Source organism: Apteryx rowi, unplaced genomic scaffold, assembly GCF_003343035.1.
Source record: "Apteryx rowi isolate R43461 unplaced genomic scaffold, aptRow1 scaffold_66, whole genome shotgun sequence".
NCBI lineage: Eukaryota > Metazoa > Chordata > Aves > Apterygiformes > Apterygidae > Apteryx > Apteryx rowi.
In genome coordinates this window covers 2001212-2073300 of record NW_020450938.1, presented here as the reverse complement: position 1 = coordinate 2073300, position 72089 = coordinate 2001212, and positions in this window count along the sequence as shown.

Genomic DNA, 72089 nt, shown 5'->3' with positions numbered 1-72089 from the left:
GAGGTATTTTAGAAACAGCTGTTGGAGAAGTAGCAGAGCAAAACCACAGAAGAACAGGCAAGAACAGAATTTGTATTCCAGTGATCCCAAAAGCAAGGCAAAGACTGGTTTTAAATAATACCAGTTGGTTCAGTTCCATTCTTGGAAAACCTATAAACCATAGTCCTACCTGGGTAGCTTACGCTCCCTGTCCATAACTGGGGGAGGCAACTGAGTCCTTAGCAGTAGGGAGGGTACCTGCCWGTAGGTTTAGCACAAGCTGACAGTCTTGAGAGGAGGCCTAGGAGCTGAACTACCTTAGAGACAGGGACAAGTGCTCTGACAAGGGAAAYGGTCATTAATTTCTGGGCTTCACATACAACTAATACCAAATGAAGACTTGTGCAAACTTTTAAATCAAGATAGCTTTTCTGCTATGGGAAGACTTAACATGCCCTGTCTTCAGAGGTCAGTCTGCAATCAGGGCAGAAGAGATGAGACTTTGACTATTTAGAAAGGTAAGGGCTAATATTGGAACTGGATTTCAGTTTCCTAAGGAATTCTGGCATATCTTTGCAACTTGGTTCTCATATGGGTGAAAAATAAACATCTTTATTGTCCTCTAGGATTTGTGATTTTTTAATTTTTTTTTTTTGGTGCAGCTGTTTTTGGTCTGTTCTGAGATGAAATGGTTCTGACTAGTATATAAGAACCTGGATTTTTTTTTTCTGGAGTAGAGATAAAATTCAGAAGCTCCCTTTTCTGGGCACTGGAAGCCCAAAGGGCCCCTGGGCAAACATCAGGATCCTGGACACACCAGCCTGTGAGTTTTGAGAGCTTTCTGACTTCAGCTTCCCACTTTGCAGCTGAGGAACCCAGACAGTGCTGGCCTTAGGGCAACAAACTTGCAAAGCCTGGTTCCTGTAAGCCCTGCATCCTCATCAATGATCTCTCAGAAGAGCGGATGATGATGAGTGGCTGGTTTAGGGAGGACCATATAGGCCGTGTAGCTCCAAACCTCCTGGGACATTGTGTCTTGATGAAGCATACATCTTGGGGATTCAGCTGGGAATGACAAACAAAGGGATAATCCACCTGTATTGGAAAGACAAAAGAGGGAATATGAGAAGTATTCCAGTCCTCTGCCACAAAAATACCTTAAGGTATTAGTCATCTGAGTGACTGCAACATGTTTTGACAATTCCGATGTCCAATCTGTGACTGAAATACCAAGGAAAAAGAGGTTTTAATAGTCTTTTTAGGAATGAGTGGCACCTCAAAGATATTCTTTGAAAGAGCCCATTTTATATGAGATAAGTTGGGGTCCAGTTGTTTACAAACCTGAACTGTGAGTCCACCAGCACTCTGCAGAGYACTCGTGAGTCTGAAGGTGGCTGCATTTCTAAAGCAGTATTGGAAAGCTTCAGCTGTAGTGTGGTGGAATTAACTGTGCAGATGTTTTCACTCAGAGCAACTTCACATAAATAAAAGTTTCCTTAGTGTTGTGGGTAGATGTGACCTGGGTGTGGAGCTGGGACTGTTTTGCATGAACAGTAGTTCATGCATTCAACCAGGGAGTCTGTTCTGGGGGAAGGGAGCAATAATTCCCCCAGTAAATCTGTTCTTGCCTAGTGTACTTCAGATATTAGCACTCAGATTTGTCCTCTCTTGTGGGATGGACAGATACTAAAAGCAGAAATAGAAATATGCAGCAACTTGATATAATCCTTTATTTAAACTTCTCCAAGTATATTGCAAAGGGGAGTAAATATTCTTTTCCCCTGCTCTCACAAATGTGAGGACTGTAAAGCCAGGATAGAGGTGCTACAGCTGGTCAAAGAGAATGACCTAAGAGGTGGAAATAAGGTCCCTATATTCTCTGTGTCCAGGAGTGTCCCAAGCTCAGGAAAGCAGTTGAAGGCTGACAAATGTGCTGGAGACTGCTGTAATCTTGGGTTCTTGGCTTGCTACCCTGCTAAATATTGGAGGTCCAGTCTATGACAAAAGAAGGAACTGCAGAAAGAATGTCAAAGCACTACATTTTGAGACGTGATCATAAATATCTCTGTAGCACAAGACATAGTTGTTGCGTAGAACTGTCTGAATTTTCAGGGAATTCAATGTCCATTGTGTTTGATTTTCTTTTTTGCATTTCAGATTGTCAATAAAGCACTGTATATTCAAATATGCTGACTGTAGGGAGTCATAGGTGTTTTGTTTCATAGGGTGTTTTGTTCTTAAGCCAAAGAGGACCATGAAATTGCCTGGTTTTGACTTCCTTCCTGTTAGAGGCCACTAACTTCATCCAGTTACCTGTGGACTGATGTCAGTACCTCTTGCCTGTCTAATGCAGATTTGATCCTGAATTGAGGATATCAGAGATGGAGGATTCAACATTTTCTTTGGTAGTTTATGAGTTAGGCTCTTACTGGAGGGGTAAGCTTGGGATGGTTGGGGATGAGCAAGCTAAGAGGAAATGGGATTTGTTTATAATTCTGAAACTGTAGCTTTAACTTTTATCCATTTAGCCTACAGGCTTGGTACCTGTTTGTTTATCCCTGGGAAAGCATTTATATATACTCTGTCAAGTCACTTCCTTGTCCTTTATCTTGACTTTTGCATTCCAAGCAGGTTGAGCTTCTTGACTCTCCTACTGCAACACATTTTCTCTGACCTACGGAAAACTTTTCTGGCTCCTTTCTGCCTCTCTCCCAATTTTCAAGTATCTTTTCCAAAACTTAGATTTGTGTGCAGTATTCTCTCATTGGTCTTGCCAGTTGCACACACTCTGATAAAATTGTTTGTCTGCTCACTCCTCCTTTGCTCTCTTCTTGAACAGTGTCAAGTACTATGGAAATGAAAGTGAAAATTTCTTTCTTCTCGTTCCAAGTATAGCTAATTATGTGGAATCACACAGTGTGGATTTCTCAAAGTAGAAAATGAAAATATACTAGATAGGTAATGGAAACAAAACAAGAGCCTGAAAATAGCCAGCTATTCTAGAACAGCTCTGAGAATAGCTCATTTCCCATATGTCTAAACCTATTCTTAGGTTAGTAGTTTACCGGATGAACTCATGATGCACTTCTCTCAGTTACTTCTCAGTTAAAGGAGGTGTAAGTGGATAAAACCCAACCTGCCCTTCTTCCAAGGCATTTGTCAGCTCTGCACTTTCTGTGTCTACATCTTTGTTAGGATTTGCACTTATATGCATGTTATTGCACAGCTGCTGGCTCTTCCAGCTATCCAATCTTTCATCATTTCATTGATCTCTGAAGAACATGGGTGGAGCTTTTCTCTTCACCTGGAGGAGATGTTGAGCCTTGAGTGCCTCTGTATTGCTGATTTTACAACCACTTCACATATAATTAAAGACTATTGTTTTATCACACTGACAGTGATTCACCTATACTGCTTTTCTAAGTATGAAAACAAAGGACTCCAGTTTAGGATCAGAAACAACAGCTACAAGCAAATGTTTGGAGACATGTTTTCAAAAGCTGAATCCTCTGCTCCAAAATGGATCAGACACATTTTCAGTAGAAGTTTTGGAGAACCCCCCTGAGAACCTGGCAACTTCTCTGAGGTGCTCAAAGAGAAGCAGAGTTCTGAAAATCCAGCCAGTGAACCGCAGAACAATGAAGCAGAGGATTTAATGGCTTAATGGGAAGTGGTGAAGAACAAAGCTCATTTATAAAAAAACATAAAACAGGGCAAAATTATAGAGTCTGAAATCGAATGCATACCCAGGTATGAATGCTTACATTTATAACAGACCAGTGGATTGTTTATAATAGGCTAGCGTATTATCCCTCCTCCCACTGAAACCAATGCAAAAGACTCCAAGGAAAAGCAGGGCTAGTATCCTCTCAATTACCCCTTTAAAAAAAAAATATTTTTTTTTAAATAGTTGAGGCTGGGCAAAATAGTTACAATAAAAGCCAAATTGATCACAGAGTTCTAATCATCTTTTCTTGTTCCCTAATTTTACTGATTCTTTGTAGACTCCCTAGCTCTTATTTCTCTAGAGCATGAGAATGAGGGCTGTGATCCAAACAGACTATTATTTATTACAATCTGTAGTGGGAGTGATGGCAGCTGTTGATGGTAGTTTTTCATTAACAGTTAAGTAAAGCCAATAAATGTTGTAATGCACTGTGCAATGGCAGATGGCAAGCTACAGAGATTCTACCCCAGCCAGTGCTCCATGTTCATCTCCACTTTGAAATACCATCTAAATAGAAAAGAGTTTTTAAAAGGACCACCTGTTCAGCTACCTTATTCCCATGTAACTTTTACATGTCTGAAAATGTAATCGAAGCGCAAACAGCTAGGATAAAACAGACTGCTTACCAACAAAAGAGGGAAAATCATTCACTTCCATTCACAATTTGGCTCTTACCTGCAGTGCAGTTACCAGCCTGTATTATACTTGTTTCTTTGCAGAACGGAGTGGATGCCTAGGCCTGGCATAAAGCACCAGCCCATGCTGAAGCTTGAACTTTGTTACAGATTTCCTTTCTGAAATCAGTAGTGTTAGGATAGAAATACTCTTTCCTCACTTTGTTTTTTATGTCCCACTTGGCTTTTCTCTTGCAAACTTGCTCATGTTCCTCATCAGTTAGCTTCGTGCTTGGATTATATTGTAGGCCAACAGGATGACCTCACACAGAAAAGCCTGGCTGTTTGAAACAGAATAATCTGAAGGAGAAAAGCAATATTTGGCTCTTGAATTTCAGTGATATTAGCATCTATTAAATCCTTTCTTCTTCTGTGAGAATCATAGGCCTATGATTACTAGCAGAAAGTTCTTGCTGGTGTCAGCAACTGTACTATTTTGGATACTGTCATGGTGACCATGGGACAGAATCTAGAGAGGTGTTGTTAATTGGTCTCACAGGCATTGTGTTGTATATCTAATGATGATAATGCACTTCCAACATTGTGATTTGTGTATTGAAGACAAAGAATATATAATGGATTGAACCAGGATGCTAAACTAAGTAGTTCCCAAATCTGCTAGTGGTCCCTGCTGTATTCTGAGTCAGCAGCTAGTCAGAATAGCAGTACACATATAGGCCCTTCCTGTCAGTATATAGTTAGGTTATTTTGTGCCTAGAGCATCATTGCAGTTTCTGTACATTATTGCTGTTATATAGTGTGAATGATACTGCGCCATATTTCCAAGTGAATGCACAAACATCATGAGTCATAGCCATGCTCTGAAAAAATGGACAGAAACTCATTTTTGGTTTGTATGTACTGCAATGCCTCAAAAATTAAAGCAAAACAATGAAAAACATGAAGTCAAAGTCTGGTAAATTGATATGCTGATGCCCATATGAAAAAGTAAGTTAGTGTTGAAAAGTAAATAAAATTATTGTAGTTTAATCCTAGTGCTCCAAGATAGCTGCTTCACCAGCAGTGGCTAGGAGTAGCAGGTGTAGTTCTCACATCCCGGTTGCTTCATTGCTGCTGCTTGGTGGGATCATGCCAATTATAGAAAAATCACTATAAACAGCAGTCCAACCAAAAGGCATTGCATTGACTCTCTACAATACAACAGACACTTCTCAGCAGGCTTACTAGTGCAAAAGGTGCAGTTAGATGTAAAATGTTGTAACTGGCATTCTGCCTTGAGGACTAAAATAGAAATTTTCTGGTCTCCCTCAGTCTCTTGCTGCAGGAGAAATGGAGAACAGCTGCTTGTAATGAGGACAGTGAACAAGCTGGGAATATAAGGACCACTACATCAATCCCTGCTCCTTCTCCTTCATGCAGCTGCTGGAAAGGGTTATTTGTACATGCTCTGCTCTCTCTTAGTTCTTTGCAAATACTAATTGATGTAAATTTGCCTTGAGGGAGGAAAGTATCTCTGTTTATTTTCTACTTCATGGAAAATGAAGGTGCTGAAGTGATGAGGCCACCTTTCTGTGTGCCTCCACACCTTGGTTCAGCGCAGGATGACCAAAGACTGCTAATGCAGAGACCCAAAGAGCTTGCTGTGGGCAGGGGAGCCGATGTGGAGCTGCAGCACCCTGAGAATCGCCAGTTCGATTTGGCCTACGTGGTGTCAAGAAAGCTGATGTGCAAGCTGAAAGGAGTACGCACGTGTCCCCTTTTCTTTCCAAATGTAGTCGACCGAATGTCTTTGTCTCTCCTATCGCCCATCTTCTGATGGTTGGAGGATAACRCTAGCTGTCTAGGAGCAGCTCAGCTGCAAGCAAGTGCTAAGGCAAAGTGTGCAGTGGCTTGAGTGTTACTACAGACAAATTCAGTGTCCTTCCACTTGGGATATGCAGTTCTCCCAAGAAGATGGATTTACAGCAATGGCTTCTGTGGTCATTAAATATGAATTGTGGCACTTTGTATACCTAAGAAATCATGATTTTTCCATGGCTGTTAGGAAAAAAATCAGTAGCAAAACCTTCAGTGATGACATCTTTAAGACTAAATAGTGAAAACAAATCATCATTTTTCTCATTAGGTGAACCTGTGAAAGACATTGTAGATTCAGGTTGGCCCCACACAATCTACAGAGAATATATTGATCCAGTTGTGACTCTCTTTTAGATATAGATCTTAAATGCCTGAGAAAAACGTGGAGAGACAGAACCTTATTTTCACACAATACTGTGGTCTGTTACAAAGTGGAGGGGCACCACTGTCATGGAAACTTTATTTTTGTCCCTGGTTGATGAAATTCTTTTTATCACCAGCAATCTTGATATACTTCTATTCACAAAAAGAACATATATTTTATTTCTTTATTGTTTTCTCTTAGGAAATTCAATGAGAAAACAGAAGAGAATTTTCCATGAAAAATGAAAATTTTTACTTCTTAGCAGGCTGCAGCAACACTGAGTACAAAATGATGCCTGCCTTTGTGCATAATTATAAACAAAATATCTGCAGTCTCAAATCAAATGGGACATCACACAAGTGCTAAAAGCATCTCTTTGGGAGCTACCTACACTGCATGCACAAGTGATTAAATTGAAACATCTGCAGGTCTGTGATTGCAGCCCAGGGATTCTATGGACATGGCTCTGATCCATAGCACTCACACCCAAACTGGAGTTCAGCTCCTCTGGGAGGAGGTTCCCATCTTTGATTCAGATCTCAAGTTCTTGCTCTTTTTTTTCTAAAGTTAAGAAAAAAATTACAGTCCTATCAATTTCCAATACAATTACATGTTCGCTTCATATCCAAAAAACTCATTATGTTTAACATCTGTTGAATGGACCCTAAGAAAGGATTACCTTCTTTCTAGCCAGCATTGCTTCCTTCTCCTTCTCATGTAGCTCATATTCTCTTCCTCCCTTGGAACGTCTCTATTGAATCTGAGAATTAGCACCAAATGCACACAGCAACTTTAACAGCTCTCTCCAGCCAGCTGCCCAGCGTTCAGYCATACGCCAGAGGAACAGCACATACCTGACCACACACATGAAGTCAAGATATGCCATGGTTTCTGCTAACATAGTGATCCATTTACAGCCTAACAACGTGTGGTAAGAGATTTGCTGATTTAAGTCCATTGACAGAGCTCTTGAGTTTAAAACTGCCCCTGCGCAATTCCTCTTCTACGGCTTTTGATTTGGCTTAGGAGTGATGCGGGGGGAGAGCAGGGGTTGCATTGTTTTTTTGTTTTCTCAGCTGGGGAGATCCAGTGTGTCATTTCCTTCTGCGCATCTTAAGTCTCCAATCAGGGGCAATTATGATAGCACATTATGTAAATATTAAAGACAATTGTGGAGCCTTAATTAAAGCCARCTTTGTTTCTTTCCCCCCACTCGCTCCCTCACTCCTCTTGATTTAGGCAAGAACACAATAAACTTAATCAGCTGCCCCAAATTATGCATGCATTAGCCTGTGAGATTCAGCAAGGCCAGGATTCTCAAGGACAAAGAAATATACTGAGCTCTAGCATCTCACTTTGTTTTCTCCAGCCATCTTTTGTGGTGTGTCATGGGAAAAATTCTAATGAGGCTCTCCATGTTGCTGAAGAGATTCCTGTCAGAGGCAAGGCAGTCTCTGCTCTTTATTTTCAAGATATGAGTGCTCTGTTATCCTGCCCTTCTGAGAGGAAGGAAAGTTGTCTTGCTAAAAAATGAGCATTAAGATAGACTGGAATGGTGTTGACTACTGTCAGTCTGTAACAGTGTTGCTTTTCTGGAATTAATTTTCTTCCCTGCTCACAAAACTTTAAGCTTTTTGRCATTGCAGTGCACTGAAAAATATGTGTTAGTCTGCATCTGTAAAATAGTTTCTCTATGTCTACTTTCACTGTAGATGGATTTGATTGTGCTTGTCACAGATTTTTTTTTTTTTAATCAGCTATAAAGCTGAGGGTGTGACAAAATCTTATGCTTTCAGGGAAATTTCTGGCACAGAGGCAATTCAAAAGAATTTGCTAACCCCCTCCCTGTAAATCTCAGAGCTAGAAAAACCGTTCAAATTTACAGGACTTCAGGAAGGAGATACACACTGTCCTTCTGACTTATCTTTAGGAGGGGAGGCTGCAGGCTCAGTGGTATCTTCTTCTTTTTTTTTTTTTCCATATTCTCTCTCTGCTGTTGGTTTCCAGACAAAATGATTTTCATCTCCCGGTCTGGGTTCTCTTGCTGTAACCCGGGCAGCTCTGCCTGATGCAACCCGGCTACAAAGTAACGTGCCAGAAACCATTTGAAACAGCAGCATGTTTCAGATTAGCCTGGCTTTGTGTTTCTAGACAAATGAATTGTTTCCTGCTTTGGGTGGAAAGCTGCGTGCGAGCTGCGAATCCGCAGCACCCGTGGGAAGGCGGGTCGGGCAGGAGGAGGAATTAGGAGGGGACACGGGAGAGGGGCCCACAGCCGCGCTTGCRGCCGTAACGCTCTGGGGCAGCGGCTCGGCTGCCAGAGCCGCCAGGAGACGCAGGCTGGCTCTGCAGGGGCTGCGCGCATGTCGCGGAGCTGAGCCATCGTCTCGAGCGTGTGCTGCGCCATAATGGCAGGAAGCTGTTTTGGCCAAATGGCTGTGGGTGCTCGTGTTTGCCCGTTAATTGAATAATAACTCACTGCTGTTTGGATGAGGGGAAAAAAGGCCCTTAAAATGCAGCCTTCTGGAAACATTTGTGCCTATTTATGACAGCACAGCAGTCTCAATTTAAAGGAGACAAAACAGGACTGATTTCTCCTGGTATCTGACCAGCTTGCTCACCAGCCACCACACACAGTTTAACGGTGCACAGGCTCCATGCGTGCCCTGTGTTGGAAAGCACTGAGCGGAAATGAGGCTATACTCTGAAGGCCAGTGTAATCTAATTATTGAACCAGCATCCATGTTTAATTTCTCCGGATCAAAGACAGATATTTTTGTATCTGCATAGAAGCAGTTTGCCATGATAGGAATGAAATCTCTACAGTTTAACACCTTTCCTGATACATTATATGCCATTAAGAAAAAAATACCTTCTGTTTAGTTTGACCTTTATATACTGGTATGAGAAAACCATTTTTCCAGCACAGCCTTCTGCCCACGGATGTGGAAGGCGGGAACACTGCTCCTTGGAGGTCTGAGGAACCAGCCAAGGGCAGGACTTTACAGCAGACCTCGTTGAGGTGGGATGATGGCTCTGGAACAGCTCAAGGGGGAATGGAAAATAAAACTTTCTTTGAAATCTGTGTAAATCAGCTTGTGTCAGCACAGATGAATTCAGAGAGGTTCCTCAGGCAAAGCTGAGACTTTGTTATCCTATTACTGTTGTATAGTACTATTGTACTTAGGTTTTGTTTTCTCTGCCAAAAGGTGTTAATTTTACTGTAGATTAACTCACAACAGTTTTCTAAGGTCAGCTAGGTGTGCTTACCCGTTAATTTGGGACACAATGCTTACTTTATTTACCTACCTAATAGTAAAATCTACAGGCGCCTTGGCCCTAGAAGGGATTTTAAAGCAACATAGATGTGGCTTCCTAATTACTTCCTACTTCCTATATGTTATTTTTTCAGTGAAGACAGTCTTAATTTTTTACTGCCTTATCCAAGCAAGGACAGGAATATACTAATTACTGAGATCTAATAGATTTATTATTTTAACAGTAGTGTAATGAATTTTACCCATGTTGTGTTTAAGTCCCAGTTTTTGAATCCATAAAGACTCTGTTTATTTGTACACATATTCACCTTCCTTTGCTGAGATTGCTATAATATACCAAGGTATATTACCTTTGTCAGCAGAAAATGTTGGCAAATGAGAACAAGTGGAGAAGTGAATATGCAATCAGAAAAAGATCGTTAAACTATTAAAATTAGTGAGACTAAGCTGATTTTAAACATATGGTCAGTAGGGTGTTTTACATTCATTTACCTGATAAGGGATGTGTTTCCTCTCAAGCCTAGATCAAATAAAAGTACAATAGCTACTAAGTCTTTTGACCATCTCATCGCCAGGTTTTAAGGATCTGCCATTCAGCATTTACATGTAATCTTCTGTTTCAGAAGAAAGATACCCTTTGGTCTGGCTGGCTATCTTATTTTCATGGAGTAATCTTTAGAATTCAGTTGCAAAGAAGAGAGAGAAACTGTTTCTCTATAATAAAGTTGTGAATGTTCTGCCTTTTAGATTTGGCAGTGCCAGCGTGCCGTGCCTGTTGTGCAATGGATTAAACTGCTACTTGTTTGGGGGTTTAATTCTCCGCTCTCACTTGCAGGACTAATGCAATGAAACCCAGAGGATCTGACATTGTTGTGATAAGCCACCCTTGTTGTGAAAGTCTCCCTTGAAGGAACTGAAATGCATTTCCTGAACCTCTGGACAAAAGTTACCACAATAGCTTTAGTGCAGTTTTGTTAAAGTGGTTAATTAAAATAATGCAAGGGAGAATTGTCCAGTGTAGTGTTGCACAGCTGGAGAGTAGACGTCCTCTACATGCTCCCAGATAGCTGGTGAGTAGGTCTTCAATATCCCAGGTGAAGCTAATAGGAAGCAGCTGCCTCATAAGATAAATACAGTAGTGCTGCAGGTATAAAGGAAGACTAGTGGTCTGAGCACATAAGGGTTGAAGAGAAGGGAAAAAAAAAGGTCTGTTATGTGATATGAAAAGAAAAGGGAGAACAAACTATTTTGTGATCATTGCATCCCCAAAACCAGTTCAGATGAAGGAGGAAGATAATTTAGAAAAAAAGCAAAGTAAATGCCAGTTCTGCCACATGATATGTTAAGAAGTGTCACTAAATAGCTAAGAATGAAGCTAAATAGCTAACAATGAAGCTAACCAGTTACAAGTCCAATAAGATGTACGTACATGTTACCTTTGATAAATGGCTTATTAAGCAAGATAACAATCATAAAATGTTGTAACTTTCAGAAAAGCCCCCCTGTGTGGAAAGAATAGGCCCACAAAAGGAATGTAAAGGACATGTAACAATATTATTACTGGCATTGCAAAGCTTAGGCTAGCTGGTGAGGGAAAGAAGAGAGAAAAGAGAAAGGAAAAGTGTTTGAGGCATTCAGGTAGTTCTTGTTAGGTCCTAACATTGAGCCATTATGAAACTAGGGTAAGATGCCCATTTTTAAATCAAAGGACTTCACCGTGCTGCAACACACTGGTGAGAATACTGTGAAAAGTTAGTGGCACTCCTAGGGAGAAGAAAAAGCATCTTGCTTTTGCATTTTCATAAACAAAGGAGGCAGGAAACAATATCAGTATAGGCATATCTAAGTCCTAGAGCAGTATTTTGCAAAGGAAGGAAAGGAAGGAAGGGGAGGAAGGAAGGGACAAATCAGAAAGAAGGAGAAGAAAAGGATTCTGTCTTGGAGAGGAAAGAAATCTGTGTTGGAGGTTGCATCAGATCCTGGGGTCTCTGTCTTTGAGACAGYAGAAGATATGTGCTGGCCAGGAGCCAGGTAAGAGAACTTGCAAGAAAGGCATATTTCTATTAAACTCATAGTTGGGTTTTGCCAAAACTTCATAAAACCCCAGCTGTCTCTGCTGAACATACTGGTTATGGAGAATCAGGAAATTCTAACAGCTCTGCTTCCCTCACCCTCTACCCCCCTGGTTGTAATGAGGTTTTAAACCAAAATCTCTTCCTAAATTGTCTGATGCTACATCTTAATTCTTCCCCTCTTGGGGCTACTAATACAACTCCATCATCTTCACTCCAGCTTGATAAAATTGCTACCAGCCATGTAAAACTACAGCCTGAACAACTCCCTTTTCAGTCAGTAAGAAAATGGAGCTCCAGATGCAGTCTGCATTTAAATTAAAGATTTTGCAGTCCTTTCAGACTGTGCCTCTATAGGGACCAAGCAATCTGATGCAGAGTTTTTAGCTTCTTGCTAGTTTTAGGTTGCTCTGTCTCTGAGGTATAAAGGCAAATCATAATGGTCTCTCAGATGCAGGTAGAGCAAATGTAACCCTTGCATGTTTTGAATCAGTTTTCTTGAGTTCCTCTTAGGGTTATATGTTGTGAGAAGAGAGTTTTAGCTCTTCAGCTTCCTCTTTAGGCTGTAAATTCCCTCTTTTTCTCAGTACATTCCTTCATTTGGCAGTGATGTAAGACCTAGGATTAAAGTAAGAGTCCTCTGCACCACATCTCCTGGGCAACAGGCCTGTCCTGCTTCTGTTTGATTTCTATTCATTGGATGCAAAACTACAAAGATGGGACTGTGATCCATTTGCAGTTGGACCAACAAGAACCAAGGACCAGTAGCTTTCAGCCTCAGAAGAGTATCCCTGGATGACAGTAAGTGAATAACAAGATTTCAAGGGGAAAGTAACCAATTTGAGCACTCAGTCTTGCAAATATAAGCCATCTTTGTAAAGAAAAGTTTTGAAATATACTTGTAAAAGGAACAAAGAGCTGAGCACTGAGATTAACTGTCCTGACACTTTGATATCACCCCTGTTTGGGAACTACAACTACGGACTTTGTAGGCCTCAAAGAGTGGCTTTCTATATCCAGAGACTTTCATTGCTGGCTAAGCTTCTTATGCTTCTGGTTCACAGATACAATATGTCTATGCTGTGTGGATTAGCTGAATGTGTGGCTCATCAATATTTGCATAGGAAAGCTTTATAAATAACCCATCAGATTTGCACACACATTTTTGCTAAGCTTAGAGTTATGACATCCACCACAAGCCCCAAGAGCTCTCCTTTGGAAACAGCTGATGGAGGCAGGTTTGTACCCTGCTTGGAAGGAAAAAAAACAACAACCTTTTTCTGTGTTGTCTGTAAAATCTGCCTTTGGAATTACTTTGTTGTATCACTGCTATGCTTCATTGTTTTCAGTGATGTCATCTGGCTGTTTGGACTAAATAAAAATGTGCTAGTCAATGAATAGAATCCCTGGATTTTAAAGTTGTCAGTACAAATGAGAAAATTAGCTTCCACTATCACAGAATATCCCAAACTAATGCATGAGTTGCTTATCATTGTACAGAATAATTAACATGTTGAATTTATGCTGTGATTTTACATAAGTTGATAAGGATCTTTTCTTTTCCAAATTATTTGCAGATCATTGTGATCTTTTAACAACTGTCTTTTCTCTTAATGGGAATTGTTAATCCAAACCTGTAATGCTTCCTTTGGTAGAAGGGATGCAAAGGGCTGCACCGCTGTAAATCTGGAGCCCTAGATCTGAAGGCAGTGGCATCATGCTACCTGTTACAGAGACTTGCTTCTTGGAGTCTTCTCAGTGATGCTGAATTAAAACTTTCTCTGTGTATTTGCGTGTGTGGTTTAACATCTTTATTGTCTTTCTGTCCCTGGGTTGAAACCCACGTGCTAATTCTTGATGACTGCAGTAGCACCTCCTGCTGTGTGCAAAGCTGATCAACCTTGTGTGCCCTTCCTGTTGATTTCTATTTACGGCCTCCGAAGGAATTCACAAACTTACTGTTAGGTTAGAAGAAATGAGGGGGGGAAGAAGGGCAGAACTCTCTAAAAGTAACTCTCTCTAAGGGAGACGGGCCTCCCCAGACTCTCTCTCCGTTGACGGGGTGGGGGGGTTATTTCTGAATAACCCTCTCAAAGCCTAACTTTAGGCACTCAGAAGCAAGCCCTGAGGGAGGATCTCCAAAGGACCATGTGTCTAGTGGGATTGCAATAACTTGACAAATGCTTGTCTCAACTCATTGAACCTTTACATTGACTGCGTTATTGGTGGCTTTTTGGAAGCACCACAGAAAGAAGGATTTTTATACAGGGATTAAAACTCTGCAGACACTTATAGGGAATTCCTCTCAGGGAAAAACTTGGAGAGGAAAGAGACATGTTATGTCAGTATTTTGGTGTCCTCATGTTGCATCTCTGACAGAGCCAGGGCATATCACACACGTGTCATATGAAGCCCAGGCAGCCTCACACCCTGCCATGGGAAAGGAGCCTGCGGTCTGAGAAGACCATGGAATTGAGTCTCCTGGCAGCAAAGATCTTCAGGAAGGGGTGAACTTCACCGTGATTTGTCTAAATGCAATCTTTGATGAAGTGAGAGTAATGATAACTTTGACATTTTAAGGAATTCTTATGGCTCCTGGCAGCATTTCTGCTGAGAACAGAACCACTTTTAAGAGCAGATGTTGTAAAGAACAAACAATGTTATCTTGTTCAGTGCTGTGTGGTGTAAAGAGGACTTATCCCTTCTGAGGAAAGGATCATACACACTCAGTGCACACTGCTGGAAATAATAGTCGGTATCACAGTCAAAACTGAACTTTCAGCTGAAGTAGCTTTGATTACTGCCGATTGCTATGATGTTAAATGTGGCTTGTCCTAGATCAGTAGTAGCCAACCCTTCAGAGCCTGAGAGGCAATAAAATAAAATATATATAATCAGAGAATCACAGGTTTTAAAAACTACTAGATTTAGCCTTTGGCAGATACTTTTAACATAAAAGCTAATATAGATATACATGCATTAAATATACGCCCCAAAACATGCCCTGGCATTGTGCGGGAGAGTGCTAGTTGGCAAGAGCCAAAACTGTGCCAAAACCACAGCAGTGGGATGTGCAGGAGTGTCTTGCCTGGCTCCTCCTCTATCCCTTCAGCCAAGCATGCTTGAGGCACAGCCAGGTGACTTTTGGTTTGGTCTGGCCACAGATCCCTCTTGCCTGTGGCAGGGGTGTTGTGCAGCCCCTTGATGCCTTTGCTCGTGGGTCCCCAGTCCCAGCATGAGTCCATTCCCTCCTCACCAGGTTGCCAGGTCTCTGCACAGCACAGCAACAAGTAGTTCCTGTTTTTCTTCCTTACCCTTACAGAGCCCATATGTGCCTTTTGAGAGACACAGAAACTCCCTGGTGCTTCAGGCACTCACTCCCTTTGCAAGGTTTCCCCATGGGCCATGCTCAAAGGTGCTGTGTGCCAGCAGCATGCAGAAGGACGGGGGGCTGCTGCCTGGGGCAGCCCAGTCATCCCAGCACGGACTGATGGGCTGGATGGGCAAAAGCAGATAAGGACCTTTGAATTACTAAAGAGCTGCTGGCAGCTCAGGAGACATATTTTAGCCAGGCACTGTTTTAGTCTTGTTCACATCTACTATTTGAATGCCACATGATGTTAAGCGGGGTGTGGAGGGCCGAGAAGCAGCCAGTGCTCTGCCTGCAGTGGGATTTCTCTCTCCGTGTTTCTCTAACCTGACCATTGCTTCCAGTCAAATTACTTTATTCATGTTTTGTAGAAACTGTCTAGATCTGCCCATAAGGTCTAAGGAACAGTTCAGGGGGTTTCTAAAAAGATTGATTAGGCACAATTCACTTCAGGCTTCAGCACACTTAGCTGTAAAATCCAATAGTGGCCCTTATGGGGGGACAAGACCTGTTGACAGGCATGTCTAGGCAGTATTGCAGTGGAAGCTGTCATAGGGCCTTCTGTAGCAAAGGCATCTAGGAGGGTGAAGGATGAGTTTAGCAACTAGTGGAAAACAAATTGATTTTATAGAAGCTGTAAGTCCAGCTTCATGGCTTAGTGCCACTGAGGAAGATGTGATTTACAGGGGCTGTTTGAGCAGGTACAAGAGTAGGTTCTCTGCCAGTTTGAATCCGTATCTCTCTAATGGGTAGGGGAGAAAAGGCACTTCTGCTTTCGATCAAGTTAATGAACTCTCGTACTGTGCTGACTGAAGCAGACAAGGGGATACAGAGATAGACTTGTGTCTGTCTTTTCTGTGTGCTGTACAAATATTGCAGCATGTTGCATAAGAAACATGTGCAGCTCTGAGACTAATATACAGGATTCGTCTTTTCTTTTCAAAGGACTGTTAATAGTAAATCAAATATCAATTTAGCTTAAATGGATGTGGGCGCCAGCTCTCCCTTTATAGCAGAGCATATGCATGTCATAAGTCAGCTTGATTATTGCAATGGTAGCATTGCAGCTTGCATTTTCAAGGTGGAAATCCTGTAGTACCTTGATTATTGCTGAACTATTTGGAGTTCACAGAAGACTTGAAATCAGTGGGGAAAAAAAAAACCTTTCTGTTATCAGCTGAGACTTGATTGTTTGATAACAAAGGCAAACCTGGCAAAGAGCCAGGGCGGTGAGAAATTCCATTTAAAGAACTTAGGCCTGACCATGTTTTTTTTTTCCTTTTCCAAGAAACAGAAAAACAAGTCCTTGTCAGACTACATCAATGTGTCTTGCTCTGGGCTGATGAGAAGACTGCTCTGGCTGGAAAACCTTGGCTAAATTACAGAGCAAAGTTCTATGTGTGCTCCTGCTGGGCTTCCCCTGGCTTGCTGCCATCTGTTCCCTCTGTGCTCAACCACTGCTCCATGCAGCCCTTGAAAATACCACCAATATCTATGGTGCCTTCAAGCTGAATGGATGAAAGCCTGTTAGCAAACTGGTGGGAGAAAAATGACAAACAGGGGACAAAGTAAGTTCTTTAGATGAGATCTTGTATTACATGTTGACAACACTGTCATAGGAAGTTGATTGCCAAGAATGGTCATGGTTTTGGATCACTCCTCCTTTTTGTACTAAATGAAGATGTAATGTTGCAAGGTCTTCAGCTTCACTGAAGAATGCCCTCTTCTTCCCTGAACCTCCAAGACACTCACTGATGCCCAGCAATTGAAGTAAATTGTTTAGTTACCTATAAAACTAGGCCCCTTCATTTGGGTCAAAGAGTCCAGTAGTGACAGCGGTCCATTTTTAAGACACTTATTTCTGTTGTGCTTGAATATTTATCGGAGAGTTGTATTCAAGCAAATGAACCTTCAGCTTTTCCCTTTCTTTGTAAACAAGAGTTGTTATGGGGAAAAGAACATTGTCTTTGCTACATTTTACCTTTTCACACCTTTTTTTAATGATAAACTCTTGAAATGGCAGTGGCGGGAAACAAAGAGATGTGGTCTTATATCAGACAGGGCTGTTACCCTGCAAAGTTTGTAAACCTGTATTTCTCCATCCACAAACTGTATGTACTCCACTAAGGAGAAAATACGTAAGGGAAGAAAAAAAATCTATGCAAGACAGGGTGTGTGTGTGTGTGTGTGTGTGTGTGTGTTTGTATAGCTTCATGTAAGACAAGCTTAAAGAAACCTTCTGGATAAAACTTTCAAAAATATTTTGTTCCTGTTTCCAATACTGGAAGGCATATAGCAACCTCTTTCAACTTTCACTTAGACGGTGACATTTTCACCTCTAAAATTGGACTGGAGATGAGCTTTGCTAGTGGGTCCTAGCAGTTCTGTAGTGCTGGTGGGTCCAGACACTGCAACCTCAGATGTGAGAATCACAAGTTAAAATGTGTGCCTCTTACTGCTGCCAGAGGGTGCCTATTCCCTCTGCTACATAAGTAAGGGTTCTGCACTTTTCTGCACTTTAGGCTAAGAAGACATCAATTAGTGGGGATTATTCTTCCTTTCTTGGGCAGCTATCAAATTGGACAAAGCCACAAATACCTGCCTATGTCCCATTCCACTTTGCTGAGTGAAGCTGTGCATACACAGCAATCAGTGTGCTAGTGGTCGAGACAAGATATGTCCATTTAACACTATCATTAACAACCAGAATGCACTTGTCTTTGGTCATGCTAAGTATGCCATGGCACTTAAGTAGGGCTAGAAACTATAGAAGGAAGACCACCAAGAATGATGCTGCTAGAGCTGAGTAAGCAGCTGGAGGGAGAGAATGGGCAAAGTGGAAGAAGGGGGTTGTTCAGTTGCTGCACAGGAAAATGGAAGGGAAAACAATTTTGAATGGAATAAAACACTGAATGTAATTTTGGGGGATATTTTGGTCACAGTATTATTATCTCTAAATTCACATCAGCATCACCAGGGATACTATTAGCTGTTGAGGCTCATGGAGGCATCAAAGGGAGAAGGAGACAACAATGGAAAACATGTCTCACAAAACACTTTTGATAGAGAAAAAGAAAAGGAGGAAAGACTATGGGTAAATATAGAAGAGAGCAGAGGAGGAAGAGAAACCACATGCAGCAGGGAAGGGAACATGGTGGACTTTTTAAAAGATCTGAGAGTATAGTTCAGAGTGATGAGGAGAGTAGGGCAGGAGACAGCATCAGAATGCTTTATTGTTCTGGTCTGAGCCGTGTTTACTCTTGTATCACGTAAAGAATATTTGTGTTAGAGTCCTTTGCAAAGGCTGTGTGTTCTTCATTTCCACTTACTATGTGGCCTTGAAGAGACAAATATAAAGAGTTTCCCTGCCTTGCAGAGCTGGCTGTTCATCCCTTTCTGCACCATCCATTCCCTCTGCCCGCAGAGCTGTTTGCATGGCTGTGCAGCGATCTGCCTGGAGGGCTGATCCACCCAAAGACTGACCTGAGGAGAAAAAGTTTCCAGCCAGATCAGTTTCCCAATCTCTCAGAGGCAGAGCTGGCTTGTGATGGCTTAGAGCACTCATTGTGTATGCGATATCATCATTACACACCACTATACACCCCGCAGGGCATGGAAACCTGGTGGTGAGGATGTGTCTGCTACTGGGGTGGTAAATGCAGCAGAAGTGGCAGACAGACAGCTGGACGTGGCATTATCTTAAACTTTCTCATCAAAATTTGCCAGAGGATGTTTTAAGTAGCTTTAATATATAGTATATAGTGTAAGATGCCACCACAGAAGCATGAAGTAGATGTCAAAAACAGAAGAAATGGTGACAAGTGGAAAAATGCTAGCAGGGACTCATGTTTACATGAGTTCTTGAGTGACTTTTTCATTGTTCAGGATCTGCTCTGTAATGCTGTCTTCTTACTCTCTGCACTGGATATAGTGTTGCTTTTATTTGGTATTATAAATGATATATTTTTATTCTACGGTTCAAGCAGAATGCAGTCTTTTTCCCTTGAAAAGTGTGTTTTTCTTCTTGCTAGATGGATTATTATTTTGGTTCCATTCAGCTAATGTTATATACTTCACGGGGTTTTGCTCTCTTTTAAAATTTGTGGGACTGAGATTGGTTTGTTATTCATGTATAATATAAGCTGACAGGAGCTGTATTACAGGAGTGTGTTTATACGGAATAATTCATAGTTTTTTTCTTCTAGGCAAAGAGATGCAGTTTGAAAGTATGTCTGTTTCCAAGGATGGCTGTCTTTGTTCAGACTCCCTAACAAGACTGAACCGTTAGGGAATTTTAGGGTCCAGAGGGCACTGACAGTTGCTCTGGTCATTTTCAGGCTCCAGGTGTATAGTAGAAGAGTTCCTTTTTTTCCAGCTGAATATATTAAGAATAATACGTTGTTAGAGGGGAGCCACATTCTAGAGCTAGGAAAATATTGCTTAGAGGAATGAACACAGGAAGGAGATGCTGGCTTTAAACCTTAGYTCTGTGGCCTGGTGACAGTCTCATATTCTTCCTTGCTCTGAAACCAAGGATAAAAATATCTATATTCTCAGAAGGGATTGGAGGAATCAAATACTTTATAAAACTTCTTCACATTGAGTGTAGGCAAAAAAACTACAAAAGCAAACCAAGAACCAAAGAAAAAAAAATTCTTAGTTAGAAAAATGGTCAGACTCAGTGACCAAAACTAGATACTAAAACATGTTAAATGATGATGTTCATTTTAGCAAAAGAAGAAAAAGCTTTTTAAAAACAAAGTCAAAGTACTTCTTTTCCACATTTTCAAAATGTTTCTACTTTCCAATTTGAAATGGTGTTTTGTTCTGAAATTTACTGAATTTTTCTAGGAGGTAAAATGGATTACTTCATTTTTTGTCTAACCGATCATCTGAAAAATACAGCTTTATTCAGTTGTATTTGAAATTATGAAACTCAGATAGGCCTTCTCTAAGGGCTGTGTACTCAGAATCCTTCTACCCTTCCACAGAGGTATTCTTACATTAGTAGAAAAATGAACAGTTTAAGTACAGGAAAAAGATTTCCAGTGGTAAGAATTAACATTATCTGTACTGGGGGAATGCTGGAACTTGCTGGTATGTTCTGTACAAAGGCATAATTTATTGAAATTAAGTATGGATTTCCCATATCAGTGTTGTGTGTGTGCATTTATTCACAGTCTAATTTGCAACTCCCCTAGTGTCCTGATAATTATTTTATTCTATTCAGTTAGCTCATCTCCTCATTGCTGCCAAGTGAAAATCAAAAGGTGACTGAACTTTTGCTTGAAAAAAAAGGAGATGAGAAGTTTTWCATCTAGGCTTTGTAGTTGTTCGTTCCCTCCTGAACTGTCACTTCAGAAGCTCATAGCTATTGCTGAAAAGGACATTTGTGGAATGTTTTTAAAATGTTCTTATTGGATTTACTTCAGTTTTGTTTTAAATGATGTCTCCATATATTTCTATCAGATAGGCTGGCACTTGTGCAAGGCACTTGAAATTGAAATACCCATGTGCATTTGGGTGGACTCTCTGTAAGCTTCCATCAGGAAGGAGAACCTAGGTCCTCTGCTCTTTCAAAGGCTAAAGCAAACCAGAAAACTCTTCTTTTTTGTAAAAAAGGTGTTGATTCCATACCTCCTTGACAGGATTTGGGGCTGGGGTGGGGGAAAAGATAAAGTCATTTAGTGTGTGCACATAACCTTGCATACCCCCAGCTAGTGAATCCTGCAAAGCATTGTGAATGCTTGGAAACACTCCTCAGTGGAGCATGAGAGATAGGAGGAAAGAAGCAGGAGGAAGAGGGGGCTCCTTAGACTGGGACAAAGAAATTTGACTACCAAATGGACCTTACTGCTGCTGTGGATTGCCTTCCTGTGAGTGTGCTGGAAATGTGGCACCTAGGCTTGTAGTCAGCGGGACTGCTGCTCGTCTTGGTTTCTGTATTTTGGAGGTGTTTGCATAGAAGGAAAGAAGCCCTTACAAAAAGCTGGCTGAAGGACACCGGGCAAGGAGAGCTAGCAGATGAACCACTGAAAAGGAGGTTGTAATCATGACATGAGATGCTAGCTGAAAGTAAGGCCTAAGTGTCAGCTGTATCATGCTGCTTACCCCAGCCACTGTTGGTTGTTTGTACAGTTAACTTTTACTGTGGGTCCAAAAGATGACAGAAAGACAACTGCATATGGTGAAGCATCTCCGCTAGGAATGAGGATTAAATGAAGGTTCAGTGCACTACATTAGCAATCAACACCATGGCACTTAATTGGGAGCAAAATATGGGTGGAACAGGCAAGGGCTGGGCTGATTATCATTTCTRGCGCTAAGGTAGTTAATTGCATTGCTGATACTCTGCAGATTGCTGACAGAGCAGGAGTGGCTTGTTGCTGGACTCTGCCCTTGTTAATGCCAGAGGGAAAAGTCTAGTTCCCACCTCTTTAAAAGCCTTGCTGAGTGAAGGAGATCACTAGTAAATGACTGGGAAAATATGCAGAAGAGACTTGTAGGTGCATATGGGAGGAGAGTCTTCAAGAATGGTACTGATAGTGCTGGCAGTTAAACATGCTATTCAAGAGTGGGGGTGAAAGGGGAGGAAGGAAATCATTGCTATGCAGGGGAAATGTCCTTAATATGCACATGTACTGCTGTGGGCCGGAGCTGTAACACTACATTCAACATGTTGCGGTAGAATTGAGGCAATTCCTATTTTATTGGGTTTTACCCTTGCATGCAGTGGTGAGATGGCTAGCTACAGGGGCTGCCAAGCGTGAGCTAAGGGTGGTGCATGCCAAAGCTATGGATTAGGTAGGACATTTCTAGTGCTGCTATTAAGAATGTGGTACCGTACTCCTTCATCAGGACAACTCAGTCCACTCTCTCAAAATCAGCCATCAGGTATTTGAAAGGCAGTGAAGCCTCTGATGAGCAAAGTGTGAGCTAAAGAGAGTTTCTTACACCATTTGTCAATCACCCAGAGAATCAGAAGGGAGCTTTGCCTTCCCTGCTGCTCAGCCATGGATTTGGCATCATTTTTTTCAGCTAACACTGCCTGTTTGTGTTACCATGCCAAGTAAATGAAATATGAACACTTCCTGCACAGTAGAGGGAGTAACTAAAGTTCCTATTGCAGAAAGTGTGATGATCAGTTAAATTATGCAGTCATTGAAACTGGGACTTGAGCCTGTTAGCTCCTGAGACCCATTGGTTTCCACCAGTTGGACCAAAGCAGAAATCCTACAGTGTTCACTGGTAGTCTGACCCAGATCCTCTCCACAACTAGTTGCCAGAGAATAATGGGACTTGATTTCAACAAGTTATGGTGGGAAAATTAGGTGTTTCTGTCTTTCTGCCAGGGCTGAACAGCAGCTATCATGGTGAAATGAGCACACCTTACGTGCAAGTTTCAGATGGAGCAAGAAGTACCACTCAGCTATTTGCAATCACACACACGAAACACAAGGTAGAGCTAAATGCTCTGAGGAAGGGAACAGTCCATGGGAGTCTGAACCACCAATGCCAAGATAAAAGGGGAAGTGATTGACTCAAACTCCTGGGAAATATGGAGGGATTTGGGCTTGGACCAAAGCCAAGTGCCAAGCTACTTTGGACTTTGGACTGTTTGGATGCCAACTTGGATCTGAGCTAAGCAGCTCAAGCCTTGTCCTAACAGAGAGATCTATTTTATACATGGCATAAAATCATGTTCACCTGGTTTAGTGTCTGAGAAAATAGTTCTCCTTCAAAGTGTATTTTTATGGAGTTAGTTTTATGGGCTTGATGTTTATGGAAATAGTGTTATAAGATATACATACAGAAATACCCTGTAGGGTATTAAAGTTTTGTTCTATGGGCACTTTAATGATGTCAAAGATTAGATTTGTTTCAAACTCTGCTGAACACAGAAGTGAAACCTGTTTACTGTCAAGAAAAGGGTAAATTATTTTGGCACAAGGGCCTTACAGAGCTCACCTGAGACAAGAAGTAAGTGACAGGTGATAGCCCCACGAGTAAAAATAATATATTCTCCCTCTCTGTCCTTAAAAAGCAGAATTACCTGCTTTAAACACACACACACACTTAGAAACAATATGTCTTTTGCTAGCAAGATAAGAATCGATTCAAGTTGTCAGATGACAAGGTGATCGTTTTGCATTCCTTTTCTGTTTCTGATCATATTTTGTGTTTAAAGCAAAAGTCCTCTGTTCTCCTCTGTCTGAAATCAACTCTTTGAAAAGCAGAAATTAAGAAGGCTGGGCAGCATTATTGATCCAGCTAATCATGTGCTAATCTGATAGAGCACAACAAGATTATATTTTTGTAAGGAAAATAAAAAAGCCAGGGAAGGGCTAATATCCACCCTGGACAATGTCCTGATGAAGCATATGGTCAGGCATGAAGTAATATTTTTTTTTCTTTTAATTTGACCACATGAGGATAATAAGGCATGGAAGGCACCAGTAYTACATGTTGTGTAAGCAGTTGAGCCTGAACAGGATCAAAGCATCACTATGTCCATACAGTAGGTCCTGAGTCCCCTTTATTCAGCACCTTGAAATACCGGTTATGGCAGTACAAAATGAGTATAAAATATGAATGAATCAAAAGCGTAGTGGTTTGGGTATTTTTCACCAGCTCAGAGGATGCCTCTGTACAATGGAAGACACTGCAGAATAAGGTCTGGAGATATTAAGTAACTTGTCACACAGCTGTCACTAATAAATTGGGAACAGAATTTGCAATGATTAGACTTCATGTTTTAGCCACTGAAACTTCCCTTAGCAACTTCCCATGTTGAGAAAGGAGCAGTGAGCACAGAGAGTGAGAGAGCTTGTTTCCAGAGCAAGGAGCTGTGTGTGTAACTAATGGTGGKGTCTGGAGAGGCTACAGGGAATCTATCTTTCTAGCTACGCTGAAATGCAGAGGCAATAAAAAGAGGCTTTTTAGTTTGGCAGGGGCCAGAAAGGTAATGATAGGGTCAAACTTAAATGGTCTCTGTAAGAATTTGAGATGGTTCAGACTCAGGGAGCTTGCTTAGGCCCTTGGTAAAGGGAGCACTTTAAATCAGAAAGTTTGAATCCTAATGCCCAGGTTTTGAATAATTTGTGAGTTTAATTCCCTTTGATCACTCACACCCTTCCTCTTTAGACTGATTGCCTGCGTATGCATGTTGAAACAGAGCACCTATTTGGTTGTGATGATTTTCCTCTCCAACAGCCATTTATTGACTAATCTTGAATTACAGACTTGGACAACAGCTGACTGTGAGGGTATAGGAGTAAATACTGCATTGCACAATGAGGTGAAAAGTAACTGGAATGAAAATCTCACTCTGAAGCTTTTCTGAATGGTGCTTAAGAACATGGGTTTGCTTCTGTACAGTGCAGTTGGTGTTTGACATGCTACTCAGGCATTTGAAAGGTCAGCATGGGCTTCTAGTTAATGTACAGGTGCTACATTTTCCTTTTCTTGACCTTGCCTGGGTTTCAAAACTGGCTTAATCCCTCCCTCAAGAGGCCTGTGTGGCAGCATAATAACTTAATTTATGCCCACCCACAACTGACTACAGAGGAAGTACACATGAAAACTTTCTATTGCTTTTATTGGGGAATAACAGAAGAGATTATTTTAGAGAAGAGATGGAGACAATGAGAAAAAGACATGCATATATACATAAATATTCTTTTCATATTGGCTTTGGTGTATTCTCCTGGTAATTAGTGCAATAGCCAAGTGTATTTGGGTATGTATGGCTGATGGGGGAAAATGGAGGCTTCATAAAGGCTTTGTAAATACGCTTCACTGCACAGAAGAAAAAGGTTTGTCTCACATTTTTGAAGCCTGGTAGCTGGCATTTGAAATGCATCTTGTGTGTGTTTTGCAGCAGTTACAGCCAGAAAGAGCAAAGTTTTCTTGAGAAGTCTTCTATAGCCAAAGTCAGAACCCAAAACTTTTAGCTATTTCCTTTGCTTCTCTTCAGTCCAGCCTACAAAACCTTCCCAAAGGAAGTTTTCTGAAAACACATTTTTTCCTTTGAAACACTTTGTCAGAATGAAATCTTCCAGCTAGCTCTAAAAGTCAGGACAGTGTTTACCACTACCCTGCATTGTTCACCTAATGGCCTGGAATGATATTCTAAAATGCTGGGCAYTTCCTATTTTTCAAGCAAAGTGTATTAGATGCAGCTCATTATATTTCCTGACTGTGCCAGTATCTTTGTTTTTCTTTTTTATTAAGAGCAGCTTTAAAAAAGTACTTATTTACAAAAAAAGTTTTTCTGTCAGGATCTCTCTCTGGCATCATCAATTTGAAAAGCAACTGTAGCCTAAAAAACAGTCATTTGCAATGACACTGGGACTTACAAAGAATTTAAAAATGTTTCTTTTTTGGAGATTACTACATCAAAAAAATGCTGAAGCAAAGAGCCACTCGCCTTTTAAAGTTTCACAACAAATGTGTCCTTGACAAATGCATTAAGGGTAACTACAAAAAAAGGAGTTACCTTGACATAGCAAGAACTAGGCTGCTAAAAACAAGAGCCACAGGCAATGCACTGCAGGCATCTATGAGCGGGAGGGGGGAAGGGGTGGAGGACCAGCCACTTTGCTGGGGCCAGTTCTTCTTGCAGCTCCCCATGGAGTTCAGACCTTAAAGGAAGTGGGATGGCACCTGGGGAGATGTTACCACAATAACAGTTTGTGCCAAAGCCTGGTCACTATTGCACAGCCAGGGCAACCTTTCGTAACAGGAACTGTGCTGGGGCAAATGGGGCTGCCAGGACCAGAGAGCCACTACAAGGTTTCACATGTGAATATGAGGTTTCATGAAGCTATGTCTGTTCTGGAATTATTTTCCTAAAGAGAGATTGTGTTTGGGAAGATGTATTTCATGCAATGTGATTTGAGTGACCATCCCACACATGATGGGGAGAAAGGTGGAGAGCGGAGGTGTAGAAGGGAGGAGGGACAAGCTGTGTCCCAGGCCCCTCCCTCAGATGAGCCCTGGGAGGTGGCATCTCAGGTTATTCTTCTCCRCAGGGTCAAGAGCAGAACTTGTCCTCCATACAGCTTTACCAGGCGAACCATCTAGATTACTCTTTTCCACCTCCACGTATTCTGATTTATTTTGTGATTTACCAGGGAACAGATGAAAGTCACAGACAGTAAAAAGTGTATCTGAGATTTCACAGTCCAACCCTCTTTGCTTCCCCTTTCTCAAGTGTTGTGTATTCGCATTTTATTTTAGTGTAAGGTTTACAGAGATGGCTCAAGACTGCAATCGGTTAGCAGAGCACAGCATGAAAATGATCCCAAAGGGCTTCCAAAGGCCAACGTTGCATCCAGGAAAGTGCCAAAAAAACTCTTGGAATGATGGCCACGAGCAGCTGCAGTGGATTTCTGCAGCCCTCACAACAGATTTGTCTGTGGCCTCGATGTTTCTCTGTAGTTGAAGAGAAGCTGAAAAAGAAGTAACTATTACTCTAACCTTGCATATGGCTCAAAGGTCATGGAATCCTAATTTTATGTAAGAGTGGCTGATTTAATTGAGATAGTAATTGGAAGAGACTGTGATGCAGTGGAGCAGAAATTAACCCACAGAATGTATAATTCATCTCGTTTCCAAAGGTTTTTATTGCTGCTCCCTTAGGTCCTGAGCACTCCCCAGTCTGTGTTTGGGATAAGAAATACCTGATTTCTCTTGTCGCTCATCAAATTAGAGTAGCACAGCCAGTACTCAGTGGATAGACAGTCCCCAGAAAACTCACACTGTGTGTGGTCCCTGTTTCATTTTGGCAAAAAATTAGAATATTCTCAGACAAAAATACATAAGGCTAACTTAATCCCAGCTTCATATCCTCCTGTTTTCCTAAGGTAGAATTTTTCCACCTTGTTATGTAGTTGGAAATAGCAAAGGCTTTATAAAGAACATTCACATTGCCCATCCATACGAGTCCCATACTAGCTATGAGATAATTATATATTACTCCCAGAATGAGGGGGTAACTACTGTTTTTCCTCCCAAGCTATGTTACATGACTGCTTTCTCCAGTGGTGCCTTTCCAAGACTGCCTTCCCAGGACTGCCACCTTTTTCTGTTGTACCTGTTATCAGCATGAAAGCTGTGCTACTGTGCAGTGCGTGAGTCTCTCCTTGCCTTTGCCTTGCTGGTACATGAGCAAAATGGCAGGCCTGTGTAAGAGGGGAAGGGCGAGCTGAGAGCTCCCCTCCCTTCAGTCCTCACTGTGATCATTCATCTCATCATCCTTGTCTTCAGCCAATTTTTTTTTAAATAACAGTTTTAAAGAGGCTTTAACCAAACCCGATCATGTATCCACCCTCCTCTCCTCTGTTTCCTTCATGCAGGACTGAGCTCACTGCGCAAATGCTTCCCTCCTTAGTGTGGAAGACGGCCAACGGCTGAGGCACTGGAGCAGGTGATCTGTGTTCCCACAGTGCCATAGCCCTTTTCTGTATGTCCTTGGTGGTTCGTTGAATCTTTCTGTATCTGCTCTCCACCTAAAAAAGCCGCAGTAATAATCCTTGCCTCTCAGTTAGGATAAAATCCCCTGAATGTTGCAGGCCACTTAGACATGAACTCTGCTTATACGAGTCTAGTTGTAAGCAGCAAAGTAGCTAAAACCCGTAATACTACAGGACATCACGTCCTGGGGGAGCAGCTGAGGGATGCAAAATACAACACCAAAATGCAGTGAATGCAAAAGTCCAGCAGCCTACAGCAAAGTAACAAACTGGCCTTGGACCTTCCTATTTCAGCCATCCCTCTCTAGCAGCAGAGCTCTTGCATGCGATCAGCCCATCCTAAGTTATCTCATAATTGTTTTCTTCCTGGAATCACTCTCTTGCTGKTTTTTTCTCAGCTCTTCATCCAGCTGTGTTGATCAGCAAATTAGATGTTCAGTGAAGCTACCCACCATTCATTTGACTTCATGCTCCTGTATGCAGTGCTCTCTCTTGTAAAAACCACTAACTGGTCCAAGCTGACATTTGAGACAGCCAGTAAACATGTTCTCACTCGTGTTTTTGCACTGACTAATGAATACACATATTGAGATATATGCTTTTTATCACATCAGGGTTCACACCACTGCCTCTGGGATAGATTTTATAGAGACATTAAGATTTTTACAGCATTTGAAAAGCCTCAGATACTGAAAGGTAGATTTATATACCCTCTAATTTTGCAAGTGTGATGTGCAGTCAGTGGTCAGTAGAGTTCAAAATAACCTCTTTAAATGATTTTGCCCTTTTAACTGCAGAAATATTAGTTAAGTCCTGAAGGGTGCAGAAATAAAATACACAACATGGTAAGAATATTTAAAATAGAAAAATTATTGGTATTTTATAGTTGGCTGCTCATGCATATAAACTTAATTCTGGTGTTCTTTCAAAAGAGATCTGTGGATATAATCAAAGCTTATAGGTCTTAATTTTAACTGATTTCCTATCTACTATGTTATACAGTGTTATTTTAATAGTGATCACAGATAGTTGACTGTTAATTTAAATTGCTATTGTAATTTCATCATTTGCAGTTATTCCTAGCTTTCTCAAACAYGTTCTTTCATCAATCTCTAAATAATGGTGATTCCTTGAGCTTGACATATTTGCCATATAGAGAGTACAGACTCCAAGATGGATTACCACTTAAGCTACAGCCACCTAAATTACATGAAAATATAATTAACAACTAGCTTTAATGCCCTTTGTGCTGTCAGGGCAATGAAAAGTTAGCCTTTCTGGAATGAAACCAGGCAAATTCTGCTCACAGATGAAGTACTTGGGAGGTAAATTTGTGAAACCGATAACAAAATTTAGTTCAAGACTTCAGTAATCATTGACTAATTTGGAAGAAGTGTAACAGGCTATTGATGTTTGAAGGCCTGGTTTACCTTTTGTACTGGTTTAATGTGTTGCCTTTAATGGATTTATTCCTGATTTATTCTGCTGTAACCAAGAGGAAAGCCTATTTCCAAGGCAGGAGGGAAGTTTGTCATGACAAATAATGAGTGAGTTTTTCAAAATTCTCTAAGCAATTAATTAACACACAACTTCAAAAAAATGTTCTCCACACTGTATTTTCTAGGACTTCCTCCAACATTATGTTAAAGGTCTCAAATTCAGAGCCTTTATTTSTTCCCGTGAGCAGCTGTTCTGCCATCTTACAGATCATACTCTCAGCAAGATCACCTGGCTTTTTCCTTCAAAAAGTTCCTTCTGCTAATTTCACCTCGTTTGGTGGCACTGGGGAAAGTGAATGACTCTCACAGATCACTGGTGGGACATGGTGAGGGCAGGCTGTCCTGGGCCTTACACACGCAAGCTGTCTGGCCCCAGCAATGCGCCACCCCAGCACGCAGCGGACTCTCCAGCTGGCCCTGTTCCAGAGTAGATGCTATTTCATTGATGTGTTTTCAGACTTACATGCCAAATTCTGCTCTCATTTGCACATCTCTTCTGCTCCTCTAATATTAATGGTGCTCCTACAGTACCTTAAGAAGGCTATCTTTCATCAGCCTGTTGCTATTTTATCAGTAAGTCGTGCTGGCAAAGTCTCATTTGTTGTTTGAGTTAAGATCCTTCTAGATATCCTCATCTCTGTATCTCCATCCTTTGTGACAAGGTTTGTTCTTCTCTAATTATTGGTCCTGGATCTGCCCAAGCAACAGAGTTCAGGGAAAGGAGAAGGAGCCCCCTTGCAGGAATTATCCACAGCTTACATTTATGTGCCATTAAGAGACACATCTGTCCTGCAGAGTTTTAATGGCTGTAGCTATTCTTTCTATATGTCTCAGTACCCAGAGTGCTTCAAGTGATACAAAAGTCTTTGGTCATGTTCAATCTATTTCTGCAAACAAATGCAGGATATAAGATTTTTCAGCTAAAACTATCCTAGAACTTCAGACAGTCCAGTCACTTCCTCCACACAGACGTGCTTTTCATCCTGCTCCTGAGAACCCTTCTTCATCAGGGCTGAAATTCTGGTCCTGTAAGAGCCAATTAAGCACTTTTCCACACACTTCAGGAGGGTCCAGTTCTCTCCCCAGATGTTCATCCTTTGCTTTAACATCTTCCTGCACTCCTGGGCTCCTTGTACCACTTTGTTCCATTTCCTGTCACACACTTCATTCCTTTTTTCTCCCTGATTGACAAACAACTATTTCTGGCAAGCAGCGGAAGTGGCAGAGGATGCTTGCTAATATCCTTGCCAGATGATGTTTCCATACAAGCGGGTCAGTGTCGTGGCTAGCACAAGCATTCGAAGGGATACTGAGCCCTCATTCACTACAACAATCAGGCTCTCAAAATCCTTCACATAAAATAGCTGGCAAGAACATCCTGTTATCTCTCTCTTTTGACTGTGTTAGCTGGTACAGGCTACTCTGTTCATGCAGCTTGTGCACTGGATACAGCTATGTGAAGATTTCAATTTAGTTCTTCAATTGCTTTTTCTGCTGGGCCTGATCTAATTGCTGTTGGGATGCATAGCTGGCTTTTCAAGTGGTAATGGAAAGGCCTAGAAAATGCCTTTGAGTTTTAAAATCTCCTTAGGACAGCTTCTTCCCCTTCCATAAAATCTGCCAAGCTTCTAAAACTTACAAAAATAATTGGTCAACATGAGACAGAACTAATGTAATGTAATACTAATGTGCTAAAATTCAATCACTGTGCACACTATGGCATCAACTTAATAGAAACAGCTTAGCAAGCATTAGAGTTACAACCATATTTTTGCCAGCCTGATCTGCAGAGTTAAAGTCTTCAACAATCCTCAGGACTTCCTTAGATTATCTTCCTCCAGATAGACCTCATCTGACTCCTTTTCCAATCCTGAGTCTCCCACATAACATCCTCTTCTCTGTCTGTCCTTGCCTCCTTTGGCATTTGCATCTTAGCCCTTCTTTTCATTTTCTTCCCAAATTTTGGCTTGACCACTGCTTGAAAGACTGGAAAAAACCAATTTTCAGAAAATTGCCCTGAAAAATCTATTGGTGGTCTTTCAGACAACTTAACCTAATAGGTAATTCAGGCCCAAGTGCTGCAGAGGTGGGATTGGTTTTCGAGATCTGACAACTCTTGACTAGCATCTTACATGAATGCTGCTTCTCAAAGGATATGGGCTAACAGATTCAGCTGTTACTTAGCATATTTAACACTTTGGTGTTTCCAGACTGGTGATCCAAATACTCACCTTATCTGCTCTCTCTGGTTCAGTCTCTGTTCCTTGTTTTGGCAGGACTGGCAGTATATTATAGGGCATGGTAGAGAATAGGTAGGACTAAGATTACTGTTGTCATTCCCAGTTTGTTTCTCTTTTCTGGGTCAGTATGGCAAATTCAGCTATTTATTTTGATACAAAGACCAGTTCTGAGAGCTATTGGGAGCTCCTAGCAGGACCACTGCAGTGTCTTCTTGGGCACCAGCTATAACCCTTTCAAATAATTTGGATGTGTAATTAAACACACTACTCTTGTAGCTGATTTCTATACCTGGCAGAGCTTTGGACTATGACAGTTTAGGAGGCATAACCTGTTCTGTATCTTTGTCAGGAGCTAGCAGTAAATCTCCAAGGAATCCCTGGGCCTATAGTGGGTAAAAATCTCAATCTCAAATTGACACCTGATGAGATGAAATTGGGGATGTGCAGCTCAGACGGAAAGTAACAGTTTCCAATACCTAAGCATGAAAGGGTGCCTTAAACAGTGATTAATGTGGCATCCCATTAGCTTTAAGTACTGCAGAACATCTGGCGTATTTCCCCCTTGACTGCAAATTCCTGAGCACTGGTGTTATGTCATCTTACAGTGTTCAGTCTCTCTCTGTCTCTACAAATCATTGCAGCAATTGTTGTTCATATGAAAGTGATTATATAAATGTACTTGATTAAATTAGCTTTCATCTAGTATAACTTTTTTTATATGGGCATTTCCCTTCCAGAAATAACTTGGAGGAACTGATGCGTTAGGTTTGTGCCACATGATTACAGTCCTTCAGTAGTGCTAAGCCAGTACATTTCAGCACACATAGGCCCCAAATGCTGTGCCTGAGGGGGATCCACCAGGCTAAACTGGCACAGGTACCTGGGCAAAACTTCCTTCATAGAGGTGAACAACTTACTGAAATCTTAAAGAATTTTGGAAGCTGGAGTTACTCATTCAAGTATTGCTGGTTTGTATTTCCCAAGAGGTTTCATCTTTTCAAAAGTCAATCAAAGAATGATAAAGACCAGATAGCACAACACAGTGACCTTGGGCTCTCTCTTCTGTTACCACATCTTGGATGCTTTAATGTTGAGCAGATTGGTGCCAAGTGTACGAGGATAAACTTAGCGTGATTAGGGATTTGTTCTRTGATTTCAGCCCTGATGGATCTTGAATTCCTTAAAACCCTCATGAGTTATGGACATAACCGTGCATGTCAACACACATTTCTGAAATGTTAATTTCTTGGATGTCTCACAGTTGATTAAACAAAACAAAATAACCCACAACCTTGAAGAAGGTAGTAATATGAATTAAGTTGTTGACTTTCCCCAGCTCCTGCCCTTCTAGCGCTTACCTGAACTGTGCCTGATGGGACAAGACATCTGCTTCCAGTCCTTACAGCCACACTTGGTCCTGCTCAACGTTCAGTCCTGGGTGTTGTGCTGATGTCATTCAGGTTGAAGCATTACAGAATAAACTTCTTGAAAACACCTGTCACTTAAARTGTGGCCCTCTCCTCCTCCTGGATTTTAATGAGCAAAAAAAGGAAATGCTTTCTACACAAGACTGATCACACATAGCTCCTAACCACCCACTATCCTTTCTTCAGCATCGGCTGTTTTGCTGTGGCATGCTGACCTTACTTCATTTGGGTGCTAGACAAATCTCAGCATGTGAGAGTTCAGACTCAAGCAACTTGCCTGAGGGAATATGAAGTAGGAGGAGAAGAGGAAATAAACATATCAAACTTTCGATACTTTATCACCAGTCACTCTCTGCTGCGCAGACTAAAGCAAGAGTGACAGGGTGCAGGGAAGTGAGGAAGGGAGAGGGACACGTTCTTTCTGTAGGCACTTGAAGTACTAGTTGTCTGTTACCTTCACAGCATGGCAAKGGTTGCACCATTGCCCTAAGCATAAAACAGGCCAGGTTCTCTATTTTGGGGGGAATTGTTTTTTAGAGTGCAAGGAACTAACTCTGATCACCTCATGCTGAGTGTGCTTCTAGACAGAAACTGCTCCAGGAGTGTGCAAGGTGCAGGTTGTTCTCTCACACAGGCAAATGGAATGATTTCCCGTTAAAAGCCCAGCTGTTTTGCCCTCCCCAAGGTTGCAGAAACTTAGAGACACRGCAGAACTAGTTCAGAGAGGAATTACCCATCCCACAGAGCCACTTGCTGGCCTTTGCATTGTGTTGTGAAAGGAGAGGGTGGGGAAATATACCCAAGATAGCAATTAGCCCATGTGGGACTAGTGTTCCCAGCGCTGCATGGTCCCACACATCCAGGGTACCCTGGATGTTTTTCATTCTGCATCTCAGTTCCCCATCTGCAAAGCGGGGAAAAGGGTACTGCGCCAGCTCCCAGATGTGGTATCGAGATATATACATTTTGAATCTCTCTTGTACACTGGGGACTGGCTCAATTCATACATCAGTTTGCGCCCAGGCAGTGTCTTGTGTTTCCTTTCTTTTCTGACTGTTTCCTAGAGTTGGAGTCAATGGGAATACCCTGATTTATGTTAGCTATGGATTGTACCACTTTAAATGAAAAATGCAATCTTTAGAATCCCACAATTAGAGTCGGCCCCAGAAAAATTCTTCTTTTCATAGAAGAGGAGTCTGCCTGGTCTTTGGTTCTGRAGAAGGAAGTGGGTTTTCCTATTCTTATTTTCTTATTCTGCTTCATATAAATCAGGATTTACTATCAGCAGTGTAATTAAGCACCATGGAGTTAGAGGAGATGATAAACATTTAGGATGAATTACATTTCTGGAATCCTCAATTAACCTTTCAATCCCTAGCTCATCCCGAGCAGGTCACCCAGTTCTAACCAAAATACAACACTGGCATCCTGAAAAGTCACCATAAATCCTACTAATAGGATACAAGATTAATAGTAGGGAGTGAACATCATAAGAGGTTTGGTTTGGACAGGCATGCAGAAGTTTGGCTGCTTGTCTGAAATTTATCCAAATGCATGTAGCCTAAAAACCTTGTAAGATGGGCTTTGTAAGGTGACTTGCCCCAGCTTTTTGGTTTAGCTGGTCAAAAAGAGATGCACAGGAAATACTTCCACATGGGGAAAAGGCCAGACAAGGGAATGGGGTAGAATTTTGTACAATTGTCTCAGATCTGCCCTAAACCCATTTATTTTTTGAAAATAACTTCTTTAGAAGTGCCATTGTGCTATAACAGAGCCTGTTAAGGCAGGGATTTTCATTTGCTCTGCACATATGTTTAGCACATACAAGCCCCTAACACATTTTTAAGATTGCAAAGTCATGCACTTATGCCAGTAGATGCCATAATTAAAAATCACCTATGCAGCCTCAGCTCATCCTGTCCAAAGGAGAGACTTTGAGGCAGTCCATAACTCCCTAGTCCCGTACAATATCTTGCACTCACCCTGCCTAAGACTGTGCACACAATGGATTGTGCCCACCTGATAAGAAACTGTGCAATAAATTTCTGTCTTGGCATTGTTCAGTGTGTGGTCCCATGCCTTATCTACCATGCGCTACTGAGGGAAAAATCATTCATTTCTTCATGAGCCTTCCCATGGACTTTACGCTCAGAGTGTGAGTTGCTTCACAGACTTCTAGAAATATCCTGTCACAATAACTCTTCAAAGCGAAAAGCAATTTTAGCCCCCTTTTCACACATAAGGAATATGAAGCAAAAGGAGATTAAGGTCAAAGCACATTTCCCAGGGACTACAATTGCAGTTTTAAGTGTTCACTACTTCTGCCAGTCAAACAGAAGGGGTTTTAGGTAGAAATCAGAAAATGAAGAGTGAACAATCACTAACTGTGTTGGAGTAGGGCTTTTCTTTGTGGGGAGAGTCTACTCCAAATGTGTTCTTGCTGAAAAATGCAGATTTGGCACTGCAACATTATTTGGCAAATTTGCATAGGTTTTGCTGTGCTGTTGATTTTGAATGTGAAAAGCATTTTGTTCCTATTTTTTTATTTTAAAAGACTACTACTTATTTTGACAAGAAATCTCACTTTTTATTTATTTAAAGACATTAAATGAATGTTAAACTAAAATGAAAAAAAGTTGCATTGCTCACTGTCTCTGTTAGTGAGCATGTGTGAAAAGCTCAGCTGAAGGAACTAGTTTAGTATCGCACAGCTCTCTAGGACTTAGGAGGGCTGGAACTTCTTCACAGCAGCTTTCAGCTGCCTGTAACTTGTATTTCTCCCAGTCCCCTACTTCACTGGGATCATCTTTTCCAGATTGCTCAGCCAGTGAGGACATTCAGTCTGTATCTGGTCAGAGCAATGACTGTGCTTTTGGCTCTCTCAGGTCTTCTGGTCTTCTGCTCATCCTGGTCAGGGTGGATGAATCCTCCTGAAACTTGCTGTGGTCTCCTTCTGGCCCTCACCCTGGGTTTTGGTCCCCTGAAACCCGAAGCAGACTAGGAGTAGTGTCAGGTGCATACCAGCATCTCACCAAGATAAGAGGGAAATTACCTGATCCTATAGGCCACGGAGTGTGTGAGTTTAGTGTGGCCAAAAGGAGCAATGCGTGTTCCCCGCTCCTCTGCCAATGTGCCGATTCTGGCATTTGCCTAGACAGAGACTCCACTTGCACAAAACTGTGCTTTTAAACTTTGAAAACAGTTCAGGACAACTGAGAAGAGCTTTGTTATGCAGTACAGCAGAGGGCATTTTTGTTTGTGAGATGCTGTCTCAGTACCAGTATTTCATGCAGTCAATGCTGAGACTAAGAAATAAGTAAGGGAGAAAAGGGGAATTGCCAAGAGAAGCATTTTCATTGGAAAGTTGAAGGCCAGATTTGTACATTTCTAAGTGCTCTGTCCCTTTGTTCCTGGACAGAAAATTTTCCAGGAAAAGGATAGTTATGTGTTTTTTGGAAAACCTTCCTTCCCCTCTCCTTCCCAGGATGCTCCCTCTGCAGAGGTGTCATTTCTGTTGAAATAAGTGAAGTATGTTGTCACTTATTGCAGGAGGTTAATATCCGAACACAAAAAAGGGCAGACTTTGTTCCCAGGAATCAGTGCTGTTGGGAATCCCATGGATGCCCTTCAAGGCAGCTGCAAAACAAACCCAATTCCTGGTAGCTGTTGTTACTATGAGAAAGGAAATGCTCATCATCCACCACAGTCAGGAGCTGTTACTGGAAGACTTGTGCTAAAAAACAATATGCACTGACTGTATCAGCATTAGCCTGCCTGCACAGACTATTCCTAAATATAGTTTGACTCTCTTTCAGGATGAGCACCTTATTTATTACATGCATGTAAAGCACCATGGATAATAATCAAAATAAGTTGTATCAAAATATCATCCTTTTTCTTGTAAGATGTTACATGTTATAGTGCTCTGTTCAGAAGAGTTTTCTAAACCAGCAACCTCTGCACACTGTGAAGGTAAAACGAGCTCCAGTCATTCGCTCAGTTGTGTCACAGCGTAACTGTGGAGAAAACTGTGGAGGAAACTGAGGGAAAACAAAGCACATCCACTTTCAGTATCACTTTGTTGTCTGACAGGCAACACTCCTGGGATGAACTTGCCCTAGTGAGTTTAAAGAGACTCCTTATGTGACTCAGAATAGGCATGGATGAAGAGGGGCTCTGAGGCTAAAAGCATTACTGTCCTGAAAACCACAATAGCACAACACAATATTGTCCTTCTGTGCAGTATTCAAGACATTCAAAAGTGTCTTTTCTTGACGTATATAAAGAGGATATAATGCATGTCAATACAGCATGGTATTATGCAAGATTATATACACCCAAGAAATGCTATTGCTACATTTTCTCTTTCCCATATGATTTTGCATTGGGTCATGTCACTGCAAACAATTGAACAGATCCGCAAGCTGAGCAGGCAGGGATGGGGGAAGCAGAAAAGCAAACATACATTAATAATGCTGGTAATGCCCCCATTAATGTCTGTCACTGCCAATCTCTAGCATGGTGCAGTTATCAAACATCTGATGGAATGAGTGATAGCCCGGCGCAGTGCAGCGTGCAGCCCGAGCCCTCCCTTTGGAAAGCAGCGAAGCAAACTCGGTGCATCTGAAGGGAATTAATGGCAAATTGATGGCAGCCAGGCAATATTGAAACAGCAGCTAGAACAGCTGTTGCTGATGTTCTCCTGTTTGAAGGCTTTCTGTCATCCTGCCTAAGCCACACGGAGGCTGCCAATGTATCCTGCACATACAGAAAAAATAACRGTTTTTTCAGCTGGCTTACTTGCAGTGGGCTCTTTGTCTTGAGCCACCACCTTGGGTTTTTTTGAGGCTTGCTTTGACTAAACTGGTAGCTGGTAGTCTAATACCAGCTTTCCCCCCAAATATCCACTCTTTGGGCTCCTCATTTCAGGGTATAATAAGAGCTATACGTAATCCTTTGGCATGGCAGAGTTTAATTTTGGCCCCCTCCTGTTTCATGCTTCTGAAACACCATTGAAATGCGAAAGGGAGAACAAGGCTTAGTCCAGCCATGCCCAATCTTTCTGCCCCTCACCCCACAGCAAGACACTGCTTGGGGGGGATACAGGTGTCTAATCCTAGCAGCTGAGCTACACTAAATGACCTGTAGAAAAAGAGAAAAATATTTCATTAAGAGCAGATTAAAAGATTTAATGAGTTACACAGGGACAATGTTTTATCAGGAGAGGAGAGGCAAGGGGCAACTCCAGCTATCCACCCACATGTTCCCTCGTGCTTTCTTTTTCCAGGGAATTGTGTGGTTGTGGAGGAATTGCTTTCATGAGGTCAATGTGCTCACTGGGCTGAAAAGAATTGCCCTCCTCCCTACTTTCCTCAGAAGAGCAGGTCTAGAGCTTTTCTCTCACACTCAGACTGTTTAAACCCAGAATTGCTCCACAGAAAGTGATTGAACTTTATTGATATGGGAAAATAGGCTAAGGTAGTTCAACACTGATGATCACATTATCCTAGAAATTGATTCAGGAGCAAAGCCAACTACAGGGATCTACGTGCTAATGTGCAATGGATATGATGATGTACAGATATGAAAATATCAGTGACTTAATGTACAATAGCCATTTTGGTAGCAGAACACAGATTCTTGCATCCCCTTGAAACCTCAGCTGACATACTGGAGGCTTAATGGCATGGCTTAGAGGAAGTTTTATAGATAGCTGAAAGTGGGTTTTGGTTCCTTGTAATGGAGTGCCCTGATTTTGGAGGTTAGCTTAATTGTCTAGGGCTCCACATATTTATGCAGTAACATTATATCGTACTGCATCTCTTGGAGCAGTGCTAATAACACAAAAATGTATCTCTCTACTATATTTGTGTTCATTTTTTGGGTTATGATGCCCCTAGAGAGCTAGAGGCTGGGGCAGAGTCCCACTGTATTTGCCAATACAGAAATGTATAGTAAAAAAATACCCTTGCCCTCAGAATCTTTATATCCAAAACAATATTGTATTTTCAATTTATATTTCATGACAGAATATCGGTACATTACTTTTCATCCCAAAGACTATCTTCTCATTACATGGTATAGCCACAATGCAGGGTGGATGAGGGCAAGTGCTAAATATTTACCATACTTTACAACAGTGAAGACATTTTAGCTCAAGAAAGATGAGTAAATGTTTTACTTAGGGTGAGTGCTAAGGGAGAATGAGTGTCCATACAATGCAAACAAAAGCAGAGTGTTTAATGTCTCACTTGAAAGATTCATGGGTAGTAACCTACACACTTTCTGGCTTCATCCTACAAATATGGAAATGATCCTGCTTGGATATGAACATTAGCTGCTGCAGTCGTGTCTGGTTGGCCGACATAGCCGAGGAGCATCCCATTCATCCATTACCCCTGCCTCTGCCTGACTACATCGCATTCCTACTAGCACTGCTGAAGTTAAACAACTCTCAGCATTACTATTCTAAATCCCTGTTCAGTGGTTTACATAACTGTGCTTGCAAAAATTGGCTTAAAATGCTTTGTAAGCTGAGCCTTTCAAGGTCTATTACGTAACTAGCTAGTAGACCTCTTTATTACAACAAAACAGCTCTCCTTCCAGTAGAAGCTGTCAGGTTTTTGTTGTTCCGATTCCCTGTGTCTTGAAAATTGGGATGAAAAAAACCCCAGACAATCATTGTAGGTGTCACATACAACCAGTATGAAAAAAAGCACTGCTGACACAAATGGCATCATTTTCTCAGTTGACAAGTGTGGACGCTGAGCTGAAACACATCTGAGCTGAGTGGATTGTTTTGTTAGTAGTAACGTTGCCCATGGACTCTGCAATATTGGTTACAATGGCCTTTGGCAGAGGATGGAGTTTTGCTTTAATGTTTTATATCTCCAAGTGTGGAGCAGAAAAAAAAATCTGTATTCAGTTTTTTCTTGGAATATTTCTGGATGACATAGGGTAGAGTTTAGGCTCACATCTCTTCATGGAGCTGATGTGAGGTATTCCACTTCAGGCCATAAGTGCCTGATGTTTATGATAAATGTGAAGATATGTGGCAAGCTGCATGAAGATTTGCACAACCCCTTATTCCTTCCATCTCCTGCACCACTTCACCAGCCCATCTTCTCTGCTGACTACAGCGTTCTCCCTAGCAGAAATGCTGATAATGTTCATTTCATCTACGTACATGTAAAATGTTTGTAAAAGACCTGTGAATATGCAAGTGCAAAGGACATGCTATGGAGAGCAGCCATCACTGACCTGACTTTTATTGTCCATACATGAATTAAAAGTCAGTGAAATTTTTGTGGGGTCAGCAGAGGAAAATGAGGATGCTTTAAAAGCAGTGCTTCTCCTTTCCTCATCCTGCTACCTTAAGCAGGTATGTTTGCTGGATTCCTCTGAGCATTTCTTAAAGAAACAGAAAATGTAATATCAACATAAGAACTCAGTGGTATCAAGCATATATAATATTCCAGGCCAACAACTGAACTTGAGTATGAAACCCCCATGCCACGGTCAGAAAGCCTCCCTCTTCCTAGGGAGAAATCACACAATCCTAGACTGGAAATAAGGAAACTAGTTTTTTACTAGGTTTGCTGAGAGAAAAAGTAATGTCCTATTGCTAAGTAGTTTAAATTACAGTAATTGTATAGCTTATGAGGGACATTGCATTCTCAAATATCCGTAGACACTCCATCTGCATTAGTTTGCTGTATGTTCTCTGGATTTGCAATCGAGGGATGCCGCAAAAGTAATAATCAGTCCATGTGAGATTTCTGATGCTCCCTTTTAATGTAATGATTTATTGCTCCTAATGGTTTTATTTCCTTATTAACCATGAACAACATGTGGTGCCCTATGTGACATGGAAAAGGACAGCTGGTTTTCAAATAATTTAAAGAGTTAGAGGTGGGGTTAGAAAGAATAAGGTGAAAAGACCTGAAAGACCAGTGGTTGTATTCAGTTCAAATATAATTTTCTTGCTTTTGTGCCTTCCCTTGATGCAGTGGGTATATTCAGTTGTGACTGAAGTGGGCTTTTGACTGACCTGCAGTGGCTCTGATGGCCTTCTGAAAGAGTAAAACATCAGGAGGGGACTGAAGTTATGAGCTTGTGCAACAGAAGTGTGCAGAGCTACCAAAGCAGTAGTCACATTTCACAGTCATCTTGTGTAAGGATCAAAATAGTGGAGGTTCAACGACATGGCTGGGAGGAAGAGCAGAAGGAGAAGGGTGTGCTAAAGTTTGTTCTGATGGTGCAAGGCAGGTAACTCCTCTTCACCCCTAGCTTTTCTTTTTCTCTCTGTCAGCTCTCCTCCTCATGCTCTTTCCTTTCCTTTCCTTGATCTTGCTGCTGCGACTGCATTGATATGTAATTAATGACTCCTGCTTGTTTATTTGCCATGTGGATCTGTTCTTCGTTCAGGGGCTGCACAGGCACATGACCCTAGGACCACATTTACATCAGTCACTGTGTTTGGAGCACATGATGTTCATCACATGTCATTTGGGCTCCGGTGGCATCAGTTTTGTCTTCTGACATGAGACAATGTCATACCTCCTGATGGGCATGCTCTCCATGCAGCTGGGTGAAAAATGGTTTTCTTCTCCCACAACAAATTCTAAAATCTGCATTTTTCTCCTTCTGTGTGTCAGCCCAAAATTTATCACTTCTGATAAGAGAAAACCTCCTTCCTTGACATCTTCAAGGCTGAGACTTTCATCTGGGATGGTGTGGCTCCAGGTTTATAGGCTTTCTGTGTTTCAGATAGGCTATGCTGATTAAAGCTGAAGCTTGCATTTGGGTCTCCCCTGGACCAGGTGCCATGCTACTGAGTACCCTGGCTGAGACTGACCTGACATACTTTCCTTATAAAAATGTCAGAAGCAGTGAATTTCTGCAGCAATGAGGAAGCAGGTCAGTGAGCTGGCACAGTATAAAAAAAACCTTCCTCAAAAATTTCCTAAAAAAATAAAAACATGTTCTTTAAAATAGTTGGATATTAAAAGATTGAAAATGCCAGTATTTCAGGTACTATTTTCCCTCCAAAAAGCTCCTTTTGAGAAGATGAGCTTGGCTCTGCTCTCACAGTGATGTAATTCAAGTAAAATATCCTATTGTAACAACAACCACTGGAATTACAGGCTCTCATTTTCTTCATCAGATCACGGCCAGGTAGGCCAAAATAATATTCATTTTACAAATGGCAAATGTTTTGCATGCAAAAAGTGGGCCACTGTATTTTTCTAATCCAGACTGCCCTCTGTATGCAGCCAGGACAGTCCTGAGCTCATCCCACATGCCTATATCCCTAGCTTTTTCAAAGCCTCGAACTAAGCCTTTCCTCCTTTGAGGGAATAATTAGCTCCCAATAGGGAAGAAGTCCATCCTGCAACATACTGTTGTTTTTTGTTATTTTTTTTAACAGGTACAGCTGTTTTTCAGTCTGACTGAAATGCTGCAAACAGCCCTTCACTCAGAGAACTTTCTCTGTGGGAGGTAAGGCAACCAAGTGCTTGACTGTTTGCTTTATAAAAAAACCTTTAAATTCTTTTGCCTGACTCTGCTTAATTGTTTTTGGGTCCTAAGCAATTGTCTTTGTTGCTATGCAATTCATGGTTAATGTTGACCCAGAAGCTTCTCGGTTAGCCTTATTGCACAACACCAAGGAAACCCAGCAGCCTGGTGAGAGGAGATCCAGGGATACCCCCACTGGAATAGTAGCCCATCATGGTTTTCAGTCAGACTGGGTCTGTCAAAGAGTGTTTGGACTCTGTTTTGGTATTTCTGCTTTTAGAAAACTGGCTTGAGCTCAATACATAGAGAGCATGGATAAGAATCGTGACCATTTGAGGGTTTTYGGTGGTCTATGAGGTTGTAGGATCTTGGCCCAGCAGTCAATAAATGGATACTCTTATTTTTAAAACCACTGCTATAATTTCCATGCTTTGTTGATAAATTCAGCAGAAAAGTCAACGCTGGATGGACATCAAGACCAAACAGACTCCACTGGGTCATGGTGGATGGATGTTGATACAGTGGCAAGGTCCACCTCATGCTGCTTTCAGTGTAGAACTGTATCCTGGGTAAAGAGAGGATGGCAGACTTCATCTCCTGTGAGACTCAAATTCACATCAGTTATTTCTTTCAGATGTTTAATGTGTGATATAGAGATGGAGGCGATTTTTCCTTTAGCCTTTCTCCATCAAAGACTAAAATGCTCCCGTCCCTTTCTTGTTCATGTATTCCTCATATAAATCAACTTTCTTTTTTATGCTTTCTTTTATATGTAAGAAAAATAATGTCCTATAAAGCCTGAACAAGCAAAATCTCTTCCTATCTGCCACTACCCCTCCAAAGCCATAGGCCCTTTTCTGTTAATCTTGTTTACAGTGAAAATAGATTAGCATTTCACACAGAGCTTTCTCAAATCATTAGGAGTAAGAGCTGTGCCTCCTAATATAGCTGCATGGTGACTAGCTCTGTGGGCAGTGAAGCAAGTAATACAAATAACAGTAATGAGAAGGAATCGTGGTTCTACTGCAAAATATGGTGCAAACCTGTGGTGAATACAAGAGACCTGAATTTTATTATGCCATCAAGTTTATTTTCAAAGAATTAATTCCCTGCTTACTCCAGGGTATAATAATACCTGTGTCCCTGCTTTTCCAGCAATGTCACAGTGTGGTGCCATAGCAAAGGGTGGCTAAGGGAGGCTTTCATCAGGACATATTCCTCATCCAGGCTTTCACCAGCCAAACCTTTATGGAGCCGGCTAACAGGGTGGAGCTCTCCTTCCCTGGCAAAGCACCATGAACCAGCTGGCACTGGGCTGATCCCCCTGGAGCACCTTGGTCTTGCAACTTGCAGAGGGGTACCTCTGCATATTAGGCTGTGGGACTCATTACTGTAATGGTATGTCAGTGCCATCTATACAGGAAATAAAGCAGCCTGGTAATAATTAATAGGCRTACACATGACATGCAAGAAGCTCTCTTGATTTTGATTTTTTGCTGTTTGTGGACAAATTTTATTAGCTTCTCCAGACTTGGCTGATGCCTATGAGAGAGAGGCAAATGCCCGAAGTGGATACCTGGCCAGGGCTTTTGGATGGTGGTATTTACAAGTAGTTAAGCCTCATGCTAGTGTTTGCTGCAAAAAGRAAAGAAAACTGAATCAGATAACTAAGTGCATGGAGAATTTTTTTAGTCAAGTATTTTTTTCATTATGAATTGCCAGTTTGTTGAATATGGATATATTGAGGGAAAAGTGTAACTTCAGATATTGTCACTATTTTAAAATAAATGGAGGAGTGGGAGGAAGACGGAGAAAAGTTTTGAAGTTGTCAAAACATCCCATTTTTCTTGTGTGGGTTGTGATTCTAATGAAATATTTGTGTTTGGAAGTCAGACTTTATTTAAAGATCTAAATTAATTCATAGTACAATGAATATGCAAAATGAAAGCACCAAATCTTAACAAAGTATTTTGAAATTTATCAAAACAAAATCATCCGGTGTGAAATAACTTTAGGGATTTTTAGTTGGCTGTCTTTCCCCTAGCTCTGGACTTTTCATCCTTATTCAGGAGAAGAAAAACATTTACAGTCTCAAAAACTCTCAGAAGATGGGGAAAAAAATCCTTTCTCATCATGTTCTAATAAGTCACATTTTCCAAGAAAACGATTCCACTACCAGCTATTTCTCTGATAGGGAAATAACTCTTTTTCCAAACAGGAGCCAAACATGACAAAAGGGGTTGCTTTGAAGCTCAGGAGAATGAGTGCAAAGCAGACCTGCAGGGAGGAGGTCTTGGTCAGATCTGCAGATCCCTCCCTTTGTGGGGAAAGATGCTCCCCAGAGAAACCAGTCAAGGGGGAATGAACTGGAACAGAAAGCAGGAGGTTCTCATACCTGCTGGAGAGATACAGCAGTTAGACTGACCTATTCAGGCTTCCCTTTCAAGTCACCTTTTAATCAGGTACAATTTAATAGGCATTGCCAGGTGTGAGAAAAAATCCAGATCCACTGGGTGTTTGTCAGTGACCATGTGGGTCTTTCTAGTCCTGTCCCTTTCAGTTGAAAGAAGAGAAACTCATGCCTTACAATGTATMAACTTCATTTGCTTTTGAGAATCAAAGCCTTCTAGGATGGGTGTTTAAGAGTTTCCGCTTGGTGCTCGCACTTGTGATGGAGCTGTGGCAGTTTCAGGACCTTCTGTACCCTGGCCTGTCTGTAAATCCTCTGCCTGATCCGAATGTGAATAAAAGCAATTTAACTTGAAAGTCTCTCAGCAGTTACCACAGGTCAGTTGATGCTGCAAGCTGATAAGCAGCTGTACTTTGTCTTTGCATCTCAGCCTTTAGGAGTAGCAAAACTCCCTGAAATACTTAAATGACTTCCTTTGAGTAATTTATGGCTTGATTATATTTTGCCTAGCACTACTAGGTATTACAGCACTACCTAGGTATTACAGGGGGCTTCAGGGTAGAGTTTTATGCAGAGAAGTGGGTGAGACATCAGTGCAAATTGCCCTTTGACTGTGCTATGAGAAGTGGCAGAAGCTGAGGATGTGCATTGAGGCATAAACAGGCTCTATGCATAATGGAGTTGGTTTTTTTGTGTCCTGTGTAATCAGGATACCTGTAAATGGTTTTAAATCCAAAGAATTGTAAGAGAAGATGAAAAACTCAATTACTGGTTTGTTTCCACAGGGAATGACTTGAGAAGCATAGGTAAAAGGACGACTTTTCACTCTGTAAAGCAAAGTGTCATCTATAAAAAGTTATATCCTGTTATGATGTTGTTGATGCTCTTGTCTGTAAAAGCTGGTAAAGCAACTAGTAAAATTATAGACTTCGATACTGTTCAGCACTTACCTTATGCTGAGACATCCAACTTACTGACTAGACTGCTCCATACTATTCTTTGTTATCTTTCATTTCGCTCCCTCTGCATTGCAAGCAAGCAGCTGAGGAATTATAGGAGCAAGGACAGTGCAGTTTTATTACCTTTTATCATTAGTTGTGCTATGCTTCCTGAAATTATCTTTCCTTCCTTTATACATGAAAACCATTCCCCAAATAGAATTACAAACTGAAGGCATTAAAGAGTTATAGCTGAGCCATTTAGGCCCCAGCTTTTCTTTTCTTTTTTTTTTAAGGGCTTTTACAAGACCTGAAGTAACTAGCAATACTTTATGGGCATTTTCAGTGCCAYGGTGGTAAAAGCATCTATAAATGGACTTTGTGACTTGCTGGCACAGTAGGATAATTCCTCCAACCCCCTGTGTATCATATTTCCATGCATGGAGCCTATATGTACCTAATGATGGCAACTTGTGACTGAAGCTCCAAACTGCATAGATTTTTGAATACATATAAAGCCTGTACCGTCATTTATGAGACAAAATTGCAGAGGAGGGGAAGGAGGAGGGAAAGAGGCTGCTCCATAAGGAAATAAGCCACATACGCATTTCGTGCCTCAATATTTGCAGCCCGTGGAGGCTGTGCTTTATCGATCCTGCCTGCCCTGCCGAAGGACCCGGCGCTGGGGGAAACACTCCTGCAGAACGCCTGCGACTCTGTTTGGAACAAGGGGCTAAAAACAGGGGTCTCAGGTCTGAGTCCTGTGTGATAGTCCCTGCTGGGCAGGCTCTTTGGATTCAGTGGGGATATCTACTTGAAACCCTCGTGAAAGAAGTTGAGAGAGTCGTATTTCTTTTATCCTCCGAACTAGCACAACAGGAGCAGCCCTGATGCACAGCTTCTCTTGCTGTGGCTTTGTAATCAGGCTGCCTGAAGGCATTAGAGGGCAGACCCGGCTCCACAGCTGCTCAGCTGTTCAGCGCAAAGTCCTATGGAGTTTACTAGGCGACGGTAACATTCGCCAATTTTTGAACCTCCCTGCTGGGCAGAACAGGAACGCTTCTCTTCTGCAGGGCTGTTCAAAATTGCCTAGGGCAATCAACTTAAAGTGCTTGATACCTGCCCCATGCCAAAAATAATGCCAGAGGTGGCAAAGTTTGTTTGCCAGACCTAGTTTACTAGAAGCCTGGTTTTAGCCTTAGTTTTACTCACATCTCTGTCATATGCAGCAGGTACTGAAGGCTAGTCCTGCTCACAGTTAAGTTGATGATACAGCCCACGTGAACAGAAGTAAATAAAGAAACTTTGTTTCTAGTCTGGACCCCAATATGTTCCATTACTTTTGCCACAGAAAGCAGACTTCATGTAAATGAAAATCAAGTCATATGAATATAATACAAAATCTGAGTGAAAAATAGGAAAGAATTCTGCTCCAAACATTGAAATCTGTAAAACACATCTCTTTTTGCAGGATGGTGATGGCAGAGAAATGTTGCATGACCAGGGGGCTAAATGAAATGTCACAGGGATACCGAATCTAATGAACCAAGCCAGTAAAAATAGAGCATATTCTGAACAAATTTTGTCATGTAATTGAATGCATTTTCTCCAAACTCTTTTCATGGCAAATCAGCATTGGCATATAAACCAGCAAGCACATTAATGAATCAAAAAAGCTTACTAGATTGTGTATGTATACATAAATTTACCTTGTCTGGTAGGATTAGATGAGTGAAGAGTAGAGCCTCTAAAAAATGAAGTGCTGAAATAGATTATTTTTAAAATGACTCCTTTTATACTCTCCCTCTGTCAGAAAACATAAGGGGTCAAGTCTTTGATGCAAATTGGTAGCTCTATTTATTTTATTGGCATTAGCTAGAATGACTTATAGCATGGGTCCAAGTTCATATAGTCATAATACAACTTTTAAACATTACAATTTCAAACTATACCTATAATGAAATTCAAAACTTTGGAACGCTTTCTGATGAAATATGTATGTGTTACATAAGCTGAATTCCTGTTGCTATAATATTAGGTATCATAAATACCACTGCAAAAAAAACCCACAAAAACCACCTCCAAAAAGCATGGGGAAAATAATGTACCGTATTCTGGAAACCAGTTTCTAATTGTGGATAGACAGCAATCTCAGTTAGAGCTGTCAGTCTGCCTGAGAGTGCTGAATTTGCTGTGAAATGTTTGACATTGTTTTAGCTGATACATACTGAAGTACTATCTTGACATTATTAATGTGAGGGGAATGGAATGACTTGGACTTGGACCAAACCGAATCATGCCTTTGAATGTACTAAATTTTGGCCCATCTTTAGGTATTCTTCTCAGAATCCAACACAAAAGAGAAATAAAGTCTTGAGTAGATAAAGTGCCTACAGCCCAGAGGAATAYTCAACAGGACAAAGGCATTGAGCACCATATGCAGTGAGGAAGACACAGTGAACCCCGGTCACWCTTTCAGTTTGAAGGGAATCCCTAGGTCCCTCTTTTCTGCTAGAGGCAGAAAATACTAGTGGCATTTGATACTTTTTGTTTATAGAAAGCTGTTTTCAAAAGAGTAGGGAATGCATTTGGCCTGTTTTCAAAGCCTACTTGAATGTGATCCAGAAGTTAGATTTGGTAAGTTAGCAGAGCCTTGTTACCTTGCGGAGAGTGCCAGAAAGAGAAATTCCTGCAAAGGAATCAAGTGAGAAAATGCAGCAAGGAGAAAAAAAATTCCAAGTGGCTGTGAAAGTGAAGAAGAAAAAGAAGGGAAAAACAAATGGAAGTACATGTACAGCCCATATACTGCCAAGAGCATCTGCCTGCCTAAATTGAGACGTATTCTACCCCAATACACAGCACTGTGCTCTCCGTAACTAAAAACATATTTTGATTAACCCCACCCCAAAAGAGAATGCCTGGGTTTAAATTACAAGATGGGAATAGGTTCATGAACTCAGGCGGGTTTTGCGAAGAGGCCATGAGGTTAACAAAACTCCATGGGGCTCAACCATCCCTTGTACAAACATTAGCTAATTGACAGTGACATGTTTCTCTCACTTCTTATCCTGCTTCCAGAATGAGGCCACCAGGGCTTGGAGCATGATGCCTTTCTCTGTCAGCTCTGCTGCTCTGCAGGAACATCACTGCACCCACTGACTAATGTCAGGAGCTGGCTGGCCACAGCCAAGTAGGGAAAGGTGACATTATAGTGAARGGCATTGAGCAGAAGCACAGAGATGATGAAAAGCTCACTCTTCTGTGATTGTTAGGGCTATGCTTTTGATGGGCAAAAGGCATCTCAGCCCAAAATCAACTAGAGAGGGACAGTTTTGCAAAGAAGTAGGACATGGATGCTGTTCTGGTGTCGCTTGAGCCTGATGCTAACTAGAGCATCCTCAAACACTTCTTTTGTTCCATGGTCTCTGCTCATCAGCCCTCCAAGGGGTCCAAAGAGCCTCATCGCACTGCTCCCAGAGTGCTCCCTTGTTTATTTCTAAGTGCTTACTATCAGGGAAAGACCACAGGCACTGAAGTCCACACACTTGTTTAGAAACACTTGGGCATTTGGTCTCAAAGATAACATCAGACCTCATTAAGCCCACACTTGGAGCAAATGTTTTGCTTCAGCCCACTTGTCAGTTTTCGGATGACAGAAGTGCATCTTTCAAGTTTCTCAGTAATCCCAGTGAGATAACATGCTGGAGCAGGGGTGGCAGGGGATTTGCAATTGTACACCAGCATATTTGCTGCTCTTTGAAGACTGAGCTGTTTTGCTGTGGCATTTAAAAAAACAAAATACACATCCCTACAGCTAGCTCTTTTCTGACACCATCAAACTCCCAAATCAGTCAGCTTTCTCATTTCCAGACATTGCAACGATAGTTTGGTCACACAAAAGCATGCATTCTCAAAGCTGAGGTCCCCATTTTCCCTCGGACTGACTCTGATGAATCTGGAAAGCACAATATTACTTAGTAAATTTGATTAAGCATATAACAAACTTTCTCTTCATGATTGTAGTTATTTCTTACAGGTCAAATCCTGCAGGCTTTTCTTAGGCAAAATGTTCACAGATTTCACTGAATACTGACTGCATCGGAAATACAGGATTTGGCCCATTACTTGCAGCCAAGCCTCTAAGTGTTTAGTAACTTATGACAAAGATAGATGCCATTTGACCTTTACTGGCTGATTGAAGTGAGCAAAAAGAAACAGAATTTCCCTTTTTTTTCACCCCAAAAGTCTTCTTAAAGACCACAGAAGTGAAATGCAGAAGTATGTCTTCTCTCATGGGGTTATAATGTGGCTTTTGCGGAACAGCTAAGCTGCCAGGGTGCTAACTGGAAGCACTTCAAAGAAAGTCTGACCTACAAAATTTACACCAAAAATGCCCTTTGAAAAAGACCTCCTGAATGTACCCTGCCTGGTCTCACACACACACACAGAGTCCAAAGAGTCTGCTTGCTCTTGGCTTACAAAAATTGAAAGTATACAAATTCTTCACCCTCAGACTACATTTTCCCTTTTTTCTTTTCCTCTTGTACTCCTAATGGAGGCCTTAAGCATCACAATAAATACTTCTAAATCAGGAATCATTGCCTGTAAAATAAAATATCTGTAGACTGTTATGTGGTTAATTTGGGAACATGTAGCCAAGCTAGATGTATTTTTTCTTATTATTCTTTTATTTATACCTCATTTAGGAAACACATAGCCAAGCTGTATGCATTTATACTTATTATTTTATTCCCATTAGGACTCTGGTTTAGTAAGATAACTGAGCACCTGCCTAACATTAGGCAAGCCAGGACTTCATTCAAAACCAGTTGGATTCTTGAGCTTAAGCACCCTGCTAATCAAGGCATCAGTAGCCACTCCCAGTCCCAAATTTTCCTATGCTAGTCTTGTCAGAAATGTTTCCACTCACCACTGTGTTTTTCTTTTCATGGTGCCAGGAACTAAATGCAGGGAACTGCAGGGGCAGTCATACAGAAAAGGCAGCCTCCCTTTCTGGGGACCTGAGGCTTTTGTTAACACAGGCTAAAACCACAATGGCCTTTTCTGCAGACCTTTGTCTTGCAAACTGGTAAATAACTGAGTATAGTCCAGGATTTCCTTTAGGCTGCTCTAGCATTATTGCTGCTTGTATTTCTCCCAGTCATTGAGAGTGCTTTATTTTTCCCCAGATATATTAATATGATAAAAGAGAAATTGAATACAAGAATGCATTGTTCAGCAAAGTTATAGGAAAGATGTGGATGGTAGGCTAGCAAGCAATGTGTGTCAACAGTGTCATAGACTGGAAAAACATGAAAAATAAAGGCATGGATAAAATGAACCTGCTTTGGTAAAGGTATTTGAAGAAATAACAGCAGAAGAGGCTTTGCAGGGTAGTGTTCCACGTCCCTATCTGACCTCTAAGCTCTGGTCTGGAATATGACTAGAAAGCTCTGCACTATTAAAGTGAGAACTACTACCATGCATTGCATCATTACAGAAATGTTACTTTTCCAGCTTCAGATTGCAGAACTAATTATTTGAAGTCCAGTTATTCCTAAAGTAATAGCCAAAAACTTTCAGCACCAAAAATGTAATTAGGAGAAAATGATGACATTTTATATATGATTTTCATAATTAGTGAAGAAGAATTTCTCTTAGAAAATAACTGTGGAGCAACTAGTCATGACATACTAATTAAATGGAGGAGAAATGAAGGCATATCTGGATTTTTTTTTAGTGCAAACTCTGAGAAATGTGTGGGAGTGAGTTAGCAAAGTTCAGTGTTTTGTTAAACCAGGACTTCAAAATCTCTACAAAATTTGCAAAGGGGGAAAAAAATACTAGGAAAGAGGTCTGAAATTAGCTGGACTAATGACCCATTAAAAGGGAGTGTTAGGAACTGGCACAGATTCTGCAAGGGGTAGAAAAACAGGTGTAAGCAATTCTTTTCCCACTTTACTATTCTTCTAAGGGAGTAGGCTAGTCTGACTGAATATTTTCATGGATGACATTGATATAATACAAAGCAAATAGTAATGAAATTTGCTGGTGACCCAAAACTAAGGGCATTGCAAGTGTGGTGGAGGATCCAGATATCATACAGGGAGAATTAGACGCCTTTCAGAATAAGAATAATAAAATGGGCTGAAATTCACTTGCACAAACTACTAGAGTTTAATAACAAGAATTTCTGTGCTGAAACAGAGGTTTATCAGTCGAGACTGATAACAAGAGAGACCATCATAATGAAGAGATAAAGAAGTTAAATTTGACTGGACATGCCTTCAAGTGAAATATTTCCAGCACAGCTGGAAAAATGTGAATGCCACTTTGTGAGATGCTCACAGTACCTTATCTGGAATAGCTGCAGTATTCTAGCAACCAGGTTTGAGAGCCCGCAGGTTCAAACAGAAACATGTGCAGAGAAGGGTTACTAGGATGAGCAGGGAAATGAAAGTCCCATCTTACAGTAAGAGAACTAGAAGAACTTTGCTTGTTTGCTTTGCTAAATTAAGTCTGAGACTGATATGATTGCTTTCTATAAGCAAGTAAACAGAAGGGAAAAGAGCTGGGAGCTGAACAATACTGGCACAAGAACAAATGTGAATAAATTATCCATGAATAAATTGAGGAGGAAAATCAGAACATTTCTGTTCATCAGAAGAGTGAGGTTCTGCCTCAGTCTTCTGGTAGGAGTAATTAGAACAAAGAATATCAGTGGCTTTCAAACACTGTGAATGGGATTATATTGTTGCTGCCTATCAGCAGAATAAACGAAGTAACCTAAGAGCACCTCTCTGGTTTGGTGTTGTAATGTCTGCTCACATAGCACAGGTCCTCTTGGGATATTTTTAAATCATTATTATAGGTAAGAAACCAAATATGAAAGAATGCTAAGATGGAAATTAAACTCAAGCCTGTTTGCCTGCATTGGGTATTATTTCCCTGCTAAGAAAATTACTGACTCACTTGGATGCATTTATTTCTTCTTCCATTTTTTCACTGTGAGCAATGTTTGCCATCGTCACAAGGGGATAGCAGGCAGACAAGCCTTACTCCATCACCATAGTGCTTCAGTATAAGCCAGGGAGTATAAACCAGGTCGCCTGCTCTGTAATCACAGACTGTGAGCAGAGCTGACATGGTTTCAGATCTCGCACCAGCAGGGCCCCTTACAATAGGTGATTTAACATTTCTTCTTGCAGGACAATGGAGTTGCCTACAGGAACGAGAGAAGATTTTTTTGTGTTATTGCCCAACCATTTGTGGCTGCAGCCAGCCATCTCCAGCTGACTCTGCCAGGTATTTTTACCGTGGTCTTTCCATGTGATACCATGGTGTTTACCGTGGTGTTTCCATTTTTACCATGCAGACTTTCCAGGAGGCTGGCTCTTCCTGGTCCCACTGAAGCTGAGCAGCTGTTGGTGCGTGGCACCCCCGGCAGGACCCGACACCTCACATGGACAAGCTAGACTGAGCAAGGAGAAACATGGAGGCGTCTCCAGGAGAGGTAGAACAGGCCTCTGTCACGGGGGGGGGAAAATTACCTCTCTGCTGGGGAGAAAAACCTTACTTAGGAAGTAAACAATTCTCCAGGATAGAAATGTGAGGATGACTGATATTTCTTTTCTTCACCAGCAATTCTTTTCTTTTAATGAACCAAAACCAAATTATTTCTTTTTAATAGTCACTTAACTGAAGAGAAAAAACAGTTTGAGCCAAGTTATACTATTCAGTTATTTTCTACAGTGAAGGAAACCAGAAGACAAAACACTGCCCTTCCGGCAGACATCACACGTGACTGAGTGGAGTAGTAAGGTAGAATTAGGCAGAAAGAGAATTTGGTCCTAACTCTCCCAGTCTATAGTCCTGGACATTAAATTTCTGTATCCCATCTGAGCGCTCTGAGCTCTGGGCACAGGCACAAGAGTATGCTTCTGGTTTTGAAACAGTTGTACTCTGAAAAACTGTCAAATAGGGGTTAGACCAAGGAAGAAAAGCCTGAGTGATTCAGCAGCCTGATGGCTCAAGCAGTGGGAACAGCTGGACTCTAGTCCTTGCTCCAATTAGCGCTTACCCAGATATGCAAATAAAATAGTTTTACTGGGAGAGGTTGAGAGGGCATTTTCTTAGATCCCCAAATAGCTCAGAGGTTACAGCACTTTCCTGAAAAATAGGAATTGGGACGCGTTAGCTCAGTTTCTGTCTATCTCCTGGCAGAAGATGGTTTTGAACCATAGTCTCTTCTATTCTGGCTGGGTTTGCTAACACCCAAGCTGTCAAGGGAAAGTCACCCTTGCCTTGTCAGTTTTGTAAATCTACCCTTGAACCGAGCTTCAAAATTGAAGCAATTTATTTCAGAAATCCCCAAATAAGCCAGTTTACATCTAGGATTGCTTTTTATTTTGGTCCAAACTATTTAATGCAAATTGAATTCACAGATAGTTTCAGCTGCCACAGAACTGTTCCATTTGCTGGTTTGAGAAATTTTGTTTTGGTCAAATAATATATTTACCGAAAACATTTGCCTAACTCCAGCCTCAGGGTTATTTAGACAAAAAGTCCCTTACTAATCAGGCCTGCCATTGTTTTAACCTCTGATACCCTGTTGTCTGCCTCACTGTCTTACACAGGCCGGCGTTTGCTTGTACAGAGCCTTTTGTTTATTATCTGACTGTGTGGATTCAGAGCTGATGTTCTTTTTCTTCCCATCTCAAAAGCATGTTATGCAAAGACAGCACTCTGCTGACAGATTAACAGGGAAAAATAGCATTATTTAAGCACAAACATCTCAAACTTTTGTCATGGTGCTCTATAAATACAACACAACAGTATACAATGTCTCCTCGGATCAAATGTTTGCGATGAAAGGATGTCTGTGAATCTATTTAAAGGGGATTAAGATTTTAGCTGGCTAGATTCTGGGTCATTGGTTTAATGTCTATATTATACTGTACTGTAGTATCTGTCTGCTAGACAGATTGCTTTAACATCTATCCTACAGCATACTGTGCTAATTATGCTTTCCATCCTCTGCAAGGCATTTTCAGATCTATGCATGAAAAGTGCTGTACAAGTGGCTGCTATGACTATTACACTTTGTTAGSTGTCTGGCTGTCCCATTCCATACTCCCTAGCCCCCGACTGACACACACACGCTTACATGTACTGTGCTCCTTTGTGAAGACCATGTAGGCACATCCCTCTAAAAATCCTGTGATTTCTCTTGCCAGGCTAAACTGTGAGCATACACAGTAGTAGCTAGCAGCAGCAGTATTATAGGTTGCTATTTAAGCAGCATGAGCACGCATATACCTAGAGCTTGTACAATCATTTTATTTTTGTTTTAAGGATCAATGGAAAAAATTAAGGGGGAAAGGATGGTGTAAGAAAGGGAAACATTTTGTTTCAGAACACTTCAATCAACCAAAGTATTTTTTTTAACCTGAAGGTGTTTTGGGGATTTTTTTTTGCATTTTCAGATTATTATTCTCTTTGTTTCTCCTTTCAATTTTGGGTCAGTTTTAAAGAGGAAAAAAATCAGTATAAAAAAACCAGAAAGCCTAGCATASAGAACATCAAAATGGAATTGTTCAGCTGATCAGAAGTCTGCTCTCCTACCTGGAGATGTGTGTCAGGGGGGAAATCAGCATTTGTCAGATGCAGCCTGGATTTGCTGCTTAGGCTATTCCCTCCCATGCTTGTGAAAGCTTAATTTTCAAGGAAATTTACTGCTCTCTGAAAAAAGCCCAGTTCTTCATTTGCCAGCCCTTCTGCATTTCCCAGCCCTGTTGTATGAAGATTAGAGGCACATGTGCCTACCATCAACATACAGTGTTAAATAGCTTTGTGTGCAACTGCAGAAGTACCCCCCTTCTGCTCTTGCCCCCAGTGAGATTTGCCTAGCACAAAGGAGTATTCTGTTGTCCTCAAAGCATGGGAACAACAGACCTACGATGACAGAAGTGTGATAAATAGAGAATAATGTGTCCTGCTAGACAGAATAATGAGATTACATATGAGCTGCCATATCATATCAGTTAAACCATTGGGCCTTTTCACCCAGCAAATCCATCCTTCCACAGTGATCAGTGCTTCAGGGAAAGGGGGAGAGAGAGGGAGGGGCAGGACTGACATAACCTGCTTAAAATAACCCAGATGCTCCTGCCACTGCTTGCCCAGGCACAGTTGGCCCAGGTCTGGCACAGGAGAGCCGGGTGCCTGCTGGGGGCATCGCCTGCCCCGGGGCAGTCAGGCTGCTTGGGTGCAGCCCAGACAGATGAGGTTTCCAGATGCATGATGGCTCTGAGCATAGCCAGCTTTGGGGTCTTTGCCCCAAAAAGGGAGTGGTGAGGGGCAACTGACCCCAACCAGCTGCTTTTGCAGGTTAAAGAAGTCCTGGAGTCATACATGCTACAAGCTCAGGAGGCACAGTCTTATCTTCTGCCTGGGTCTCCTGGATTTAACTGAGGTGAGAGTTTATCCCTCCAGGGTGATTTTCTTACAACCATGTTGTGAGTGCTCGCAAGGTCTGGCCTTGCAGTGAGACCAAAAGTGCCTGCAACACATGCATGCCTGGTCCATGCTGTGCCATGACACAGCTCTTTCCATGTAAGACCTGGCACTTGCATCAAGCAAACCTGCCATCTGAAGACCTGAGAGGCAGAGTGAAACGCTCTAAAGAAGATGTCCTGATCCCTCACTCTGCTCCCCCCACAGGAGCTCTGCTGACACCTTCTCTGGCAGCAACCCTAGCTGGGAATACAAGGCCAGTACTTCACTGTGTGGGGTGATCGTATGCTCAGAGATATTTTTTCCTCGCTGTCTCAAAGAGACTGAGTTAATTAGAAACATTTTTGCTATTCAGTCAAGCAGCTATGTAATGTACTGCTTTTCAGACTTTGTTGTTGTCATGAACCAGCTATATACAGGCTCTGAGAAAGGGTTTGAATATAACCCATGGAAATGGATTTACAGGGCAAAATAAACCTCCATGTAATCAGGAACAGTTATTTTTCATGTTACTTGTGTTGGATGAGCATGCCTGAACTGCACTTACTGTCCCCTAGGTACTTACTCTAGGAAAAGGACGGGATGCAAAACCTTCCCGCTCTTTCTCCAAGTGCTTCCAGCACATTTCTTGTTTAAAAAGATTTAATGAATTATTCCAAAAGCATAGAAAAGTAAAGCCTGGTTCCCTATCCATTTCAGTCTTATAGCTATATTTACTGGTACCTAAGAAGACACAAGCTCCAGACAATGTTTTCCCTGGGATTCAGGTGTTCTCAGTGTCTCTTTCCCATGTGACTCCGCTGGTGTCTCTGGGGTAACTTCACCTTGCAGCCTTCCTTCTCTCCTATTTTCACCTCACCTATGGGGACTACTTCCCCTCTGACAAACCTGCCTGAAATTGGCTGATGGGTTAACAGTTATTGAGAGGATGGCAGGCCAGAGGAGGACCTGCCTCAGTACGAACACAAATCTTGTCTCCAAACTAACAACCTACATACCTTTTTCACTTGAAGGAAAATATAAAATAGCCCTCTGCCAAATTACCACCTTCTTCCACCTACTATGAACTTCCTGCCAGCTGAAGTGCCTAGAAAGAAGGGGACAAAGGCAAAAAAATGAAGTGTCAACAGAGCCAGTCAAAACCTCCAGGAAATTTGGTGGAACATCTCTGCAGAATGAGACCAGCCCCTATGTCACACCCAGATTCCCTGCACATGCAATGTGCAACCCCCTGTGCTTTCACAATACAAGAGGTGTCCAGGACCTGCTTCTTCCCTGTGAGCACTGGTGCACTGGAACTGGCCATCAGGATCCCCTTTGCAGGTGAGGCATGGGGCCTGGCCCCTCTGCCTACACTTTAGGGCAGAAGTGGGTGCCCAGCAGTCAGAGGTGGAGGAGCAGAAAGCAGAGAGGAGTGAGGACCATCCAGAGGATTATGCAGCAGAAAAAGAGCTGGAGTATAAAATGAATGGAAGCAACCTGCAGCAAAGAGCAAGAGAAAAAAGATAACGGGCGTCAGAGATAATTCCGYGAGGAAACAGAAGATAAAAAGATCAGGTCTCCCAAAGAGAGAAAAGCATTCTGGTCATGTATAGCATGATTTCTCCAGTGGGTTAGCTAGTGCCAGAGACAAAGCAGAAATCTGCTGCAACATGTAATGTAACAAAGGTTATAGCTACACAGGAAAGATGGAGAAGTGACATTGGTTTCTAAGCCAAGGTTTTTTGCTTCCTGAAATAGAAGTATTACTTTAAAAATTCAGTATTTTCTGAGKTTTTTTTTAAACACAGTTCATACAGACTTTTAAATGCAGTAGCTGATTACACTAGAAACAGAGTTACAATTAATTATCTTTTACCTAGTGAGGGATGGTGCAATGGACAGAAGAAAAAAAACCCAGTGATTACTGCCTACAAGATGACAATGTCTGATAGGTTTGGCTGTCCAAGTTCATGAAAAGATACTCCAATAACACAAGAAGATAAAAATGGCTATTTGGGTTAGATCAAAAATTTGTCTACGTGCCCTGCTTCTAGCAGTAGCCCACAGCAATGCTTAGGGAAACAGTGTCCAAGTGGGGCCAGCAAATAGTGGTATTATCCCAGTTCAAGGCATGCCTGCTTAGCAAGCAGTAATTACATTATCAGAATAACATATAAKGTACTTGTGGTGCAGATCATAATATCATTGCTTTTGTACTGCTGCATAACTGAAGAAAAGCAGAGCAAGAGGCTGTGAAGTGACGAGGATCTACCACTGTGCTTCAATGGAGCCTAGAAGTGGGGAATTTGGGAAGTCACCTGTTCCCACCATCTGAGCCAGGATTTCAGACCCTCCAAAGGGTGCCTTGGAGAATCACATCTATTATCACTTTACTTCTGAGAAGTGATTTTACTGTGGAGAAAGACATCTCCACCACATTTCATATGGTGGGAAAAAGGTGTTTTAGTCTAGTGAGATGCTGATATATAGAAAGGGAGTATCTTGAAAATGGTCTGTGGAAGAGTGGCAGAACTGGTCAGCGGTGGTGGTGGCCATTGGATGTGAGCTCCTGGGCTGGTGCAGCTTCAAGGACAGCAGGTTCCCTTGAGACTTGAAAGAGCAAGTGAATGTTTCCCTTCTCCTCTGGAAAATGGAGGGGATCTGTGATATTTAAGTGCTCAGCAAGAGCGGAAATGAAGGGGTGAATCACACTCTGGGCCCCATGCACAGAAAATACAGTCTTCATAGAAAAAGCCTTTTGTGCACCTTGAAACAGCCTTCCTCTGATGAACCTTAAAAAGGATTCAGCTCCCCTAAAGCTGGTAATGCCTGTGCAGTTTTGAAACAGACCACCTGTAAGACAACTAAAGAAGAAGCACCTGTAAGATAACAGTGGAAAAATACAGTAGGGACTGGCTAGAGATAACAGATTCATCTGAAAAGCCGTGCTCCCCCCCACCCCACCCCCCAAAAAAATTGTTTAGGAGGGGGAAGAAAAAGGTCTTCAGTTGATTGAGTGCTGTGCATCAAGAGGAAAATGCCTATGACATTTTGGAAATGCCGACAGCTTGAGGAAATGAAGCGACTTGCCATGATCTCAGAGGTGTGCTTGTCCCAGCAGGGATCAATGCAAAGGCCCTGCAACATTGCTGGAATTGTTAATATCTGGTTCCGCAAAGTAATGAGAGTGCTACGCTGCAGTGTGAGCTGAGGCACTAATTGGCTAGAAAGACTGGACTTGCAGGTGCTGAACATATGAAGAAGAACCCCCAAATGGTGAAAGCTTGTATTTCTACAGGGTCATATCTCAGAGAAAAGGGAACTGGAAGGACCACTATTGCAACATTGCAATTTATTTTTGCTCCATGTCTAAGGCTGATTGCCTAGGGGGCAAGGCGTCAACTGTTCTTTTATAAAATGATTGTGTGGATGAATGTGTCTGCATCAGTACTCTATCTTGCTTCACTGTGAGTCATGCTGGGGGGGGGGTGTTACCGAAGATGGGCCCAAGCAACATTGTTCAGATGCAAATCTGAGAGGATTTATAGATATTTGAAACATTTGAGGAGAGCAAAGCTTTTTAGCTTGAGGCTTTGGTCTGAGGGAAAGAGTCATGGCTCTCCACTGTGATTCAGCTTGCCTCAGGGTTAACAGGTAATACAGGTTCTCACAGAGTGACTTGCAAAAACAGAGGTAGGGGCAGCTCTGAACTCAGCCTTACAGCTGTGAAACAGGGTGCCATGTCTGCAAGAAAGCCATGTCGGTCCCTGTTGCATGTAGGGGGTAACTCTACAGACAATGAGTTGTCATGCTTGAAGGGCTCTGCTTGTAGGTTGGGTGAGGAGCATCCTGTGAGTCCTGGTTAGCCTGGGTGCTTGCCTAGGAGTGAGATCATTCACCTGGGGTGGGAGAGCCACAGATGCAAGTTCCTAACCTGTCTGGTTCAGATCTAGGGCCTGGATCTGTTATGCTGCAGATAGTCCGTTTTTCCTTAATCTGATCTGTTCTACAGCATGGGATGGCTTCAGAAGTGAGAAAAAAAAAAAAAACAAAGAGAGAAAGAGAGAGAAAGAGAGAGCTCCTCATTCAGAAGAAGCCCACAAATGGGTAGTCAGCATGCCCACCTAGGAGGYGACAAGGCATGTTCACCACCCTGATCACAGAATTACAGGCACTTCTGTGATGAGGTTTTCAGAAAGCCTTTTGATCTTGATGCTCAACAGGAAAAATCATTAAAAACTCCACACTTCTCACAGGTCAGGCAAGTCCTTCCCCACCCAGGGCTAGTCACAACGTGTCCTGAGGCAAGCATTTCTTAATCACATTCCCAAAATACTTATGGTGTGGTTAGAGAACTGACTCTGAGGACCTCTTTAAAGACAGAGTGCTTCTTCAGAGGATTTTCTTACATCCTTCCACAGATGCACCAGCCCAAGCTGGCTTGGCAGCTCTTGTTGTTATAATAAACAAGCCACTAAAACCAGTGTTTCATTTTCTTTTTGACAGATCTGTGAGATCTGCAGGCCAAGCGAGACTGGCAGGCACAGAGGGTATTCCCATCACCCTGAGTCACAAGGCAGAACCAGTAGCCCCAGGTTGTGTGCAGCCTGCAACCAACGTGAAAGCGCACAGGAAAATGAGAATCTGCAAATATTCCCTTGACAGCGTTGCTTTGTCTGGGGGGAGGTTTTCTCTGTGAGGAAACCAAGACAGGCAGTATTTCGAATGATGCATAATAATGGCATTACAGTCATCAGCATAAATTCTTTCCTTTTGTAAGAAAGGAGTTGTGAAACTCTGTTTCTATATTTAGGGGAAAATTTCTACATCAGCTAGAGTTTCTTGGTGAGCACGTCATAAATGATTGTCCAAGCTGTGAGCAGAATAAGCAGTGACATTACAAAAGCCAAATGACTGCTGTGTGCTACCTGTCCCTACCTGACCTCCTTAATATCTCTCTGAGAAATGCAGAAAGTTAGGGAGTGCATTTGGGCCTTCAATGAGATGCCACACAGACTAAACTGAACCAAGACACCACCTCTATCTCAGGCCCTTGAAACAGGCTGCCATCTCCTCTTCTAGGCTGCCTCCCAGTCAGAGACACAGCTGTGGCCTTGTTAGCTGTATAAGCTTGATGCTATCCGACATTATGTATGTCCTGAAAAGTGCCCTCAGCTCCCACTGAAGTTATGGGAAGTTGAAGAAGACAGGATGCCCAAGGAAGTGCTTAGGGTGGGACCCCCAGTGTTACTGTACTGGGGAGGGGAGAGAGGAAAGAAACTGGCTTGTATCTGTGTGACCCCAGCGTGCAAGTGGACCTGCCCAGAGCTCACAGATGTCCTTAGCCAAGGCATCACTTTCAATCACAACCATTAAATGGGCCAAAGATTAGGAAGGTGCGAAGAAGTCAACAGTAATCAGGCAATGCTCTTTTATTAGGTATGCAGTGAGAGACTGCTAAGGGCTGGCTGAATTCCTGACTTTTAGATAGTTGTATTTCCTGAAGGGCTTTATGAAGGAATGATTTGTATTTCAAAAGAAGATTATAGGTGAACATCTGCTGAAGGAAGTTGTTTCTATGTCTATTATCTTTATTTTCTCATGCGATCTGATGTGATCAGATTGGCTAGGTCACACCCATAAGCCACAGTGGCACTTTACATTGACTGAAAATAGGATGGAATAGCAGCACATTGAGGCTTTTTTTTTCAATTTGGTAGTTTTGAAGTTCCATTTTTTTCAATATTAATTTTTATAACACTGGAATGACAATCACCTTAGAGTAAAACTTAATTTCTAGGGTCATGATTTACCTAATTGACATTTTTTATAGTATGTGGATTTATAGTAGCCTGCTATGTTTTCCTTTTGGAACACTTAGGGTTTTAATATTATTAGACTAATATTAAGCAGAATATCGATTTTATGATCCTACTAAAAATTAATTACAGTAAGGCACTTGCCTCAGAAGTCCCTATGTGTTGCTTCTCAGAGACATAGCACATACTAGGCTTGAGGAAAACTAAACATGATAAGATGTAACACCACATCAAAAACCAGAATAGGCAAAAAGCTGCAACAGGACTAATGACACACTTAGGTGAGAAATATTTAATGACTGGCCTTTCAGTGTTAAAACTTCGGTATATTTTAGGAAGGATATGTTATACTATCTACATTTTTATATTCCTTTGTGCCTAGGGCCCCATTTAAAATCTTATTGTGTGGAAATAAGGTTTTTAGTTGTTTTATCTGTGTTCCCCTCCTCTCTTCCTTCCACAGCGTGTCTCCGCTGCCCTGCTCCCATCCTCTTCCAAGTCCTAAATATTGGTTTCCCTCTCTGCCCCGGGAAGGAAGGTTTTGAAACTTAACAACCTCTACACCAGGGCCCACCTTTGCCCTGCACACTGCTGCTTTGGAGAAAAAAGAGGCTACATATTAATGCGGGGCTTTTCTCTAGATTTTATTGTGACTGCATTATAAAACAAGGGAACTGGTAATTGCCTTTCAGCCCAGGAGTAGAGGGTCCCAGAAATTACCCTCAAAGCCCTTGAATCAGTAACAGCAATTACATTAGCTCTCTCTGAGGGAGAGGGTGATGTCATAGTAATTTTGAACAAATAAAAGCACTTGAAAATGATAGGAGCCAAAGCAATTTTACACTATCATCTTTTCTGATCTGACTATTCATATTTTGTGTTTCAGTTCATTAAGACTATTTCATGGCCAGCTGATTGCAAAGATTTGTGTCTTTTGCCTCTTTCCTGCCCCACCTCCATGCCGTTAGGCCCAATCCTCTGCGTGCATCTCTGCTTTTCTTCCAGATATGTTGCTTAGGCTCCACTCCCTGTCTGTTCAAACCCTCCCATTGCTCTCCCTCCAGAGCCCCTAATTTCCAGTCTTTCACCTTTTCTGGCACACTTATCCCTCTTCAAGGATGCGGTGGCCAGCAGGCCAGGGTGGGCTGGGTGGGCTGCACCCTGGTCTGCCTTTGCTTGGACCGTCTCCTCCCATTTAATCCAATGCAACCTGTCTCTGCCCATTGACACCGAATGCTCTTTCAGGTCACTTCTTTGATTTCCTCTGCGTGCTTCTGTCTTCCCATGCCTGCTCACCCCTTGCTCTGTGATTCTCCCTATACCGCTCACACCACTTGTTTTCTTCTGTGGACTCTCTGATCCTCCAATTTCTGATCGTCCCTCCACACTGGACAGGACAAGCTCTTTGTTCCCTCAATCTCAGTTCATCCTGGCCTGCTTCAGAAGACTACCCCAACTATTCTTCTAGACAATTATTCCTGACTTCCCAAAATGCCCTCTCATCTCCACCAACACTGCCCATTCTGTCACCTTCTAACATCTGTCTTCTCTTAAAATGGACAACATGTGCCTCTTTGGTAATTCATTTCTTCATGACTATATCACTGGCCTTTGATCACTGCTGCTAAATTTATTTATTATTCATAGATGATATAGCTGGATGTGATTGCTGTGACCATCTGGTCTGATCTCTAGTATAATTTATGCCATAGGTCTTTTCTGAATTATTTCCTGCTCTCTTTTCTAAAAAAGACATTCAAAAATGCCAGCTCTTAGTTCATTCTTTCTGATGATGGAGCAGCCACCACAAGTGTTAGCTGTTTGTTGCTCTGTTTGCTACTTACTATTAAAAATACATTCTTTATTTCTAGACTGAATTTGTCAGCTTCAACTTTCAGCTGTTGTTTCCAGTTTTATCTTTATCTGAAGAGTCCTCTTTCCTATTTCTCTTCCTCAAATAGATATTATGATTAATTCATCTCCTAAACKTCACTTTGTTAGAATTAACCATCTGAGCTCCTGAGTTTTTCTACCATGTTTTTCAGTCTGTGGCTTTCTCTGAAGTATCTTTAACTGATTCATGTTATTCTTGCAGTGGGTGCACCACAGAAGGGTATAGTAATATAACTGTCCAGTCCTAACTGATATTCTATATACTGAAAGATAATATTTACTCTTCTGGGTCACAGCAATTGCTTGGGAAACATGTTCTCCCTCCACAGGGAATATATGCTGTAATATTTAAGAGTGATCCAGCAACCACAGAGATGGAAAACTTTTTATCTTTGCCCTTGTAAAATGTAAATCACCATAAGGACTTGAGATATATATCAGTGATGTATCGTGCTTTTCTTGTTGTTCCTGCAGTATTACCTAAAGTACAAATGGAAAGGTTTTCAAAGCTATTTTTTAGGATTGTTCAATACAACACCATGCCCAACTCATTTTATAAAGAAACTGTCATTCTGTAAATATGACCAGTGCTCTTTTTCCTAGTAGATGTAGGACTTTACAGCTGGTTATATTTAAACACACGTTTTTTTCCCTTGCATCCAGCCTACAAGTGATTCAAATCAGTCTGTAATTAGCACGTTCCCAGTCTTTTTACTGTCTCATAAACTTGATAAGGGATTGTTCTACATTTTCTTCCAGATCACGGACACTTGTTTGGAATAGCGTATGTACAAAAAATAAKCTCCATAGAACATCTGCAAAACCAGGCCTCTTTGTAAATGATTTCCCATTCACAATTATTTTTTCAGATCTCCAAGACAGCTAGCTTTTTGTCCCTTTCACATGCACTATGATGATTTTGTATCTTTCCAGTTTCTCATTCAAAATGTCAAGCAGTACCAACCTGAACATCTTGCAGAAGACTGTTATTTCAACCCTATTCTTTTAGTGGTGAAGTCTGGAAATTACATGATTTTAAAAGAAAAAAATCACATTCTTTGAATGGAATTTTATTTTGTCTAAACCTGTGTGAGTTGGGATTAATTGTATCTTTTTCTTTTCTTTAGGAAATCAAATTCTCTATCATTCCCTTGATTATTTTGCAAGGGCTCAGTTCAGTTTCACAGGGCTGGTACTATGATATCATCTCATTTAACTTTACTGATATTGCCATCATATTGGCTTTCTGCAAGTGTCCTGGAACTTCCCCAGTGTTTCAAGATCCATTGAAAACTGATATTACTGACAGGAAGAACCATCCATCAACTCTTCTGAACCTGTTAATTGCAAGTTTTCCAGATCTCAGACGTCTAAGGAGAGTAGTTGCTGTTTAGCATCATCCTTAGTGACTTTTGGAATAGAAGAAATTCTATGCAGTTTAGAAAATCAGTGATGTCTTCCTTTTCCCCAAATACAGAGCAGACAGATTTGTTGAACACTTCTGCCTTTTTTTGCATTCCTTCTGGTGACAGACAAAGGCACAGGGTAAGATTCCTTAAAAATCTCTGCCTTACTGCCATTCTTACACTCCTTCTGAAGAGGCTGAGTTACAGAAATGATATAATTCATTTGGCCAGAAATCTAGCACCTACACCTTCACCCATGGGTTAAAATGGTATCTATCCTTCTAATGAATTATCACAGCAGCTCAACTGACTGATCTTCTGTGCCCTAAAGTTCAAATCATTCCCAATTTGGATCAAGAAACCTTCAAAGATTTTAATGCACCGATTAATTTTTTTGTGAAGAATTTCTCATGGCAAATTGAAAAGATGGAGCAAGAATAATATTTCTTTTTCCTAAGAGATTTCTGACTTTTTGGGAAAGGTACTTTGAATTGAAAACCATGTTGCTGTCCCATCACTGAACTCTCATTCATCCATATCATATGTTCTGCACTTGCATACAGTACAATAGTGACAAGTGTTAAATATCCATCTCTTCTCCAAAGGAAAGCTTTCTGAAAAGACTTTGCATAAAACTTTGCTCTGCTTAAACTTGCACTGGCTCAAAATGAAAAGTAAAGTTAAGGCAAATATAGCACATATCACCACTATCATTCTCAAATACTAAAGGTGTTAAACTCATAGAAGGCAAAAAAAATACAATTCTGTCCTTTAAGTGGTTTCTGAATCATTCTGAAGTATTGCAGCATATGTTCCCATTAAGAGCAGCATAAGTCACAGAACAGTCTTTGCTTATGGAAGGTTTATATCTGAATTGTTGGGCCATTTGGATTAAATTGCATTTAGCTGCTTAGCAGAGCCAATAAAGGTGTTAAGGGAGTTGCTAAAAATCTTTCCTGCAGTAGGAGTTAGCTCCACCGTGTCTTTGAATTGCTAGCATCAAAATTCTCACACCAGTCATAGAAACATGTCTGGTTAAAAGGAGCTATGGATAATGGATTTAATGAACCACTACTATGACTAAAAATGGCCATTTGGGTGCCTAATAGCCATCACACATTTGTTAAACGAGACCTATGAGCCGTAAGCAGTTTCTGCTCTGTGATGAGTAGTAGGAATCAGCAGTCTAGAGATATTACTGGAAAAAAATCTTCTGATTTTTTTATATGAGTGAAGTATTTTTACTAAGCTTTTCAAAAATAATATTCATGGTAAGACATGCACCGGAACTGGAAATTTCACAAACTGAGATGTAGTGGCAGAAGAGCAGATTATAATGGAACACCTGGACAGTCTTACATGTAGCTCTAATAACAGTTTAAGTGCCTGCAAATGTGGCAGAACCATGTGTCTGTACACCTACATTCTATTAGAATTTTATTTTGAAAGGTCATTATAGTTTTATGTTGCAGTTGCACACAGAAACCCAGCTATGATCAGTCTTCATGCTATGTGCGTGTAGGTATAATTAGAGAGATTGTGCCGTGAGGCCAGCTGAATTAAACAGACAACAAAGGAGAGAGGAGAAGATGCCTTGTGTTCCTCAGCTCCCCAGGCAGAACCATGAGTTGTACTGTGCAGGTGATGCTCAGTGGCACCCAATGAAGCAGATCATTATCAGGACAGCTGGTTGTAAGAGTTTCTTGTGAAAACAGCTTTCTCAGGATACAAAGAAAAGATCTGACTGGACTGAGCAGGATTTCTTCCTTTTTCTTTAAACAGTATCCAGCACAATGACTCTCCCTTCTGTGATTTTTGTGCTATATGACAATGTAAATATTTATTGCTGATGCTGATAATAAAAATTCTAGCTGGTTTAGTGCACAGCAATGGAAACTGAACCTGAAGTTCCTTAAAAGGTTCTGAGTTATAGTGTCCAGAGCACGTGTGCTGTTTACAGGAATGTGAAACGATACACTCTGGTGACTTTAGGAAAAGTCTAGACTGAAGGAAGTTGCTTACCCTGCACCGACAGGCAGTGGACTGAGATCAAATAAAGCATTCAGATTCAACAGAAAGGTCAAAGGACCCTTTCTGAGAGCTAAGGCTTAGTCTAGGAGTCCTCCTGTGTGCTGGAGCTCCCTTTGGAGCTTATGTTGTGGAGCTGTATTTGGTAACAGCGGATCTGACTTCCAAAAAGCAGACACATGGCAACGAGAGGCATCGAGATTGCAAACTGGGACCTGGAACAGGATGCTTGACTGGGCAGAGCTCATCTCAGTCCCAGCACGGTAGTGTGGAGCATCCAGAGCCAAGATCAGGCAGCAACGCTCCTGGTGGCACGCCATTTGGGAGGGAAAGTCAGTGGTATAACATCACTGAGGTACCTAATGATACAGAAATGCAAGATGAGAGATGTTAAGAGGTAAGATGAGATGGGATGCATTAAAATGAGCAGCAGCTGAGGGGCATGATGATTTCTGTGAATTATGGTTTCATTCACTTCCACTAATGGTGAGGGAGCTGCACAAATAAACCATCAGCCTCAAAGTCTAATGGTAATCTTTCGACGTGGGAGAGTTAAAGGCCTTCACTAGTCTTGTGCTCCAGCATCAGGCATGCATCCTTCCCAGGTTACAATTGTTAATGGATGAGTGCTGCTATCCAGGCATCTGAGTCCTCTTCTGGAGGCCCTCAGGCGATTCCTGCATGACTTTGGACTGAGCATTTCTGAGGGCAGCATTTTCTCATGCAGGTAACTAATTCTAAGCACTCGGTCACTGACTTATGTTCTGATCTGTAGATACTCAAGTTTGAAAATGTTGGCCTTTGGGCCTCATGTTCTGTCTCCCAGAGCAAAATAGTATTTAACTTGTCATAATTGTAAGGCTGGATATCTGCAAATATCTGCAATATTTGAAAATCCACAATTTGCAATATTGCAAAATTTGCAACATCTGCAAATACCTCCAATCTTGAAAAGGCGGGGATGGTTATATTATTATTTAGAATACTGAAGCACGTAAGGCTTCATAGCCTGAATCAGAAGCCTAAGTGCTCTATATCCCAGACTTACTACAAATTAAATGTGAAGGGCTATGAACATGAGTGGGTTAAGCCATCATGTAGTACTGCTGTGGAGATATCATTGCTATCTATCTGCTATCTATCATTGCTTCCCACTGTGAGGTTGGAAAAGACAGCCTGAATGTCACGTATATTGTATTTATAATGCTGCTTTAAGGTCATCTCCAAGTGCAGATGCTCTAGACAGAGTGGCTGATAAGTACAGATGTGACTGTTGCAAGGCACTAAACAGATTTGAGATGATTATTTTATAAAAGCCATATTTCAGCTGGAAACACTGCCGCAGTCACTCTATCACTGGCAACATTCCAGCCACCAACAGCTGGCAATTAACACTTACACAGAGATGCCCAAACTTTGTCCAGCCAAAGGCTTCAGTGGCCACTTGCCAGGAGCTTTAGGGCTGCACCTATTTTACATAAAATGGAGCAGATTGCAGCTGACTTAATCTTTCCTATGGAGCTATGGCCCACAAAGGTTTTTGCTTCTGGCATGCTTTGCTGTACCCAGATCAAACCATTGCCCCATTGTGGAATTCAATGGGCTACATTTAGCCTCAAGGTTGTATTCTTGTTTTCCATGAATTATGTTAACTATTGACAAAGTGCACAAAACCTCACAATCTGAGTGTTGAAACGCAGCAGTTAACCCCACTGCTTTGTACATGAAGAGGGGAAGAGACTTTGCCAACATATAATACAGACTTGATAATATAATTTTAACAATAACTTCTAACAAGTCATTTGTACTGAGCATTATGCAAGAAAGAAAACTTCTGACCCCAAAATGTGCAGACTCATTGTAAGACAAAGAAAGAGATATTAGACTTATAAAACTCCTTARGAAGGAGGAGCCTGAGGAAGAGAAGATACCTGTCAACATGAAAGATAGACAATGGTTTCAGGCCCCACAAGAAAGAGGAAGGGCCCATCCTTTCTTTGACTGCCCCCACTCCTACCTCCATAGCCATTCCAGCCATCTCCCCATGGCGTGGAAGTTGTGCAGCAGCCGTGCTAAGAAGAAGATTCGTCTATGCAACCTTCTTCCTATCTCTTACCCAAATAGTCCAAGTTTTGTCCTTCTTTTCCCCAGAAGGGCAAAGAAAATAATGGAACTACATCATCTCACATTTTACCCTTGTAACTCCAGAGGAGTCAGTAGAATCCTAATCACCAAGGGACTCTGCACTCCCTGCACCAGCATAGCTCTGGGCATGATTTGGCAGGTGGGTGTTCAGAGTAGCAGTACTCTCTGCCATGTGTTACAAACTCAGACACAAGGGCCAAAACCCAGGTCTTTGTTCCCTTGGTTAGCTCTACCTTTAGTTCACAAAGTCATGCTACAGCTCTCTGGCCTTGTGTGTCTCTTGACTTATTTTCTGTAAAACAGGCCAGCATGTGCAAGAGAAGGAGGGAGTGCCACCGGCTTCCTGTGCCCTAGGACGGCCAGGAGCTTGGTGATCAAAGGGATGTGTTTACCCTCTCAGCCTGGAGAAGGAATTGAACCCACAGTTCCTGTTGACTGCATGAGTGGCATATTACTCTTCTACTGCCTGAAGTGAGATGCGGGCACTCTGCCCTGGCTGTATTTTAGCAGAGAAGAGTGACTCCTCCTCTCTTCCACAGCTGTCCTTTTGGAAGGGATGCCCAGACATCTAACTCCAAAAGAGAATTACAGGCTATGAATTGTGATCTGACAGACTGACTTTCTTGTAGCCTGGAAATAGAAGACTAAGCTCCTAAGAGGCGTACCGTTCAAGAAACAACCCTTTCTTCAGCATTTCCTGTTGGCTCCCTTAGCTCCCTGGTCAATGTGTGGGCCATTGTGGGATGCTGCCATCCCCACTGTCTCTGTGCAGGAGCACAGGGACCTAATTCCACAGGGCTATTGACTCCACGCAGGGAGGGAGCAGGTGCATGGCAACCCCAGTAGCTCGTTGTGKGGTTACAAAATCTGGCACTGTGCCTAGAGGCATGTTCAAACTCATAGCTAGGAGGTTTAGGACAAGTTCAGTGTTCAGGCACTCTCACCTAGCTTCTGCTGAGTTTGTGGGGGCCACTGATAGTGCTGTCATCCATTTGTGCTTCTGTATACAGGCACTTCACTGGTGTTTTTCCTCTTCCTTTTTCCTTTGCTGTGCTGAAATATGTATGGGCACCATATTCACTACTGATAAATGTAGAGTAATGCATAAGGGAGAACACACTAAGCCCAACAATTGATTCAAGACTAATTTTACCATTTCGGAGTGAGATCTTGAGGAAAGAAGAGAGAGCACAGAAGAGAGAGCACTACAGAACTGGCAGCTCAATATTTGGGCAGGTCCAGAAAGCAAATAGAGCATAAGGGACTTGGAGGAAAGGAAAGAAATAAGAAACCATAATCCATTATTATAATCTGAATAAATCCAGGGTGCATTTCTTTTTTTTTTTTACTGTGCACAGATCTGATGGCTCCATCAGCCTCCAAACTGTGGTAGAACAGGGAAGAGTGCAGCAAGGAAAGCTGGGGTGATCCAGTGCATGGAAGGGATGTCAGAAGAATGGCTAAACACAAGAGCACTCAGCCTAAAAAAGGGATGACTGCAGGGGGAATGTTATAGAAATCTGTAAAATCCTCAGAAGCATAGAAAAGGTGAATGGGCAACGTTGTGCATTGCATCTTGTAGTACAAGAGCTAGAGGTTGTCAGGTGGAAGCACCTACTGGTAGTTCAGATGTGAGGAAGTACTTTTTCATACAAATGAGTAAGGTGTGGAACTCATTACTTCATGATGTCCTTGACAGCAAAACTTCCATGGGAAGAATTAGACAAACTAATGGAAGATGAGTCTATTGTGGGTTACTAAACACAAGGATACCACTTCTCACTTGTGAAGTCCTGAGGATGCAGGTCACTGGGGACCAGGAAGACAAATTAGGGATCTAGCACTGCATACCTGCACTGTTTTTGTATTCTTCCTCTGAGCATTCCTTGCTAGGAGATGTGACACTAACTGTGGTGGACATAGAGTTAAGCCYAATTTATAAAAGGTCTCAAATTCTCTTTTGCCTTTCCTAAAGAGGCTTCAAAGGGAGAAAAAGTACCAGCGTAGACAGCTGCTTGCACCTTTTTCTGCATAACTGAAGAGATTACTGAAGAGATATGAGAAAAAACTTCTTCACTGTGAGGGTGACAGAGCACTGGAACAGGTTGCCCAGAGAGGTTGTGGAGTCTCCTTCTCTGGAGATATTCAAAACCCGCCTGGACRCRATCCTGTGCAACGTGCTCTAGGTGACCCTKCTTGAGCAKGGGGGTTGGACTAGATGATCTCCAGAGGTGCCTTCCAACCTCAGCGATTCTGTGATTCTGTGATTCTGTGATTACACCGCAGACATGCTCAGCTTGGCTCAACGCTGTCCTCGCATGCTGTTTTATAAGGCTGATACTTCGTAAAACACTTCCACATACAAACATTTCATGTGATTTTCTTTCTTCCCCCTTGTTTTGTTTGCAACAGTGAAATATTTACATACATCTTTCAAAGGACGTCACACAAGTTTACCAAAACCAGATGCCCTGAGAGGCAGGTTTTATAGGATGGGAAGACGAACTGTG